General features: G+C 37.2%; 1 protein-coding gene across 1 annotated transcript; it reads right to left on the reverse strand.

Annotated features, from left to right (window-relative positions):
- Nucleotides 1-1,085: 1,085 nt before the first annotated feature.
- On the reverse strand, nucleotides 1,086-60,440 carry LOC145987712 (cholesterol 7-desaturase nvd-like). The gene is made up of 8 exons (XM_083122284.1): nucleotides 60,386-60,440; nucleotides 56,907-57,135; nucleotides 55,177-55,372; nucleotides 52,776-52,964; nucleotides 24,230-24,408; nucleotides 22,910-23,152; nucleotides 8,120-8,293; nucleotides 1,086-1,610 (listed from the first exon to the last, which is right to left on the reverse strand). The coding sequence occupies exons 2-8, from the start codon at nucleotides 57,099-57,101 to the stop codon at nucleotides 1,449-1,451; spliced, it is 1,338 nt and encodes a 445-aa protein (XP_082978410.1). The 5' UTR covers nucleotides 57,102-57,135; nucleotides 60,386-60,440; the 3' UTR covers nucleotides 1,086-1,448.
- Between the last annotated feature and the right edge of the window lie 508 nt (nucleotides 60,441-60,948).

Genomic DNA, 60,948 nt, shown 5'->3' on the forward strand with positions numbered 1-60,948 from the left:
TTTCATATGGGAGCTTCTTTATCTGTACGTTCACTGTCCCTGTTCCAACCTCCCGTTTAGACAGAAATCTGTGACTTTGATGTCATCATGCAAGTTCCCTCCGCATCTGCGTCAAAGGTCAACAACAGCTTCCAAGTTTTGGGAAGGAAGGGGAGTTTAATTGCTTCGGCCGGGGATGGAATATACTGTAGGCACTGTGATTAAATATTGTGAGTTTTTTGTGTGTGATATACATATTTGTATCATCTAAAATAGTATGGGGTGTGTAAGGGATAATTTCAGTATCAGTCATTTGACACTTCAAGAGATGTTTTAAAAGATGCAGAAAATGTAGTATTTGTGTAGTATATGACATTTATAAATGAATGAGCGCCCCCCCACACATAATTTACCTTAATTTAATATTTTTTTAAAAAAATGGAATTGGTTTTCAAACCCCCCCCCCTGATAACCCGTGAGCCCCTCCTGGAGATCAATTCTAGCTACGGGCCTGCAATGTACGTCTACTTATAAGCATGGGCGAAACTTGGTTCCTAACTTTGAGGGGCGTGGGGAATCAAAAAAAGTATTCTGCCCCATAAAAATACCACCAAGAACTACTTTGCTAAATAACTGTTATATTTTCGCCAGTGCTTGGCGTTTAAAATTGAAACATCTAGTGTGCCATACGTGTACTGTACGCTCTATAAAATATGTAGTTAAGTAGTGCGATTGTTTTGTATTTGAAACCGCTTTGTAGGAAACGTTTTTCCTCTCGGTTGAATAGTTATCGGATTTTTTGAAATGTGAAGCGATACACATTGTTGACATCGCACTCGGCAGCCGTTACAACTGCGTCACATGTGACGTAGAGCTCGCTTCTGATTGGTTATGCTACTCGACAGTGGCAGCGATTAGGGGAGCATGGTGGAGGTTAGTTGCCCCCCCCTCACTATACTAACCTTATCTACCAAGATAAAGTAAACTGTCCTTTCCCCTTTCCCCACCAGTTTTGGAACCCAATCACCCCCACTGTTACTCGAGATACCAGGACAATTAAGAAGGACTCTATCTGCAAAACATGCCTTAGAATTGCATCAAAATGCTACAAAATTAAAGACTGTATACATGAATAGACACAATTACATAGCCTACATGCATTTGTCAACGTTTACATATTTTTTATAACAATATCTGCATTTAACAATAAAAATATATGTTTACAATATCTGTTCATGTCGTGTATGTAACTCACTAACATCTGAAATTTAACGCACGTGGCCAGTACGTTCACAAGATTATGGTCACCCTTGTATTACAGGATCTCAAAACAAAACACGATCGTTGAAAAGATAAAGAGGTAGAGAGAGCTGCTACAAAAAACTCTACCAAGGTGGCGCCACTATCACACCTCTAACTTCGTTCCTCTTCATCTTGTCGTCACCCGTTTGAAGTTACTTGCGATATCTTCACCACTCCAACGACTGCTTTTGGAAAGAGAACCGCGGACTGTTTGCAGAGTAGAACTGGCTGTACCAACGTCTGTGCCTAGCGATGACTCCATCTTCTGGGACAAGGAGGGGCTTATCCTCGTACTTCTTGTGGTTCCAAACGGCAATGTCCCGTTCGATCTGCAACAAGGATAAGAACTTGTGTGAGGTCATTTAGAAATTTCCTCGACTTGCTTAGTCTTGCTTAAATACAGTGGCGGCGATTTGGGAGGGACACTTGCCCCCCACTTTTCGTCACTTTTGCCCCCGCACTATGCTAAACCTTATCTAGAAAAGGAAATATACTGTCCTTGCCCCTACCCCCAACCACAGTTTTGACACCTTGCACCTTGGATTGGGTTTTGAAACCCAATCGCTGGCACTGCTTAAACACAGAGTGACCAGACACATACCTTCAAAAAATAGGACAGAGCATGGCGAAACAGGAGGACAAAGTCATGGAAAAGAAAACATCGCAAAAAATAGCAACACATTTGCCATTATTCATAATTTAATCAATATACAAAAATCTCACCAATATTATGCTCACAGATACTTTTCAGGTGATCTCTTTCAATAATTTCCTCTTACCTTTAAGCAAAGAAAGCAATCTCCTAATCTGTTATTTAACAAACGACAAAGAATATCTACAATTTGAAGCACAGAATATTACTCCTTTTCTAATTCTTGGATATTAGAATGAAATCTTCTCAATAAGTAAGATTCGCTTTAACTTATTTCCAAAAACCAAATTAAAATTTTAGGTAATTTAGATTGGGTAAAGAAATATGATTTTAATGGCACGAACATTCCTAGCACTCTTTCAACAGCAGGGAAAAGTGACAGCCACTTTACACTTACCTCATATTCGTTTCTTCCATCCTATCCTTTAAAAGCTGGATATTTTCTTGCAAGATCATTGTTGAATTTACACTTTTGCTTCGTTATTTCATGAAAGAAAATATTACTTAATCAAAATTATCACTACGCGTTTCTGTATCACGGATGTATAACTCAAAGAGGAACTGACCGACCCCCATGGCGTAGTGGTTAGCACACCGCGCCACAACGCCAGGGGTCCGGGATTCGAATCCCGGCCTGGTCATGGGTGTTCTTTCTGAGTATCCCTTCATCAAAATCATCATATCATCGCTCATACTCATATTCGAGATTAGCCCAAAGTGGCAAAAAAGCGAAGTAAAATAAACCAAATCAATTAATAGAAAAGGAACTGCACAGAGTACATGCGTTCCAGCAGTCTCCGAGGGCGAAGCAGTGAGTTTCAATAATACTAATGACTAGGGTGCGGAATTTGGCCTATTTGCCATTTTTATGCCTTTGTAGTAAATCATAGGGCCTAAAGTTTAAGGTTCGTTTCATGGTGTTCCTAGTCCGAAAACACATTTTTATAGTGCCTATAAATGCCTATTTTGAGGGTTAGTGCCTATTTTGCTGAATGGTGTCAAAAAATGTGTATCGTGTCATTCTAAAGAATGAGGGTATCTAAACCAGTTGCTTCTGCAATTAATTGCTGGGGTGATGTAAACTACTCATCATTCATCCTCTTGATGAGACCACTCGTCATTGGCATGACGAGTTAACGCTTGGCAATGCAAAAGGTACAAAATCACACTAAGGCAGGCACGTATCCAGGAATTCCTTTCGGGGGGGGGGGGCTCGACACCATTTTTTTAAGGGGTATAGTAAGAACCTCACAATTGTGTGTTTAAGACCAAAGGTGGCAATTGGGTTGCAAAACGGGGGGGAGTGCGGAGGGCGTTGCAAGGAAAGTTTACTTTCTCTTGGTAGCCAAGGATTAACATTAAGAGGTCATAATGTTGAGGCAAAAAAATAAAAAATGGGGAGCAAGTGTCCCTTAAATCGTTGCCACTGTAAGGCTATCATTTTAATCAGAACGTGAAATCGGAACATTTTTTACCACTCGACTCCTCTGTTTCCATGCATTAATATTGTGTGCCGGAACCATCTCAGTATGTGGGTTTGTCCATTTCTTCTCATCAGGCATAAAAACATCTATGGTGTCTTTGAGTGTTTTTACGAAGCTGTTACACATGCACGGGATGGACAATCCACTCGACAACGAGAGATTCAAAATTGTGGGCTGCGAAATGGACGCAGGCAGTTCTCGAATATTTCTCTCTGATTCGAACCAGAACACCACTAACGTGTCTTGTCCTCCTATTTTTTCAGCTCTTATAAAAGCCGAAACCCACCAAATTGTTCAGATTCAGGCCTTAGCACTCACAAGTGTTCAAAAATGCCTTTCACAGCTTCCGCTGTCTTGTCATATATCGGCACGAAACAAAGGAAGTCTTCTCGAATACAAGTGGATCACGAAACAATTAATGCACAGTGAAAACCCTTCCGTTCCCAAGACATCTAATGTTTCGTCTCCCAGTATGATGAAATGCTTACTCATTTATCTCCAGTGACGTGCCCAAGGGAGGTTTGGTGAGACAGACTGACCACCAACAATAGTATGCGTAAACCATCTCCCTTCCGAAAATCCTGGGCACGCCTCTCTTTATCTCGGACACATTTTTTAAAATCAACTCACCAGAAGTTTTTATCATCGTATTGGAGATTGAAGTAAGATGCGTTCTTCCTGCAGGTTTGGATATGATCCTTTAGGGTGCTGTTGTCGGCCTGCCTTCACACCTAACCTTAACAAGGCCCTAATTTTCCATCCTTGTGACTTGGATTTTCAAGACTTAGGAATGTGTCAGATCGAAGGGACACGTGATACATGTCGATTGGAATGGGCCAATCAACAGCAACGTTTCACACCGTAGCGACACAAAAGGCCGCACAAACCTAATCTTCAGGCGACATGGTGTGAAATCTCCCTTATTAGGCCACTGTCATTGTCACCTCGAAGTAGTAGCTCTTGTCGACCACAGAAAAAATTATCCTCAACCGGTGATAATGCTCCTCAGTTTTCTCCTATATTTTCTGTGCTTGTTCACTATACAGGCAACACCTTACGATTTGATATACACAGGACATGTACTATGTAGACATTTTAACGAAAAATCGGTTGAAGTCAAGGATGGCTAGGTGGCTCAGTTGGTAGAGCCCTGATTTAGGTCCTGGTAGAGCCTGCAATTTCCGCGTAAAATGTCTACATATGCAACATCTTCTTGCTTTCTCTTCTCGACATTCATAAACTTTTCGGCTGTCTCTTTATGGTAGTTAAGTGTTTGAATGTGTTTCGAACCCAGTAGGCTTAAACAAAAGTATTTTTTTATACCATGAAATTCTCGGACTACATATACGAAATTTAGTTCTGGCAAAACTAAATCATCGCTCAAAACTTTGCTTTTCAGTTGATCTATGCAGTTTATTTCTGTTTTAATAAACCTCTCCAATATCCGGTACTGCTGAAATATTCACTTTAGAGAGAGACATTTGATCTCTTCGGCCCTCGACCCGAACTAGCACTACACTGATGCCCCGGAAGTTCTGCTGTCGCCAATGTCTTCGTTTCCGAATCACTATATCTTATAAAGCAATCAGAGGACGCTGACTGATCTGATCACCAATCGACTGTATGAATTGTCACACTTACCTCTGAAATCTCATTAACCGATTCTTTGTACAGATCAACCGAAAAATTGAATCCGCGTATTTATATCCTCATTATATTCTAGAACGTTCCGCAGATAAAACGATTCGTTAATATTGCCAGTAGTTGACTCCTTCTCTCATTCAAGAACGTACCCTCTCCCGCCTTCCAGAGATTAGAAATTACAACGAATCGCCCTACGTGTGGCGCTACCTTTGTTGTGCAGCTTCCAAATGCTGATAAGTCTCTACATAGTGCTCAAGTGCGCTGCGACAAGACCGAAAGCGCAAGAAAAGTGTACGTGCAATATTATCAACAACAGGGTTATAGAACATTCTCCGTCTTGCCTCGATAATTGTCTATCTCCTTAAATCATCGTCACATTATTCAAAAAGCCAAAAATCTGATTTCATCTAGTGTAAAATAAAAAAACAAATCCTGTGGGGGGGGGGGGCTCGAGCCACCTCAACCTCAGCTTGAATACGTGCTATTAACAATAACAGGGTTATAGAACATTCTCCATCTTGTCTCGATAATTATTTCTCCCAAATTATCATCACATTATTCAAGAAGCCAAAATCCTAATTTTATCTAGTGTAAACATAAAAAAATTACTGAAAGGGGCTCGAGCCTCCTGATTCCCATCTTGGATATGTGCTATTGACAATAATAGGGTTATAGAACACTCCGTTTTGTCTCGATAATTATTTCTCTCAGATTTATAAATTTATTATCTTCACATTATTCAAGACGCCAAAAATCTAATTTTATCTAGTGTAAATTGAAAAATTTCCTGATGGAGGGGAGGGGGCTCGAGCCATTAACAATAACAGGGGTATAGAACATGCTCCGTCTTGCCTCGATAATTATTTCTCTCCTTACATTATTTTCACATTATTCAAGAAGCCAAAAACCTAATTTTATCTAACGTTAACTGAAAAATTTCCTGGGGAGAGGGTCGAGCCCCCTGTGTCCCATCTTGGATACGTGCTATTATCAATAACAGGGTTACGGAACATTTTCCATCTTGCCTCGATAATTATTTCTCTCCTTAAACTATTGTCACATTATTTTATTTCACACCACAAGAAATCAAAAACCTCATTTTATCTAGTGTAAACCTAAAACTTTCGGGGGGGCTCGAGCCCCCTAAGCCCCCCTCTGGATACGTGCCTGCACTAAGGAACTTAACTACAGAAAAGACAATGGTCACTCGTTGGGTTTTATGAACCGTTGAACCTGAATCATGGCTGGGTGTAGGATAATTACCTGTCTATCTGAAGTCTTTAGCTGAATCAAATAAGCGAAGTCCTCTGTAAGCTTCTCCAATTCGTCGACCAGAGCGTCGTTCCACTTCTGACCTACTGCCTTGCTGACCACCTCTTCTCTCAACTCAATCCCAAAAGTCAGTCCCCTCTCAGTTTGTCTCACCTCTATATTACTAGGCCATCGAGCTCTTCCTCTATGCCGAATCGTGTTATTTAATTGCTACCATGCAAACCGCTGACTCTATAACCAGAAGTATTACCTGTTTCCTGAATGCTCAGGAGGTTTGCATGGCACAACACAATGCATTGTAAACATGCCTCAGAGGTTGAGACAGCTGAGAAAAACAAGTGAATGCCCTGGTCAACGTGAAGCGTTCAGAGAGACTTTAATAAAAATAAATATACAATCTTAGGGATTGATACGGTATTCTGCAATTTTTGCATACTTTCTTTACGTGTCTTTGGCTTTCCCCACATTGAAAGATGTAAGGTTTTGTTGATGTACTGACTGAAATCTGGTATTCGCCAGATTTGAGGGTTTCAATTGGAACATTGTTTTAATTATTTTTTTTGTTACAATGGTACAAATGGTTTTTTTCATCATTTGTTCAAATTCGCACAGTCGTTAGCACAAGCTCTTTTTTGTGAGCATTACTTCCACTGACGATTACCCTAAATGTGAATTTCGATAAAAAAAAAAAAGGGTTTGTTAACCGTTGACGCACTTTTATGTATAAACTGAAGTGCTAACACTGTATAACTGTGCATTGTAAGAAGAAAATTAAAATAAGTTCACATTCCGTGCCTATTTTAATGTTTTTTTTATTTTAGGGTGCCTTTTCAGTGCCTTTTTAAGTGCCTATTTTCATCATTTTGGTGCCTATTTCACTGCCGAGGTTTTTAGTGCCTATAAATCCGCCCCCTACTAATGACTCAGTCGGGAAAGTGATTGTGTTCATTTTCCCAGATGCTAGGTGACCATTGTTCGAATACTAACATGCCCCAAGTCATAGGCTATGCCTTAAATGGTGATCGTTATATGTGGAAGGATTGTCAATGCAGCACATTTGCTATGCTCAATTCTATACTCTTTCCAAAAAAAAAAGGAGGACATTTAGCGATTTCTAAAAAATCCGCCCGGACGCCGGACAGACATCTAAAAAGGAGGACATGTCCGGATAAAAGAGGACGTCTGGTCACCCTACTTAAACATGTCCCATTTCAACTAAAAGCAACGCAGGAACGGGGAGATACATTCTTCTCCCTAACTTTTTAGATAGGGGATAAACAGTACCTCCTAATTTTTTGGTACGAATTTTATTTCTTGTACCCCCTCAAAAAAAGTTGACAAACGTAAGTTGATGTGGTGTTGTATGAGACAATTTTTGTTTCCCTGCGAGCAGCGTTCGGCTCCTTTAGACACGAAAGTAAACGATGCCACACGAACACAACCGAACACATCCATCAGTGAGTCAGTACAGATATCTTTGGTATAAAATAAAACTACAGATACAAATATATAGACAAGAATGAAAAGAAACAATAAGATTCTTGAATAGAAGGAAGTCTAAATAGGTACTTCTAAATTCGCAAAATTTGCAGAATATCATAGTAGTTTTTCGCAACTAGGAATTATCGAAAAAGTGTTTGCTTGCATACGCTAATGGCACATAATGTACAATGGTGATGACACCATCATGTTCGGACAAGATAGGCTTCATTCGTATTAATACCCGCGAATGTGCGACAACATTCAAATACAAGTAATTTGACTGAACCTATAGGAGGAACCTTACCATGGTGCCCTCCGCAAACAGTATCAGGTTACAAAGAGGTGCGATAACAGTTCGAGGCGAGTACATCCTTTGCACCACCCTCTGCACCATTGGTTCAATCGGTGTGGTGGCGTGGATGAATATCGCTGGTCCCAACATGGATTCCACTGAAAACTGGACGTAGCCAGGTCCAATCTGAAAGAGACAAATTACTGCGTGTAGAGTGTTATTGTAATTTGAAGTAATTGTCAGTACATGTCAATGGACTCGGATCCCACTTTAAACTGTAGGTCCAGTCCCGATTAGCATATGTATAAAGTGGACTTACAAACAACAAACAATCATGAGAGTGTAAGGGTTATGTTACTTCAACCCGCCCATCTATACACTATCTAGCTAACTCTCTGGCAGTCCTAAACCAGAAGGTTTATCGACGCAGCAAAATATGTTTTCCATCTGCCCCTGTCCTGGGTAAGAACGATCCACCCTTGCCCATTCTATCAGGTCTGTCACAGCACTGACCTTCCAACTTTGTCTTGATCCTCCTAAAGTTCTCTTACCACCAAGTTTACCAAAACAAGATCTTATAATTAAAAGAACGAGGATTCGCTTAAAATGATATTTTTTTTTCCTCGTCAGAAAAAGGTTCTTATGTTAAAAATCCGTCTTAACCGATTTTTGAAAGGAATACGCTAGTTTTATAGCGTCCTTATTTTGCCTGTGTGAGTTCACAAATGTGTATTTCCAAGACACGTTTTTGAGTACCTAGCAGGAGAAAATGATGAAAAATCTGTTGATCCTTATCAGGTTTAGAGCCCATTCTATCATCTTTCTGTGCCTTTTTGACGGCCCACATTGGAAAATATTGACTCAAGACTGTCAAGTTGAAGAGTACGGACGTGTTGTTGCAGTGCTCCTCTATACATTTTTTCATGTGCTAAGCACAGGGGGATATTTTTTTACTATATGTATTTATTAATTTTTTTATACTTAGTACAAATATATATTTTATATATAATAAAAAATAATTAATATAAAATAAAACGTTATGAATATTTTTGGGTTTAAAAAGCAACAACATAATCAGCCTGTAGAGAGAATTCCAGTAAACATGGATGTATTTAGAGAAATTTATCATCAATTGAAAGGATTACTTCTTGTTCACTTGAACAGTATTTGGTCTCATGTTGACGAGGATACTGGAAAGCACTTATTTGTATTTAATAATAACTTATCATCATATAAGTTACCTGTTAGTGGGAAAATTCAAATAAACGTTTCTCCAACCAATGCGGCAGTTTTGCACATAGGTCGAAATTTGTATAGAATTAAACATAGTACATTACTTCCTGATACGTCTTATGATGTGGAAGCTGGTGAATTTTTGTATCCTGAGATAATTGGAGAGTATGATAAATTGATTCCTCTGTTTATCGAAATAAGAATAATCTATCCTCTTATTAATATATAAAATACCTAAAAACAATAAAAAACATGGATATATTTGGTAATAGAAGGCGACAGGAGATTCCAGATAATTCCAGCGAGATTGCTAGTTTAGATGTACGTCTAAAAAAACTGAAATCAGATTTACTCATATTACAGAATTCGTTAAACCTAAATATTCAAGCAAAGATTACAAATCTTCAAACTCAACTGATTGATCCTATAGTAAAAATTGATGGAGAACTCAAATCTTTGCTTGAGAAATATACTAATTTAGCTTCAATAGATAATCTTCAGAACTTAGAAGAGAATATTGCCAACTTGAAAAAAGAACTTGATAAATTTAGACAAATCCAGAGAACGAATACTGAACAGCTGAAACAGCAATTAAATGACCAGGCAAATAGTATTCGTACCGAACTGCAAACCATCATCCAGAATATCAAAACTCAAGAAGAATAAAGCAGGTAAATGCTAGTATTGCTAAATTGCAAGAACAGTTTCAATCTTTAGAAGTTCCTACATTGCAAAGTATCAAATCTGAATTACAGACAGATGAACTGCATACAGCTATAACAGAAGTTCAATCGAAACTACAGACATTGGAAGATGTTATCAATAATTTACCTTCCTCTTCTGAATTAAATGCTATTGCTCGGAGCGTTGCCGGCATCAAATTACAGTTGGAGACTTATGAAGATTTGGGGAAGATACAAGGTACCATAGCTCACATAGAAGATACTATGGCAACTATGAGAAATGAGCTAACAAGTGTACAGGAAACTCTGGAATCGAAACTGCCTGGCATTACTGATATTCTAGCTATAGTTCAACAGCAAGTTACTAAGCTTGAAAGCTTGAATACTGAATCAGAATTATCGCATTTCCATCATCTTATTGACGACATTCAGAGTAAATTAGAGACACTGCAACAGTCTACACCTACGCAGGATGACATAACGCAACTGCAAGAAATTTTGAAAAATGCAGCTGATGCAACAGAACTCGATGCTATAAAATTAACTCTTACCACACTTCAGAATACTGTAGCTGCTTTGCCTACTTCTCAGGAAATCAGAGCTATGAGGAGAGCAGTACATCGAATTTTAAAATCTGAGGATATCAAAAACATTCAAGCAGAAATTGCGCAAATCAGCGAAACTGTTGCTAGTCTCCCCAACAATCAAATAATTAACGAACTACATGCATTATTTACAGAAATCAGAAGTCAAGTACACGATCTTACTACCCAGAGTTCTAAATTGAAACTTGTAGAAAATTTACAGGAGATTATTTCTAATATTACGTTACAAATTACTACTCTTGAAGCAAGTCAAGAATCTGCTTTATCAGGTTTTGCTACTCAACTTCACCATCTCAAAGAGGGATATAAACAACTGTATGTTGATTTAAAAATCAAACCTAGCTACGATGAGTTGGTTCGTACTATCAACGAACACTTGGAACTGATATTAAGCAGACTAGATGACGTAGATACTCGTCAATTTTATTCTATGGAAATTGTTATGTTACAAAGTGTTCCAAATGCTCGAGGGCACTGGACGTACGTCAATACTAGCAATGTTTACAAATTATATCCGTACACTCAGGTACATGAATTTTTTTGTTGATGGTAGTTTACGATTTCTGAAGTTTAGTTTTCTAAAACATGGAAAACATATTGAAGTTCATCACTTTACTATAGTGCGAAAAGATGGTATACACAAGGGAGTTCAAATACCTATTGCATACTGGGATGAGTCTACCAATAAATATAAAGTACATGATGATGAACAATTATCAGTTTTTGATATTGAAATTGGTGACAAGCTAGTATTTGACATAAAGCGGTTATACCCTGAGGAGAATCCATTTTATGCGATATTCTCACTTCGAACTCGATGTCAAGACAAGATATAGTTCATGAATTACACAAACCAGCCCGTCGCAATTACAAGCGATTAAGTGTAGTAACAAAAGGTATAAATGAATTCTTCCAGACTGATCTGATTGAGATGGCCCCTCCAAGGGGGATTTTAAAAAAATTGGATAAGATAAATCATTGTTACAAATATATGCTTACAGTTATTGATACCTTTAGCAAATATGCATGGGCTGTTCCCTTAAAATCCAAGACTGGTACTTGTGTTACCGAGGCTTTTAAGTCGATATTTAGTGAGGGAAGGATACCAAAATATTTGCAGACAGATAGAGGGAAAGAATTTTACAATTCTACATTTGCTAAGTTAATGCAACAACATAATATTAAACATTATTCTACATACAGTGATCTGAAAGCTAGTATAGTGGAACGATTCAACAGAACATTAAAAAATCGCATGTGGAGACAATGTACTCTACAGGGCAATTATAAGTGGGTGCAAATTTTACCCGAGCTAGTTCATGATTACAACAATACAGTACACAGTACTATTCACATGAAACCTGCTGAGGTAACCAAATCTGATGAGCAACGATTGATTTCTACTGTTTATTGTCAAAAATATACATACACTACCAAGAAGCCAAAGTTTAAAATAGGGGATCAGGTAAGGGTCAGTAAATATAAACAGTTATTCAAAAAAGGTTTTACTAAAAATTGGAGTACGGAGTTATTTTCAGTGGTTCAAGTTTTACCAGGGAATAGAAATACATATATAATAAAAGATAATCATAACAAAATATTGAAAGGGAGATTTTATGAAGAGGAACTTAGTAAAACAAAATATCGAGATACGTATCTAATCGAGAAAATATTGAAGAAGAAAAATAATAAATTGTATGTGAAATGGTTAGGTCTGCCAGACAAAAGTTGGATAGAAGCAAACCAGGTGATTCTTTGACACCAACATGGAATGTGGTACAGCGTTTACCAGATGTAGTGGAAACTAATAAAAAAAATGGAGAGTTGTTACCTGATATCATAAGATGCCTCATTGCAGGCCCATCAGGTTGTGGAAAAACCACTTTGCTGGTTGATAATTTCTTGCTTGCCCCCAATTGGCTAGATTGGAAAAATAGACACTTGTATGTATTCTCTAAAAGTTTAGAACAACCGAAATACCAACAACTCATGAAGCTGTACGAGGGACTGGGCATAGCTACATTTGCATCAACAATAAAACCTCTCGACCAATGTTTGAAAAATTCTGTTGTGGTATTCGATGATGTTATTCTGGAAAATCAGAATGAAATTAGAATTTTTTTTACACAGGGTCGTCACAAAGAAATAGACTGCTCTTATTTAGCTCAAACTTATTCCAAATTCCCAAACAATTACTACGAGATAATACAAACTTAATCGGTTTGTTTCGTTAAGATCATACTAATTTCAAACATGTATACGATGATTATGTGGGAGGAGACTTAAATTACAACCAATTTTCAAAATTCTGTTCATCTTGTTGGAACAGCGACGATTTTGGATTTGTTACTATCGACATGACTCGGAAACCTAACAATGGTAAGTTTAGAAATAAAATCAATGACATTTTAAACGTTGAAACGATATAAAATAACCATTAATAAAAAATAAAAAAAATATGACGAAACATAAAATAGAAGATAATTCGAAATTACGAGATTACTTGGCCTCCCCCATGGCGCAGTGGTAGCGTCATTACCTTGTAATCGAGGGGTCCCGGGTTCGATACCCGGTGGAGGCACAAGTGGTTCGGATCCCACTTTAAACTGTAGGTCCAGTCCCGATTAGCCTTACTGTGCATAAAGTGGACTTAAAACACCAACTCAAACTCAAACTCCAACGAGAGTACTTGTCCAAACGTTTCAAAGGTTGGAAATCAGAGAATCGAGGTTTTTACGAACAACACAAGCGTCAAGACCAACCTATTATCGATGCAATCAGTGGCCTTGGTAAAGAGATTAAGAGTGTTACAGAATGAAATAAAAACCTCATCAATGAATTGGTACCTCTTACTGCTAAAAATTATGCAGATTTCCCTCCTACGCCATTATCTAGTATCCACACTCCTCTGGTACTTAAGGAACCACCTGCTAAAGCAGCTATAGAAGAAGCAGAGAAAATCGAGTTGGGTCCCCTGGCAAGGGATTACCTGAGTACTGGAAAATTCGAAAAAGAGGAAGTATTTGGATTGTATCCAACTATGGAGGGAAATGAAGGCGTAGTATGGAAAATTGGCAAGTCTAAAGTTACATTCGAAGGGGACAACATAAAAATTAATTTGGGCGGGAGAAACAGCTGGTCCAGATATCCTGGTACCGTAGGGCTATGGGAGCTCATTACCAAAAAACAACCAAAAATTTTTACAGAAGATGATTATCAAAGTTACTCTGAAATTTTGACACTCTCTGATGCTTTGTACCAAAATAACGATGCCAGTCAAAAGCGTGTGAAATCGAGCAGCGGGGATAAATACAAAAATCTGATTAAACCTATCTGGAATCAACTAAAAACCGGTAGTGGTATAAAACAATACAATACTCTACCTAAGGAATTTGTATGGGTAAACGATGTGAGAAAACTTATAGATAGGTTGCTGGTTATAGCAGGGGAGGAAAATGCTGGGAACAATAATTTACATAATGAGAAAATGGGTATTGTAAACATGATTAGTGACAAATTAGCTAATTTTATTGTAAACGATCCTAAAGGTATAGGATACTTAATTAAAATTATCAATACTTTACCTCCTAAATTCTGGAATATATCAGAGGGTTGAGGTTTAATAAATGATATTATTAATAAACTTCCGTTCGAGTTACACGTACCTGGTTACCAATATTGTGGTCATGGTACAAAACTTAAGAAACGAATAGAAAGAGGGGCCAGGGGTATTAATCCTCTGGATGCAGCTTGTAAAGAACATGATATTGCATACAACACACACAAAGATCTGAATGATCGTCATGTGGCTGATCAAAAACTGGAAGAGGCAGCTTTTGGAAGATTAACCAGCAGAGAAGCATCATTGGGTGAAAAAATAACAGCGTTGGGTACAACCATTGCTATGAATACAAAACAAAAATTAGGGTGGGGTTTGTAATATAAATACCCTGAAAAATAATAGTAATAATAATAAAACAACATGAAACCAAAAGGAGTTGTATACCAAATACCATATCACGATCTTAAAAATTTAAAACTTAATTCGATTTTAACTAAAAAACAACAAGAAAAGAAGAGGCAATGTATAGCCAAAGGAAACGGAATGAAATTATTACTCAGTACGCCACAATTAAAAAGATTGCAAAATACAAGAAGGAAAGCACACAGTGGAGGATTCATATTCAGCATTGCAGCTATCTTGGCTGCATTGGGGGCAGTTGGTAGCTTGGCTGCTATTGCCAAAACTGTAATTGATTCGAAAAAAAATAAGGCAGAACTAGAAGAGCAAAAGCGTCATAATCTTGCCATGGAGAAAAAATAGGCAAAGGTGTGAAGTCTAGAGCACTCAGAAAATTTAAAAAAAGAAGAAGCTCTTACCAACCAAGACATTGAATCTTTAATTAAAATATTTAAAATTAAACACTTCAGGGGGGGGTTCATGTCTGATTCTCTCCCTAAAGGTAGTCCTCACTCTCGAGAATGTGGTGTGGTCAATTTGGACAGGTCCGAAAACGTTGGTACTCACTGGATATGCTATTATAAACAAAATGACAGTGCTTTTATTTTCGATTCTTTCGGATGGGTACCCCCTACAGAATTAACTCGTTACTTGAAACATGTTAAAATTTATTACAACGACGATCGTATTCAAGATTTCGATCAAATTATATGTGGCCATGTTTGCATTACAATGCTCAGAATTTTAAATAAAATACCAAACATCAAATTAAATGATTTTCAAAAAGCTGTATTATATTTTCATCTCTCTAGCGAGACTTCGGTTTTGAAACTACATCTTCACGATGATATTATCTATCCAAAATCCATAGCTCTGAGAGCATTCTACAGTATGTATCTGATTCCGAATGTAACTACCTACAACAATACTATATTAGTAGGTAATGAAAAAATAATTATTCCTCCTGGAGAGTATAACTTATCTACTTTACAATTTGAACTTCCAAACACTGTTTTGCTTTCCCAAAAATCTGTAACACACAGAGTAGAGATTGTAACTACCAATGAAACAGTTGACTTATCTACCATGAGAGAACTTTTAGGATTCGAGAACAATAGCAAATTAGAACCAGGTGTTTGGCACGTAGGTAAATTTATACCAAAATTCTTAGCTATTGAGACATTGAATATTCACTGCAACATTGCCAAAGGTATGATTATCAAAGCAGAAGAAAATTCGATTGGTAGTCACAAGGAGACAGGTATCATTGCTACATTTAAACCTAATTCGGAATTTATGGAACCCATCTTCTATTCTCCAATCCCACCAGTCTATTTCCCTGTTTCTATTGATAAAGTTAATTACATAGAAATAACAATTACAAATGAGAAAAATGAAATCATCGATTTGGCCGGTGCTAATAGCACTGCGATAATATAAATTAATATTTAAAATATATAAATAAATAGCAAGATGGAAAATATTGAGAGTTATGAATTACAGTCCTTCCCTCCAAACAGGAGGAAATTTGCAAATTTGTATCAGCCCAATAAAGAGATACAGTATGACATCACGGTGGGGGATGGGTTTATTCATCCACATAGATCTGATCTGTATATAGAATTTGATATTGTAAAACAAAGTAATGGTGAAGAATATCCCCCATCCGAGGCTAATGTAAAACTTATAGATAATTTTGTTCCATTCTTATTTTCTGAACTTGAAGTCAGGAAGCATGGTTCAGTCATTGCAATGGAATTACATCCACTACAGTGGGGACATTGAAACTGTCCAAATCAGAGAGTGCATATTACAAAATTGGTGGGTTCGAAGCTGGAACAAAAATTTAAGCAAAAAGTCACACAGTACTGTTCCCCATGAGATTGCTATTTGGCTTTTTCTCTGATTATAAAGAAATTATGTGGAAAGGTGGTTTGAGTGTCATATTTCGCAGAGCACCCAATGATCATAATGCCATCATGAGATACAAAACTTTGAATGCAGATGAAACAGCTAATGAGGCTAGTTTACCCGAAGCTGCGAAATGTGTGATCCGGTCTATGGAGTTGCGAATGCATATAGTGGAATATGAATCGAATTATGCTCTCAAATACAAAGCCAACATTTTGAAAAATCCTCAAATTCCGATTCAATTTTATACATACCAATGCATTCAGAAGTTAGTGGAGGGTAAATTATTTGAATTTGACCTTACTAATCAGTTCCAATCTTTGCAATATGACATGCCAGAGTTCGTAGCTGTACTGTTTCAAACAGGGAGAGATGACAATCAGGAAAAGGATAGCAGCCAGTTTGATAATTGTAAAGTTAAAAATGTGTATCTGAAGAATGACAGAAATGAAGTATTTCCTCGTGAAAATTACAATTTAAACATTACAGAACAAGATTATTTAAAATTATATGAAGCTTATAGTGCATTTAAAAGAGTAACTGAAGGTAACATAGATATGTATTATAATCCATTGAGTTCATCATTCATAGACCAATGTTTTTAATAAATGCATCAAAAAGAAAATTGGTTGTTATAAATGATCGAACTAATATTAAATTAGTATGTGAATTTCATGAAACTCTACCTGAAAATACAATATGCAGTGCAATTTTAATTGTGGAGAAATCATATATTTATGATGTAAAAAATGAAAGACTGATAGAAAAATTTTAATAAAAGAGAATAATATATAAAAAATTAGACTACGTATAGATCTTTTTGTTATTTTCAAAATTTTGGTTTGATGTGAGGTTTATTTTTTTCACATGTGTTGAGTGCAATTATTACTAACTTCTAAACTAAAGTGCCCCCAAGGCAAAGTATCGATTCCACACTCGAGGATACCCCTCTTGTCGTCGTGTGGATCCAGGGCTATTTTTTTTATTTTATTCGTTGTAATCTCATGGTTTGAGCTTTGTATTCTATTATCCTCTCGAAGTATCCTCGACTGTAAGAAAGGCAATCAATATAATCCTGGAATGTTAGTTTGTTTTCCACGGTATCCTTGCACGTTCCTTTTGCTTTCTTCGTGACGCTGCTTTCTGTTCTGAATGCATACATCTTCGAACGCAAACCAGCGAACTCAACAATAATCTCACCGTTACACTCATCTTTCAATTTACGGAGAACCTTCTTGTTGTGGGAAGGAATTCCAAATCTGTTGGGTTGAGGGTAGGAAGAAGTGTCCAAATACCCAAGCATGGAAGGATGTTTAAGATCTTTGTAGAGGTTAGGTGTTTGTATGTCATAAATAAAACTATCGGTGTCGATGTACAAAATTGACAGCTTATCATTATAGAAAGGTTTCATAATATTATAATGAAATTCGAACATGTACAGTTTTGACAAGTCGAGAACTGTTGCACCAACGTAAATAGGTTTTCTGAATTTTATCAATTTTATATCTAGATTAAAAAGTGTTAAATTCTCGTTGTAAATTTTTCGCGATTTGAATCTAGGATTAGATACCAATTTTCTACATTTATTGTTATCTGAAACCAATTTTATGTCTATATGCTTTCTGACGTTCTCCATCGTTTTTCCATAAACAGCATTATTCATTAGTTTATAAAAAGTTTTATCTAATTCTGAAATGGCAGCTGTTCTGTGTCTCGTGTTGGTCTCAATATAAGATTTTAACCATGGAGAGTGTTTGAGCTTGAGAATTCTTCTCACATTTACTACCTGAACACCCTTCCCAATCAAAAACTGGAGATTCTTGTAGTGGACGACATATCTCTCTTTTCTCCTCAGAGTTAAGATAAGCTTGCTTTGATTAGATTCAGGTGGACATTTAATTTCGGGAGCCGGAGGTAAATCGGAAAAAGTATCATGCAAATTATTTGGAAATTCAATGTCTACCTCAATAAACAGACCAAATTCACGATCATAGAAATGATTAATATCAATTGAAATAGGATTTATCCACTCGAATCCTCCATATGGAAGTTTTTGTATCATTGCGAATCCGTAGAGATTGTTTACGGCAGCGTAAAATATGTAATTCGATGGTCGATTTGCATCGTATTGATTCTCAGACATGTGAATGTTATTTGCCTTTGCATGTCTCTGCGAGCATTGCACCATCCCCGCACGTATCCCTCTTTCTATAAAAAGTAACATGTCCACATCCGATATCAATTCCAACTTGATTCTGGTCTGGAGCAACATAGCAGACCACGCCAAACCAGGAAGACTGTAGAAGTATGCTGGATCTAATTTATACATATTTATTGCTGTTTTTCTGAATACCTGAAAAACATCAGCAAGTATTGTTACGTCTAATTTGAGATATGCATCGTGATAATCGCCGAGAGTATTGCATCTCAATTCCTTCCATATTAATTTCGCATGTTCGTATTCTTCATTCGTAATTCCGGTTTTTTTTTCAGTTGACTGAAGAATTCTTTTTGAGGTGGGAGAGTGTCATCGTCAAATTTAGATTCATCAGTTACATATTCGTAAGGATAAATGCCTTTACGTTTAATCAGTTCTACGTGTATGTTGGGAAAACTAGCTTTTGTAATTTTAAATTGTTCGTCGGTAAGTTTACTCGCTAAAGCATCGAGACTTGCCGATAGGAATCTAAAATAATCTAGAAACCTCATCTCTATGATTTCATTCGTTCCTGGAGTTTTAACTTTCTTACTTATAGAAATATAACGCTCTTCGTTTTGAGCAAGAATATCTATTTTTTGCATATCGTATCCAAGATTCCTAATTAAAAAATGGAAGTCGGAATTGGATCCATTGTGAAAAAATATTGGTACGAATTTAGGCTTCTGGATTTTGAGGTTGCAGGTGTTACAGATTCCACTAATGTAGTTTCCGGTGAAATGATCATGGTGAAATACTTTCCGATTCTCATCCGTGAAATGTTGATCAGACACCGGACACGTTTCAATGTTATTGTAAGATTGAAGTTCATCGCTAGATAATGGAAGCATTGATTTCGATTGGTATAAGAGGCTGCCAATTTTCTCAACCTCCTCCACCATCTTTTTAAAAAAGAGTTCAATAACATTTGGTCCGCGATATATATATTTTTTATCTATCCTATCCTGCCAAACAACAACATATACAAAACTATTTGGATCATGAAGCTGGTACGGTGTTGTGGAAGAAAATTCGGGATCCGGATCGCAATAGAACAATGGTTTGAGAAAAGCCTCAAAGTCTGCGATGATAATGGCCGGATGTTCCAACAAGGCCTTGTGCATTTTACATTTTTCGAATTCATTTGCTTTGGGCATTAACATGCGAGCCGGTCTGTTGACTCCACAGTAGATTTTATGTTCAGCAAGTTTTTGTTTGGCAATTTCTTGATTTTTAAAATATTGGTAATTACGTCGGTCAAGATCGTCGAATACGGTTAAACACCTTGGACAAACTTCGATGTGTGCACAAAACTTGGTTGTTTGGCTTCTGACCAAGCGGGAGAGTGAATGAATTAGCGTGTAATGATGAACATCATCGTCAGCAATAAGAAGCAGATTGATTTCCACGGCTTCGTCATCAACAATATTAGTTATCCTAGCAGGATGCACAAAATGCTTAACTGAAGTATACGAATATACATTTATAGCTAATCGTTTTCCCTCTCCATTTCGTGCCCTGTTTTCAAACTTTGTTATGTCAGAAATAGCAACAGGGTATTCGATGCCTGTCATAACATATTCAATCTCGTCGATATATTTCTTATAAAGACTAACCTGTTGCGGATTATTTGAACAATGAACCGGGTGAAGCGCCGCTAAAATGCACCACATAAAACACTTATTGTCAGTGTTATGAATATTCAGCACGGCTCTCTTATGCTGAATTTCTACTGGAAGTGGAACGTAGCTGGAAGCAGAAAAAGGTGTAAATTTGTTTACATAAGCGATTAATCTGTGAGGACTTCCGCATAAAAAAACAACCCTCACCCTCACCCTCGAACTCGTCGTGTTTTCTAATCAATTCACTAGTAAGATTAAAATAAAAAAACATTCAAATTATCAATGTCTGCCAAATAAAGAACTTGGTTTTTCGTTTTGTGAAAAAAAAAAAAATTCTTGTACCATTGGCTTTCTCATATTTACAGATTAGATCAACATATACTTTTATGGAGTTGTTTTCCAGTTTATTTTTCAAAATATTTATGATAGATGTTTTGATTTCACTCAAGAAACTAGAAATATCACAGCTTGGTTTCGAAGTAAAAAGAAAATCCAGGAGTTGGTTGTTCAATGCAGATCTAATCGGCTTTTGGTCATTAGACATCTTAATTTGTTTGGAAGTAGAAACTTCAGTTTCAGGATGATCAATTTTTCTTTTCAATGTTCCATGTCCGGTTGATGCCTTGCAAATTTTCAGGTGTTTACTTAAATGTGCAATGCTAATTATTTTTTCGCATTGAGGACAAGGCTTAGTAGGTAACAAACGATTTATTGTTGAACTTGTTTCGCTACATCTTGCCCTATGTTTGCTAATATTAGTTTTGGAGATTAATTTCCCACAAATAGCACATTTGATGAACTTGGTAGATGACATTTTTTTTAATATGCTTTAAGTAAATAACAATAAGACGCACAATCGACTCAAAATTCAATGAGATAATTACAATAATTGATAGAATGTAACTTAAAAAACAATAGTTATATTTATAATAGAATTTTTCAACTCAGATATTTATATATAAATTTTCTCGGGAAAATACAAAAAAACCAAAACGCACAATTAAGTCAAAATTCCATCTATGTGAAAAAACCACTTAAATCACCTTCAAAATAAAACAAATATTTGTACTAAGTATAAAAAAATAATTAATAATTACGATAAAATTTTTAGCTACGTTATTTATATAGAATTTTTCCGGAGACAATAATAAATAGTATGTAGCTTTAAAATAAGTTAAAAAACTTAGCTTTTATCAAAAATAAGGAGCACTGCAACAACACCTCCGTACTCTTCAAACACTCTCACAATACTGACTAATCTGTAATGCGAAAACCCTTTAAGTAGCCTAAGTGCAAAACTATGTTGAAAAACAGAAGACACCACGTCAAATACAAGTCATCATAACATTACGTAATAACCTGTTTGCATAAACATGATGCAAACAGGTTAACTTCTGTGCCATTGTAATGTTGCGTAATGTTATGTAATAGCCTGTTGCATAAGCATGATGCAATAGTTTACCCTTATAAAATAAAATAAAAGAAGCTTAATATGAGGGCATCACAATATTATGTAATGTTACGTACTTTAACTCGAAAGAAATTATAACACTCGTACCAAGTACGAGGTAAAAAATCACAGATTTGCAATAGTATAAAATCGACAAAAACATTGTCAAAATAGGTTTTCCATTGTAGTTAAATTATTAAAAACAATAGGCCTCGTACCAAGTGTGGCTTAGAACATATACAATTATACTACTGTTATCCTTTCCCTCTCTGACAATGCCATCGTTGACAGAATACGAACAGTAATGGATTTTCTATTCTTTCGTAGACCTATTAATACTCCAGTACGATTCCCCCTCCCCCCCCCCCCTTCGTGAGTTGCAAAGAATGCACACAGGGTTACTGAAACTAAATTTGAACGCCCACTTTCACATTCTGTAAGGTCTCACCTCTTACACAATGCGACCTTCACTGTGGTAGGTTACAGGCAACGCCGAAGCGACCTGGTGGCACGATGAGTAAGCACACTGCGTGTGTATCGTTGTTGGTTGGGAACTGCTCACGCACCAAACTGCCGACGCACGTCAAGGTAATCGCATGCCCGCATAGAGTCGCCAGATGGCAGACCAGTCGCCTTCGAGCGGCCCTATAGGAGCGCGGAAGAAAAACAAATTGGGCCGTGACGTAAACAATGAACAATTCAGACGTTTAAGCTTTTCGACGTTGGGAACGGAGAAAAGGCGGTGGTGAGCGGGTAATTAAATTCCGGTCACCACAGAGGCGAGGGTACTCACCTAAAACAAGCACCCCGATGGGAACAAAATACTACTACGTCCACGTCGTTGTTCCTGGGTTACGCGAAATGTAGTACAGAAACCCCGTTATTTTCTTACGTAGAATCCGATTCTACAATACAAAATGGGGGTTTCTATTTCAATTTTCACAGTAGCCCCCCGCCCCACCCCCCAGGGAGCGATGGTGGGGAATCAAGTGTGATATCATTGAATAGCTTTCTTTCACTTATTAAACACGTATATTCTTCGTTTTCCGATTCGATGTGTATTTCTCACGATATTTGACCGTTCCGAGACTTTTGGACCACCCGGTATATCGTTCAGATCAAATACCATTATCAACTTACCTGCTTCCCACCGAAGTTACCACTCATTATATTGAATCTATCGAACGCTCTTAATGCATGGGTCCCCTTGATTGTGCCCAAATGGTTATTGGGTTCTGGATCAGCCGTCCATTTCACTGTCCAAACATGGCGGATGAACTTCCAAAATGGCCGCTGCATGAATCTGAGGTCGCTGCCGCTGAACATAGATGGCGAGTGGATCGCATTAAGATGGCTGACGTCCGCGCCGTTTTCAGATATGTCCTGTCAAAGAAGAACTATGTTGATTTATACTGAAAATTTTGGCTTTCACGAAAAACATGTTTTGTTATCGTGTTTGTAGTACAATTTTGAAAAGCCAGAGCACAGAAATAACGTTTCCTCTGTAATATTTAAGTCTTATTCACTGAAAGTTTGATTATCTGATTTTTTTGTGGTATCATGAATTATTTCAAATTGATAATAATGATCTTAAACCAGGCATGGTAACTCTGGTAGATGCACAGAGGCGGGGGAGCGGCTTGCGAGTTTAAAAAATACTGCGAGGAGAATGCGCCCTCATTTTCACGGAACTACTTCCTGTTTCTTCTAACATTACAGTGCCAGACTGTTACCCACGAATCAGACGACACGAACGCGATCAACCAAGCCTCCTGCCTCGCTCACTCTCTCTTCCCCGCCCCTCTTACAACGATACAGTACCGTTGCCCGTTCTGCAGTCCATATGTGCATACGACGCAAATACGGTGGGTTGAATATGCCTGTCCTAAACTATCTAATTTGAAACCCTCATTCGAAGATATAGTAGATAGGCTACCATGAAAGGCAAACGATATAAATATTCACTTGAATACTATTAAGGTTGTTAATAATAAACCGTGACGCAACAGCCCGTGCTGGCAGTCAGCATAGGTAGGCCCTGGCTCTCATTGGTTGTTGCGCCACCGGTTAATTAATTATTAAATATAGAGCGCCACTGGTAAACTTCAGAAGCAATACAGTTGTGAGTACGTCCTGCGTGTAATTGTGCCAGACACATAATTTCGCGTACCATAGTGCAGGCTTTCGTACACTTAGTAAGTACGCACATGGCACAATGGTTCGGATCCCACTTTAAACTGTAGGTCCAGTCCCGATTAGCCTTACTGTGCATAAAGTGGACTTCAAACAATAATGGAATCAATTCAATTCCACTTAGTAAGTACAGTCACGGACACTGCTGGGTTGTGAGGGTAGGTCAATGCTCTATCCATCAATGATACGATAAAACTGCAACGAAAACAGCTTTGGACCCATATATACATATCGTGCAGAATAAAATTATGTAATGCTACACATTACCTCCACGTGACAGTTGATGGTGAATTCTAGTCTTCCCCTGTAGCACCAATGGCCGCTATCGACTTGATCCAAAGGAGGAGGGCGCCATGTTGGTTTTTCATCGTCCACGTGGTACCACACCAAGACGAACCCAGCAGTTTCCACACTCTCCCAACGTTTAACTTTCGCGAATTCAGGAACTGCAAGATAGTAATAATAATAGTTTATTGTTAGTGCTGGCCAAATACAGCACCGCGTTTAGTGTTTCTACAACTTGTTCACCACATATCATTATTGACCTTATCTCTTAGAGTTCTATCAGCCCACTACTACTGTTACAATTTATGATAGCAAGGAATTAAGCCTAGTTCTTTCTTGCTTGAATTTGTGTTTTAAGTCCACTTTATGCACAGACGAGTTAACTGGGACTGAATGTACACTATAAAGTGGGATCCGAACCACTGTGCAATGTGCCTGCATCGGGTATCGAACTCTGGACGCCTTGATTATAAAGCGACAGCGTTACCACTACGCCATCTAGTTCTATATTTAGGAATAATTCTCTTAATGTTAGCGACAATGGTAGTACTGCATCAGCATCCAATATTAATTTGACATTATACATTGTCTAGTTCTTTGAACTATATACTACTTATTCTACTACGTTTCGAGAAAGCGCCTCTTCTCTCGTCTTCAGGTGATATTTCTTTTGCCGATGGTGGGAATCGAACCTACGAGAGACGTGAGATTTTACTACAAATCCGGTGGGCTAACAAAGTACTCCACGGCGCCCAGCTTTCTTTTATCAAGTTGTCTGTTCGAAGTATATGTGACTAAGTATTGGTGATGACGGTGAACCCATTACCATATCCTCCTTTGGTTGGTAAAAGCCAGATGTCGTCTTGTAAGATCCGCCCTGGATCGTACTCGGTTTTATGGGTCTATTGAGCCTCGGCTTCACGCTCAGTATCTCTTCGGGGCTTCAGTCTCCTCGGCTCGAGGTTTGGGTTAATCCGGCTGCTTCAGTCCTTGATGTAAGGTCCCTCGTAATTCTGGGTCAAAGGTTCTCAATCTACTTATAGATCTTAACCAAGATTCTACAAGCAATCGACAATCCTTCTTCCCACTAGGTTCTGTCGATATCCAGTTAAGTATCCAACTTCCTTTGCTCTCTCCAGCCTCTGACCAGAGAACCGAAAATTAATCCGTGACCACAGAATAAGAAAAGGTGTACCCTGACCAGGGTCTCAAACGTTGACTACCAACAGTCTATCGGCCGATTCCGGTATATCTCAAGACAATCACAACCCTCTCAATTATATCTCCTGACCAGGAGCAAAGAACAGAGAGAATATAAGCCTTCTGACCAGAAGAGCTAAGTAACTGTCCTAAGGTAATCCCAGAATAAACTAATTCCTAATATCGAAGTGGATGTAAACGCAGACGTTCGAACGTTGAAAGAAAAGACGGTTATACGAGTTCCGCATTTATCAGAAGTTCGAATACGAAAGGCCACGGGCCAGCGAGCTTCTCTGCTTATATAGCATTTCCCCGGTGCCGTGATGGATTTACAAACTTTTATCTTAACACTAATTTTACATCACAATAAAATACAAGTTAATTAAATATCAATGAGGAACATAATTAGTTACATGTAAAAATTACTATTTTTACCCTTTTCTGAATAATAAATATGCAATAGAATTTTAATTGTTACACTCAGTATTTAATTTGACGAGGGAGTATGGCTTCCTTCAACTCCCCTCTCTCCCTGCAACGGCCTAGCGATATGACAACAAAGAAAGAAAAAAATTACAACGTCAAAATGTTAAGCAAAAGAATATTTATATACAGGTTTTGTCTTGCGCGGGCATAACTTTATTTTACGTTAACGTAACTAAATTCTGAAACTACTGTCTTGCAGTTACAGAATCAGGGATTATTATGATATAAATCTAATTATTATCCGCCAAGGGACACGACAGATACAGAGTGGGAAGGACAGCCTAATCTTTCGTCTTTTCCCTGTGACAACGTTTTCATAAGGTAGAGTCTGCCTGGCTCTTACACAATAGCGTTAGCTTTCTTGCATTGTTGTCACCGATAATAAACTTTCAGCTCAGCTTGCTGGCAGAAAGAAACAAACTCTTGGAACTTATAACTAGGGAAAGGAACTTCAGGTAAATAAATGTTTTTTCTGCGATAAGATAGAGACCCTCATTTTTGCAAAAATTCTGATCATAGCCTTATATGTCAACACAGCAAATTTTATTTTACATAAAAACACATATTTTCCAGTTTTCCGTATGTAAATACATATTTTGCGAATTTTCATTTTAAATACATAAAATCGCTCATTGACTTCATCTACCTCGAAATCCTCGAAGGAAAAATGTTTATTCTCCCCACCTCTTTCATATCGAGAGTGCTAGGTTTGTTTTGTCTTTGAGCACCCTCGCTGGCAGACTTCTGGCACCTCGCCTACGATCCTATTGGGAAAAAATAGCTGTGAGTAGCTGGGGCTGGCTACACGTAACGATAGCAAGGCTTTTTAATGAAGCAATGCAGCTATTGTGGCCAGAAGGCATAAAATTTGACAATGTTCTTCTCTTGACAGATGCTGCAGCTTACATGCAGTGGTCTTGCCGTTAGCTACCCCAAAATGGTGCACGTTACATGTGTCGCGCATGCGTTGCATAGAATATGTGAAAAGATAAGAGCTCTTTTTCCCAATGTCGATAAACTGGTTTCAAATGGGAAGAAAGTTTTTATCAAGTCGCCTAGAAGAATAGACATTTTTAAACAAAAATGTCCTGAGGTTCCCCTTCCCCCTACACCTGTAGTTACGCGATGCAGATGTTATGCCCAGAACTTTGAAAAAAATTGTATCTGTTGTAAATGATCTCGACAAAGAAGAATTCTGCAAGAACTGTTGATGGAGCCCTCCTTAAAAGTCGAATTGGCATACATCTAACAAACCTGTCCATTCTCTCTAATTCCATATGAAAGCTTGAATCGTCCGCGAACACTTTGGCAGCTTCCATTGGTAAAGTCCGTATAGTAGAAACGAAACTGAAAGAACTCACTGGATCTAAATGTCTAAATGTACAGAACTTTTGGGGAAAAACCAAGGTTTTCAAACATTGTGCCAAATTGCATGTGTTTTGGAAGGAGGTGAAGTAGAGGAAGAGGAAGCTTTGGAAAACTTCAGCGTTAGTGACATTTCGTGCTTCAAATATGCAAGAATTGTTTCTTGTGACGTGGAGCGATCTTTCTCACAATATAAATGCTTTTTAGAGATAATCGTCACAGATTTACAATGGAGAATTTGGAAAAAACTATGGTGATCCGCTGCAACTCTTCCAAAAAATAGGTCCCTAAGTAGGTTTAGTTTCATTTAGAAACTAATTTCAGGTGTTTAAAATGCATGTTATAGTTTGTTTTTGTTACCAAATGTTTTTATTTTTGTCACATATTTTCCTGTTTTTATCACATATTTTCAACATTTATGACACATAAAAAATAAATATTTCTGAGTTTTTTAGCGCATAAAGTTCCGTTCCCCACTTATAACTAACACCAGGATGTATAGTTTTTTTTATACGAGGCGTGTTCCACATTCATTGGTAATTAACCATAAACATATATAATTATAAGTACAAAACAAATAACATTTTTAAGTTTATATACATATTTGTAACGTGAAAACTGCTACACGTTACAGTATGTATTATTTATAATTGTATGATGGATTCAAATGGAAGGGGAGAGGAGCATGCAGTACTGGGGCGGCGCGAGGGGGTGCTTGCGTGCACCTTAATTTTCTTCCGCACCTCCTTCAGCACCCCCTACGTTCAACTGAAAACACTAACACTAATATGTAACAGTGGCGTCTCGTCCCTTGTGGCTTCCGGGGCTTAGCCCCTAAAGAAAGACGGACGTATTCACGTAATTATCAATCACCATAAAGCATAACTATCACACAGTCTTTTAAAAGGCGATTTTTACCCACGTAAATTCATCGTCTGTTGCAATGGATACGACAGCGTTCCTAGCGGCATTGATGTCAATTATCGTTTTCCGGGGCACGTCGCAAAGGAAGGCGTGGCCTACACCCACCTATGCTACAGTGAAGGTCACATGCTAGCAGAGAGATGAGGGGAGAGTGCAATGGATTTGAGTGCTGATTCGGGGCTAGCTCCGTTGCGTCGCGTTCGATCTCGCGTGATGTTCTGTATTGTTTTGGTGGCTTTCATTCGCTATGTTTGAGTGAGTTTGGCAGGGTTGATGTTCGAACACAAATTGATGACGGACATAGGCTGTCAATTACAAGACACAATGAATTTGTCCGGAGAAATAGGCATATATTAAATAGAATTATCGATTGCTTAAAATTCTGTGGTCGACATGAACTTGCTCTACGAGGACATAATGAAAGAGAACAATCTTTAAACAGAGGCATCTTCCCAGATTTATTATCCCTTCATAGAAGAGGGAAAACTAAAGAGGGAACTTCGTGTTCTTTATTGTAGTGAAGAGTTGAAAAACATAAACTCTATCAGTAGATTGCACTCATTTTTTATTTAAATTTATTTAGAGGGTACCTTTTCAGAAACAGTAAAAATGACAAACATAGTTTTAATAACTCCAGTGGCAACAGCTGAATCTGAAGAATGGTTCAGCACATTGAAGCGTATTAAAACCTGCTTAAGAAATGCAATGGGACAAGACAGACCAAATGCCTTGGCACTTGCTTACAATAGAGATAGAATACATTTCAAACATAGAGGGCTTCAACGAAAAAATAATAACAAAATTTGCTGAGCAGAAGAACAGGAGCCAACGTTCGTAGAAAGGTATGTTTCACAACAATACCTGTTTCTTTCGTAATCATGTGAATTGTCATTGTTTAGAAGAAGATAAATACCCGTTTTTTTGTAATTCATGTAATTTGTCATTACATTTTAAATTCTTTTAAAAAAGTAAGTCCAGTTTTGTAGTCTAGAAGAAAAAAATACCTATTTTTTGTAATTCATGTGAATTGTCATTATATTTTAAATTATTTAAAAAATAAGCCCCGGCCAAATTTGAGGCCACGAGACGCCACTTATATGTAATATTATGTCATGTTGTCATATTGAGCACGGAATGATAGGTACTGAAGTAAGACCGTTATTATTGTATGCAACAGGCAAGCACTGAAAAAGGTGCTGATACTTTTCTGTACTGGTGGCAGCGGCCGTTTTTTTTTGTTTCGTCAGGGTTGCTATTATGAATTTGTCACGGGCTGCTAATTTAATAAATAACTAATTAACTCAATTGACTCAACTGAACTGAGCTTAGCAACGCAACAACGAAGAATCTCTCGCCTCACCTGCTGGGCGAATTAAACATTACATGAAATATAATACGGTCAGGATAAGTGCCTAACAGTCGGAGTTACCAAGAATAAACCTAGGAGGATTTGATTTTAAATACCTGAAATGACGTTACATAATACTACGGTGTTTCTGAATATACACATATATTAAAGCACAGATAAATACACATTACATCTTGCCCTCTTTCACTCGATCTCACATTCATACTCTCATTCTATGGCATATGGCGACAATATGACAATTACAAAGGTTAGATTAATTACTACTTTGACCATACTCTTGCTATGTCTTGGCTACATTGCCGTTTACAATTTACCGTTTAGGATTTTAAGTATAAATTGAATAATTGTTCCTTGTGCGAACTCCTTCTATTTTTTCTGAAGGTATAAATATATTTCATGAACTATCGTTTGCGGCTAACATTAACTCTCATCTTTAACATTTGATTACTCCGCCGGAAAACAGATGTCTAGGGATGCCATAGCACTGATTTAAGTTATGCAATGATTTGATTTACGCAGATTCGCGGTAGATTGTCGTCATCTCTCTCACACACGCACATGGTTGGATCTTACCTTCGCTGCATTCCCTCTGACCTGGGTTGGGTGAAAGTACAGATACGTGACTTGGGCGATGAGACGAACGTACGCGATGAGCCATTCGCGGTTTCACATGGATATCAATTGTTATTAACTTTCACTACTTTGGACGTTGTTTCGGACGATTGACACAGGTGGACGTGTCTGGCGTTATTCTCACATAACCACACGTATGTGCACGGATGCGTTGACGGCAAGGGGAGGACGACCCCCTGGTTCTATATTCTGCTCTACTCCATGGCTCTGAAACACTCACTCGAGGAAAAACAGATCCAGACCTCGAGTCTGCTTGCAACTCGCAGCTCGGTCGTGCGTAGCTCACACTCCGGTGGCGATTGTAGGCAAAACTGTGCAAAACTGTGTCCAACCATCCCTTTTATTCTAGATTTGAACGTAGTGACGCTGTACCCTCTATGATCAGGTGCTTGTTTATTGTTTCTGGTGCTTTGACCGTTGTCCTCCTATCCTGGCCAATGCTCACTCAGGTCCTTAACCCCTGGCAGCAGCCCCTCGCGCAGAGATTAGGCTAACTCTTCCTCTTTTGTATTCAGTCACGAAAAGCAGGAACAACTCGGTAGGGTAGCGTCTCCCTTTCAATTCGGCGATGAATCTTTAATAATTCATAACTCCCGTATTTCTGTTCTGATTAGGCTCAAATCTTGGAATCAGTACTTTCATGATGAGTTCTTCCGCTGGTTGAAATCTCATCCAATTCGGTCCATTGGTTTAGAAGTTGCATTTTTCTTGCTCTTCCCATAAGAATGCATGTAAATCCGAATTCGGGCGGAAAACTGTGGTTGAGCAAGCTAGTGCTGTCTAAGGCAGTTCGCTAGACACCTGTATTCGCGACGGATATTAATAATACCAATTGCAATTAATTCCTACTAACGGGCAATTACATTAATTACTTGTCACTCAATATTTGACCGTTATAACATTCCCCTCCTTTTAATTATGAATTTTTTTCAGAGCGAACTTGCGAGTGACAGGAAAAAATTCATACCACATATTAATGATATTTGTTAATGATCGCACACTTAGGCGTCTGAATAGGGACTCGAACCCTGGACTGTATAACTTTTAACTCAACATTAGAATGAAGTTATACTTTCTGCAATTGTACTATAATTATGAGAATATAAACAAATATGATAACGTATACAAGAATACAATATAAAGTACCTTTTAACATGGAAATCTCAACGTATATTACCACATACCTACTAACTTTGGGTACACCCTGTAGTTTTATGCATAATAAGTGAATACTGAATAATAAGCTAAATAAGATATAAGTAAATATTTGATTTGCAATTTGTTCCCTCTCACACATATGTTTGCATACTTCTTGCATTAATTATAAGAAAGGTCTACATTTTTTGCCTTTTAATATAAAAAAAAATAATCTCTAATTTTCCTATTGTTTACTTTACAATTGGGTTGGCTCTAGTGCGATATTTTCTTCAGTGTCTCCTTTGACATGAGCCGGACTGGCAAAGGAGTCTTCTAGTCTCCCGTCGGGCCTTGAATATCGGTTATCTGCTCCAGAGATCGCTGTTCTTGACTCAATCTACTTCGTCCAGGTTGGTAATCTGGGGAGAGTGAGTCCAAGTTACGGCTAGTAGACGGTCTATTCCAATCGAGTAAATTAGCGCCAGTCTGTGGGGATACGACTGTTCTAACCGCATTCACAGCACGATTCCTCTCAACTTGCCTCGGGTTGTTTTGACCCCTGCAGTGTTGCAATCTCGTGTTTTCTCCATCTCTATCATCTCTGAAGTGTTGTTGTTGTGGACGGTGATTGCTGTACTGGCCTCGCTGGGGATAAGGGGCGGTTAGCATTACTTTCACTCCGTAGTCCTGCAATGTGCTTCTCCACTCGTTGCTCAAAAACTGTGGTCCCCGGTCATAGAGCTTCCGTTTCTCAGGGTTGGAAAGAACTTCATATGCCTGTTCAAACTCTTCAAATATATCGAATGGTGGATTCCGCTGCTCGAGCCAGATCCTTGCATTCCCTTTGGGTAATTTTCGCATTAGCCTCAAGCAGTCTGGGCTATCGACACCGTACAACAAACAATCTCTCTTGAAGTCCCCTATGAAGATTGACGGTAAAGTCTCGTCGTGATCGGGGCTGTACGTTTGAAAATGATCTATGCCGACTTTTGAGAAGATTCCGCGAGTATTCGACTCCGGGTTGGACACACTGCGTGTCTCCTGCTGGGCGAAAGCGTTCAAGCTCGGCGGACTCCCGCTCCGGCCGATGACGTCACGCGCTGCTTGGCGATCCAAGGAAGTTGGTGCTGATTGACAGGTCAGCTGGTTGGTCACGTCTGCTGCGACGAGCAAAGGAGTTGGGTTCACATCCCTGGACGTTGCCTCCAATCGGCGAATCTCTTCGTCCTCATTTCTTCTCCGTTGCGTGATTTGGAAATCCTTCAATTCACGTGTCTCCGCTTCCAGTCGTTCTAATCGGCTGGTTATGCCCGTCTGATTCTCGGTCGTTCTTGCGTCCAGCGTTCCAATAGTTTCTTGAACCTGACGTAACTCTACACGCAGATCTTTCTCCATTGTGACTACCTTAATGTTTGTCTCTTCATGTCTCCTTTCGCATTCCTTCTCCGACTGAAGTACTTTCTCCTTCATTCGGTCATTTTCGGATAGCAGTACTTGGAAACGGCGATCCCATCTTTCTTCCCACTCTTTTCTTCTTCTTTCTTCCATTTCTTCCTTCTGTTTTCGGCGTTCTTCCTTCCTTTCTTCCTGCTCTCTCCTTTCGGCAGCCTCTATCTTCCGCCTTTCTTCTTCTTCTCTCTTCCTCTTCTGATCTCTTTCTTCATCTCTGGCTTGGATATCGCTGATTAGCTGAGAGAACATGGCCTGCACGTCCATCTTTTCTGGAACTGGCAACCCTGTAACCGGCTGATCTTTCCTTAGATCCTTATCAACGTTGCCGGCTGACGAAACGCCTGCATCTGTAGAATTCTCAGCCCCTGGGCGGTCCATGGTATTGTTCGTTAATCACTGGCGGAGACGAGTAGTTATTTGCATGCCAATCTTCTTCTTCTTCTTCTCGTGGCTGGCTATCGCCGAAGGAAAAAGATATCAAAATTCTTTTCCTGGTTTCTGGTTTCAGATCCCGGGGATCGCACCCCTCACCTGCTTCCGTGTCATAACGCGTGTCCTTTTGTCCTTTATCGTCCGAAGTTAATAACGCCCATTGTTAATAAAATAATAAAATCCTCTAATAATTCTGCTATGGAAAAATGCTATAGTCGCGACAAAGTATTTTCACTATTACACCATAAAAAAACACACAAAATGGTTCTAGCTACACATCGATTGCATATTCAGTTAATTAAAATCACCGTACAAATTACACATTAATACTTTAAATGAACACGTCTTTATAGATTCTTATCAGGATTTTCAGTTACAGGTTGCAATTATTTAACTTTCAACAAAAAAATCTTAGTTCCCCCTTAGCGTTAAATTCTGGTACCCTGTCGTAGACATTCGTAGGCTGAAAACTCTCTTTAACAACAAGTATTAAATCCCTTTGGGTAATAGACATAACTGATTGTTAACCATTACAATCAAACTTAATAAAATTCACATTGAGTAGATAAGCAACTAATTAGAATACTCGTGACCTCCAGGTTCCTTACTAGCCTGCCTGTAACATCGTTCTACGAGCCTAATTCCTATTTGCTTCCTATTCTTCTATTTGCCTATTCGTCGATTATTCGGGCCTACTTTTTACACCCCTACTTGTCTATTCACATACTCGTCGAATGTTCGGCGTACTATTTTACTTGCCTACTTATTTTATTTGCCTACTCGTCGCTTGTTTGGGCAACATTTTACTTGTCTACTTTTTTGCCTACTCGTCGAATGTTCGGGCGCCATATTTTGTCACGGGCTGCTAATTTAATAAATAACTAATTAACTCAATTGACTCAACTGAACTGAGCTTAGCAACGCAACAACGAAGAATCTCTCGCCTCACCTGCTGGGCGAATTAAACATTACATGAAATATAATACGGTCAGGATAAGTGCCTAACAGTCGGAGTTACCAAGAATAAACCTAGGAGGATTTGATTTTAAATACCTGAAATGACGTTACATAATACTACGGTGTTTCTGAATATACACATATATTAAAGCACAGATAAATACACATTACATCTTGCCCTCTTTCACTCGATCTCACATTCATACTCTCATTCTATGGCATATGGCGACAATATGACAATTACAAAGGTTAGATTAATTACTACTTTGACCATACTCTTGCTATGTCTTGGCTACATTGCCGTTTACAATTTACCGTTTAGGATTTTAAGTATAAATTGAATAATTGTTCCTTGTGCGAACTCCTTCTATTTTTTCTGAAGGTATAAATATATTTCATGAACTATCGTTTGCGGCTAACATTAACTCTCATCTTTAACATTTGATTACTCCGCCGGAAAACAGATGTCTAGGGATGCCATAGCACTGATTTAAGTTAAGCAATGATTTGATTTACGCAGATTCGCGGTAGATTGTCGTCATCTCTCTCACACACGCACATGGTTGGATCTTACCTTCGCTGCATTCCCTCTGACCTGGGTTGGGTGAAAGTGGTCCTACAGTTCTGGAAGGCCTCCACACTCCCGTGTTGCACTTCACGGTTATCCTGGTTTCACTCGTTCACTTCGCAGGGACGTCCAGGACGGTACACGTACACTGTCGACTCCATACGACAACTTGCGCAATAATGGGTCAGTTCTTCGCGGTCACTCGTAAGTACAGATACGTGACTTGGGCGATGAGACGAACGTACGCGATGAGCCATTCGCGGTTTCACATGGATATCAATTGTTATTAACTTTCACTACTTTGGACGTTGTTTCGGACGATTGACACAGGTGGACGTGTCTGGCGTTATTCTCACATAACCACACGTATGTGCACGGATGCGTTGACGGCAAGGGGAGGACGACCCCCTGGTTCTATATTCTGCTCTACTCCATGGCTCTGAAACACTCACTCGAGGAAAAACAGATCCAGACCTCGAGTCTGCTTGCAACTCGCAGCTCGGTCGTGCGTAGCTCACACTCCGGTGGCGATTGTAGGCAAAACTGTGCAAAACTGTGTCCAACCATCCCTTTTATTCTAGATTTGAACGTAGTGACGCTGTACCCTCTATGATCAGGTGCTTGTTTATTGTTTCTGGTGCTTTGACCGTTGTCCTCCTATCCTGGCCAATGCTCACTCAGGTCCTTAACCCCTGGCAGCAGCCCCTCGCGCAGAGATTAGGCTAACTCTTCCTCTTTTGTATTCAGTCACGAAAAGCAGGAACAACTCGGTAGGGTAGCGTCTCCCTTTCAATTCGGCGATGAATCTTTAATAATTCATAACTCCCGTATTTCTGTTCTGATTAGGCTCAAATCTTGGAATCAGTACTTTCATGATGAGTTCTTCCGCTGGTTGAAATCTCATCCAATTCGGTCCATTGGTTTAGAAGTTGCATTTTTCTTGCTCTTCCCATAAGAATGCATGTAAATCCGAATTCGGGCGGAAAACTGTGGTTGAGCAAGCTAGTGCTGTCTAAGGCAGTTCGCTAGACACCTGTATTCGCGACGGATATTAATAATACCAATTGCAATTAATTCCTACTAACGGGCAATTACATTAATTACTTGTCACTCAATATTTGACCGTTATAAATTTTTTCTTCTTTTGTTTCTTCAAGTGGTCTGTTCGTGGGACATATGATCATGGACGTCCAGGGGGAGGGCAAGGAGGGGTAGCATCCCTGGAAAATGTATGCCAATCTGAAGTTATATATTTCACACATATATTTTTTATTTCAGTCAGTAATTTATGCTAATCTGTGGCAGCGATTAGGGATGCAGTTGCCCCCGCTTTTTGCTATTTTTGCTCCCGCACTATGCTAAACCTTATCTACCAAGCGAAAGTAAACTGTCCTTGCAACCCCCCCCCCCAATTGTGGCACCTGGCTCCTCCAGTTTTGAAAGGTTGAATGCGTGTTTCATATTTTCCTTATTTTCAGAATTCCACCCCCTAAATTTCTTTCCGCACCCCTAGATGAATAATCCTGGCGCCGCCGCTGATGGAGTATTACATCTTGAAATAATATATTCTCCGTTGAATAATACAATGTGTCCGGCTTAAAAGTATATAAAAGAAAAATTAATAACTTGAAGAGGAATTGAGATATTTATTGGCGGTTTGCTTCTACAAGTTTTTTTTACGTATGCTTGCGTTGGTACCGCGTGCGCATGCGCGTAACTACACGTAACTGCTTTGTTCACGTAAACGCGCGCGTCAGCTTCGTTCTGGAACATTTATATTGTATTTATTCATTTCCCCCCGATTTCAGCTAATTTTCAAAGGGGAAAATATTTAAAAAATCCAGATTTTACTATTTTTATAGCATAAAAAATAATTATGTTTTTTTATCAACGTTCAATCACTCATTTCTATAGGGTACAATTCATTTTTCGAGTCTAAATCAGTATATTTTAAGCATACATTTTTAATTATCCAGATTTTGATTCATGCAAAAAGTTCAACATTTAATTTTTTATAGAGTAAAATCGCATGATTTAAATAATTTCTAACTCTAACTCTAACTAACTCCCTTATTTTTTAAAAAATTTCGGTTTAATTATTAAAAAAGCGAAATTTATTTGTTTTTCTAAGTGTAAAAAATAATTTAACCCAACTTCAATTTTAAATTTTTTTGCAAAATACCCCAGTATCAATTCGGTCCATTTATCTGAACCGAAGATACTGCACTTGCATATTTCTATATTACCATATGTACTACTTAATCTTTTACACTGTTTGTGCTTGAAACTAGTCAGTAACATAATGGCGGTATGAGAAATATACAAATAGAAAGGTATTTTAGCAATATGCGACGTCTAGCAATTAGCTATGTCAACTCAAGAGCGCTCTATCATATCATATGTCTTCAGCTAATCGTATTGCTACCGGAAGATATTTAAAATCATTGAGTAATGAATCTTATCCCAACAAGTACATTTCTTTGCAACTAGATGGCAGCATACTTACTGCTTTCACGTTCTCCAAGTACATTTATTTGCTACTAGATGGCAGTGGCGGTATATAAAGCACTGTGTAGAAAGTATCTTCGTGACATGCAAAGAGATCGATGATAACTCGGAACATTGGTAGTGCGTGACATGCAAAGAGAGATTGATGATAACTCGGAACATTGGTAGTGCGTGACATGCAAAGATTATTATCTGCTCTTTGCATGCTATGAAGAGAAGCAATAAACAACCAAAAAGAAATAATGACTATGAATGTGTTCGGTTTCAAAAAGCATATTCATATTTTTGAAAAAATAAATAAATATATAAAACCTAAGAAACTTTACTTTAAAAAAAATTAATATATAAAACCTATTTTTTTTAAAGAAAATTGAATATATAAAACCTAAGATTTTTTTAAAAAAAATTTATATATAAAACCTAAGAAATTTTATTTTTAAAATTTTTAATATATAAAACCTAATATTTAAAAAAAATATATAAAACCTAAGAAATTTTATTTTTAAAATTTTTAATATATAAAACTTAATATTTAAAAAATATATAATTATATATATATACACAAATTATAAAAAAATGAATAACAAAAATATTAAATTTAACTAAAAACAAAAAAAAAATGTATACAAAAACATATACCACATCAGACATAAATGATGAAGGCTCAGATATTCCAATTTTTTTAGCTAAACTAAAATAAAAATTATAGATACAATTCAAAATAAACAAAGTATGTTCTCTCAAAATATATTTTAATCTATTCTCAATGTATATAAATTTTCATAGTGAAAAACAACAATACACTCATCGTACCCGTGTGTTAATTTTACACTATAATGATATTCTTTCTTTGTATGATATTTATGAAAAAATATGTGAAGAACTAAAGTTAAAACAAGAACAGTTCCAAGGGAGAGAATCAGGATGGCGATTGTGTGACACAAACCATAAACTTGAATTGAAAATAGCAGAATATGTTCTTCTTGGGGGTGGATCTAGTTATATTGAATTACCCGACCAGATCAAAAACAAAAAAGCTATAATAAATAATCAAAATAATAACAATAAATGTTCTTATGGTGTCTTATAGCCTATTTTCATCCAGTAATTGACAATAAACATCGTGTCTCTAATTACAATTATTCTGAATATATAGCAGAGTTTAAAAAACCTATGTCAGGCATAAAATATCCAGTAGATATCTGGAAAGATATCAATCAATTTGAAAAACAATATGAAGAATACTACAATCGACCAATAGATGTGTATGTTTTTGGTATTAATAAAAAATATAAAATGTATGTACTGCGTCACCATCCATCAGCAGATGGTGCACATATTACAAGATTTGTTATATGTTACAGAAAGAAACAAAAAACATTATTGTCTCATACAGGATCTAGGACGATTAGTACATAGTCAAATAACATCTGATCATCATAAAATAGTAACATGTAATAGATGCTTGTCAAAATTTGATGGAAGATATGGAAAAACACGTGAAGAGAATTTAAAGAAACATATTAAATATTGTTTTCTTTACCCTTCTGTGACTTATGATACTTCAAGCAAAAGTGTAAAATTTAGTAATTATAAATCATTGGTAAAACATCCATTTGTAATTTATGCAGATTTCGAAACAATACAAGAACCAATAGCAACATGCATCCCAGATTCGAATACATCAAGTACAACACATACAGCTAAACATAAAACTTGTGGTGTTGCACTAAAATTAGTAAACACATATGAAAAAAATAAGTCAGAAGTATATATTTATCAAGGTGAAGATGCAGCCGAAAAATGTATTCAAAAACTTCAAGAGTGGGTGAAAAAATATGGTCCAAAATTACATAAAGAAATAACGATGAAGGATCTTACACCAGAACAACAACAGCAATATGATAATACTTTAAGTTGTAAATTTCTGTAATAAATATTTTATTTCTAATAGTGAAAAAAGAGACAACACAATCATTTTAATGGAGAATATATCCATACAATTTGTAGTTCATGTAATTTGCAAATACAAAAACCTAACTTCATTCCGGTATTTATTCACAATTCACAAAATTTTGATGCACATTTATTTGTCAAAAATTGGGCATATGGTGCAGAGAATATTAATATTATACCACGCAGTAAAAATAAATATATTGCCATAGAAAAAAATATCAAATTAGAAAATGGTTAAAAAGTTGTTCTTAGATTCCTGGATTCATATCAGTTTCTCTCCAGCAGTTTAGCTACTCTGGTGAGTCAATTAACCAACGAAGAATTTGTTCACACAAAAGAATATTTTGGTGAGGATAATATAGAATTGCTGAAAAGAAAAGGGGTCTTCCCATATGATTACATGGATGATTTTGAAAAATTTAAAGAGACACAGTTACCATCGAGAGATAAATTTTATAACAAACTTCATGAGGAAGAATGTAGTGAGGAAGATTATCAATATGCACAGACAGTCTGAAAAACACTAGATTGCAAAACAATGTGGGATTATCATGACAACTACTTGATTTTAGATACTCTCCAGTTCGCTGATGTGTTCGAAACTTTTTGAGAACGTTGTATTAAATTATATGAAGTAGATCCTGTATATATGTACACAACACTTGGTTTATCCTGGCAGGCTATGCTTTTAACTACAAAAGTTGAAATTGGTCTTATTAATGATATCACCCAGATCATGTTTATTGAATCTGCTAAACGTGGTGGTATAGTCCAGTGTCCTTTAAGATATGCAAAACTAACTAACTAACTCTCTAGCCTTCTTAAACCCGAAGGTTCATGGATGCAGCAACACAGGCCTTCCATCTTCCCCTATCTTGAGCAAGTAAAATATATGCAAAAGCAAACAATAAATATTTACTTAGCTACAATCCTCTACAACCATCTAAATACATGTTTTACATCGATATGAACGCTTTATATGCTCATGTCATGACTCAATCACTCCCAATTCGTAATTACGAATGGATGACCAATACAGAACTTGAAAACAGGGATTTCTTAAACTGGTCTGAAGGTCATCCAGAAGGTTGTTCTTGAAAGTCGATTTGGAATATCCATCTGATCTCCATGACGATCACCATGGATTAGCTATGGCACCAGTTTCTCAGAAGGTCCCAGGTACAGAGGAAACAAAATTGATATTATCATTTGAAATAAAAACAAATATGTTCACTATCGATTGTTGCAATATTACTTGAAACAAGGTTTAAAACTTACCAAAGTCCATCAGGGGTTAAGATTGAAACAAGAAAAATGGTTTGCTCAATATATTAAGAAAAATACAGACAATCGAATACAAACAAATTCTAAAGTTGAAAAAAATATTATAAATTAATGAGTAATTCAACATTTGGAAAATTATTACAAAACAATAGGAAGCAAGTAATATGTAATTTGGCATCTGATCCAAAAAGAATTCTAAAACTTGTTGCTGATCCTAGAGTCAACAGTTTTACAGAAATCATTGATAGCAATCTAACTCTTACTGAAAGAAGAAATACTAATGTAAAGTTTAATATGCCGATAGCTGTAGGTACTGCAGTTCTTGAATTGGCTAAATTAGAAATGTATAAATTTCATTATGATGTTACGATACTTAGATACAAAGATAAAATTGAAATAGCATACATGGATACTGATAGTTTTATATATGAAATAGAAACACCTGATTTATACAGTGATTTGCTTTCTATGAAAGAATATTTAGATTTTAATAATTATCCCAAAAAAATATCGATTACACAATCTCGAAGCCACATGGTCCCTGGGAAAATGAAAGATGAGGCAGCAGGGTCTATAATAACAGAATTTGCTGGTCTAAGACCAAAAATGTATTGCCTGAAAATAGATGGCAAAGAAGAAATTAAAAAAGCTAGGAGTGTAAATCGACCATGTATAAGAAATTTTACAATGGAAGATTTTAAAGAATGTTTATTTGAAAAAAAAAATAAAAAAGATGTCTGCATGTCAACTAACTAGCAATTTGGATGGTGTGCATACTATATTTAAAAATAAAAAAGCTCTTGATGGCAATGATAATAAATTGCAAATATTAGATTGCAATGTCCATACTAGAAAATATGGACATTATAATACAAGTTAACAATGTAATAAATGTTTATGAATTAAAAATAGTATTAAATTAGTATTAAAATTATTCTATTATGTATGAAAAAATATATATTAGTATTAAATAGTATAAAAATTAAAATTGTTCTATCACTCTTTCATTCTTTACATCATATATATATATATATATATATATATATATATATATATATATATATGATTTCTCTACAATTAAAATTGCATTGCATATGGTATTTTCAGGTAAAGTTTCATGAAACTCACATATTAACTTAATATTTGTTCGATCATTAATAACTACCAATTTTCTTTTTGATGCATTTATTAAAAACATTGGTCTGTCAACTACGAACTCGTCTGGATTATAATACATATCGATATATCCTTCAGTTACCCTCTTAAATACACTAAGTGCTTCATATAACTTCAAATAATCTTGATCTGTAATGTTTAAATTGTAATTTTCACGTGGGAATACCTCATTTCGACCATTCTTCAGATATACATTTTTAATTTTGCAATTATCAAACTGGCTGCTATCTTTTTCCTGATTGTCATCTCTCCATGTCTGAAATAATAATACAGCTACAAACTCTGGCATATCGTATTGTAGAGATTGAAACTGATTAGTAATATCGAATTCAAAGAATTTACCCTCCACTGGCCTCTGTATGCATTGATATGTATAAAATTCTATCGGAATTTGAGGATTTTTCAAAATGTAGGCTTTATATTTGAGAGCATAATTAGATTCATATTCAACTATAGGCATGCGTAACTCCATAGACTGAATCACACATTTTGCAGCTTCGGGTAAACTAGCATCATTGGCTGTTCCATCTGGATTCGAAGTTTTGTCTCTCATTATGGCATTATGATCATTGGGTGCTCTGCGAAATATGATACTTAAACCACCTTTCCACATAATTTCTTTATAATCAGAGAAAAATCCAAATAGCAATCTCATGGGGAACAGTACTGTGTGACTTTTTGCTTGAATTTTTGATCCAGCTTCGAATCCACAAACTTTATAATATAGACTCTCTGATTTGGATAATTTTAATGTCCCCACTGTAGTGGATGTAATTCCAGGATAATCAGTTCTGTCAATGACTGTACCATGCTTTCTGATTTCAATTTGTGAGAATAAGAATGGAACAAAATTATCTATAAGTTTTACATTAGCAGTAGGGGGATATTTTTCAACATTACTTTTCTTGACGATGTCAAATTTTATATACAGATCCGATCTATTTGGATGAATAAAACCGTCCCCTATTGTAATGTCAAATTGAATATCTTTATTTGGTTCATTGAGGTTAGCAAATATCTTCCTGTTTGGAGGAAATGACTGCAACTCATAACTCTCGATATTTTCCATTGGTATTTATTTATTTATTTATTTTAAATATTAATTTCTATTATCGCCGTGGTATTAGCACCGGCAAAATCGATGATCTCATTTTTCTCATTTGTAATTGTTATCTCTATGTAATTAACTTTATCAAGAGACACAGGGAAATAGGCTGGTGGGATTGGGGAATAGATGATAGGTTCCATAAATTCTGAATTTGGCTTAAATGTAGCAATGATACCTGTCTCCTTGTGGCTACCAACTGAATTTTCTTCAGCTTTGATTATCATTCCTTTAGCAATCTTGCAGTGAATATTCAATGTTTCTATAGCTAAGAATTTTGGTATAAATGTACCTATGTGCGTAATACTTGCTTCTAATTTGCTATTGTTGGGGAAACCTAGAAGTTCGTCCATGGTAGATAGGTCTACTGTTTCTTTGGTGGATACGATCTCCACTCTAGAGCCTCCCCGATGGCGCAGTTGTAGCGTCGCCGCCTTGTAATCAAGGGGTCCCGGGTTGGATACCAGGTGGAGGCACAAGTGGTTCGGATCCCAACTTAAACTGTAGGTCCAGTCCCGATTAGCCTTACTGTGCATAAAATGGACTTAAACACCAATTCAACGATCTCCACTCTGTGTGTTACAGAGTTTTAAGATAGCAATACAGTGTTAGGAAGTTCAGATTGTAAAGTAGATAAATTATATTGTCCAGGAGGAATAATATTTTTTTCATCACCTACAAATATAGAATTGTTGTAGGTAGTTACATTTGGAATCAGATACATGCTGTAGAAGGCTCTCAGAGCTATGGATTTTGGATAGGTAATATCATCGTGGAGATGTAGTTTCAAGACCGAAGTCTCGCTGGAGAGATGAAAAATTCCCAAATTTAATATTTCACACTGCTTTTTGAAAATCTTGTAATTTAAAGTTATGTATTTTTTTTAATATTCTAAGCATCGTAATGCAAGCATGACCACATATAATTTGATCGAAGTCTTGAATACGTTCGTCGTTGTAATAAATCTTAACATGTTTTAGATAATGAATTAATTCTGTAGGCGGTACCCCTCCGAAAGAATCGAAAATAAAAGCATTGTTATTTTGTTTATAATAGCATATCGAGTGGGTACCAATATTTTCGGACTTATCTAAATTCACCACACCACATTCTCGAAAGTGAGGACTATCTATAGGGAGATAATCAGGCATGAAAACCCACCTGAAATGTCGAATTTTAAATATTTTAACTAAAGATTCAATGTCTAGGTTTGTGAGCGCTTCTTCTTTTTTAAAATTTTCTGAGTGCTCTGGACTTCACACCATTGCCTAATTTCTTCTCCATGACAAGATTATGACGCTTTTGCTCTTCTAGTTCTGCCTTATTCTTTTTTGAATCAATTACAGTTTTGGCAATAGCTGCACTGCCCCCAGCTAAGCTCCCCACTGCCCCTAAAGCTGCCAGGATGGCTGGAATGCTGAATATGAATCCACCACTATGTGATTTTTTTGTATTTTACAAACGTTTTAATTGTGGTGTACATTGTCTCTTCTTTTCCTGTTGTTTTTGTAGTTAAAATTGGATTAATTTTTAAATTTTTAAGATCATGATATGGAATTTGATATACAACTCATTTTGGTTTCATGTTGTTTTTTAATTATTATTATCATTTTTTCAGGGTATATATATATATATATATATATATATATATATATATATACACACACACACACATATATTACAGACCCCATCCTAATTTTTGTTTTGTATTCATAGCAATGGTTGTACCCAATGCTGTTATTCGTTCACCCAAAGAAGCATCTCTGCTGGTTAATCTTCCAAATGCAGTCTCTTCCAATTTTTGATCAGCTACATGACGAGCATCCAGATCTTTGTGTGTGTTGTATGCAATGTCATGTTCTTTACAAGCTGCATCGAGAGGATTGATCCCCCTGTCCCCCCTTTTTAATCGTTTCTCAAGTTTTGTCCCAGGACCACAGTATTGGTAACCAGGTACATGTAACTCAAATGGGAGCTTATTAATAATATAATTTACCAAACCTCGACCCTCTGATACATTCCAGAATTTAGGAGGTAGAGTATTGATAATTTTAATTAAGTATCCTATACCTTTGGGATCATTTACAATAAAATGAGCTAGTTTATTGCTAATCATGTCTACAATACCCATTTTCTCGTTGTAAAAGTTATTGTTTCCAGCATTTTCCTCCCCTGCTATAACCAGCAATCTATCTATGAGTTTTCTCACATCATCCACCAACACAAATTCTTTAGGTAAAGTATTGTATTGTTTGATTCCACTACCTGTTTTGAGTTGGTTCCACATAGGTTTAATAAGATTCTTGTATTTGTCCCCACTGCTCGATTTAACACGATTTTGAGTGGCATCGTTATTTTGATATAAGGCATCAGATAGTATCAAAATATCTGAGTAACTCTGATAATCTTCTTCTGTAAAATTCTTTGGTTGTTTTTTGGTGATGAGCTCCCATAATCCGGGAGTGTCAGGATATCTAGACCATCTCTTTTTCCCACCTAAATTGATTTTTATGTTGTTCCCTTCGAATATTACTCTAGATTTCCCAATTTTCCAAACCACACTTTCATTTGATTCCATGGTCGGATACAATCCAAACACTTCATCTTTTTTCAAATTTGCCTAAACTCAGGTAATCCCTTGCCAGGGGACCCAACTCAATTTTTTCAGATTCACTTATAACTTTAGTAGGTGGTTGTTGGAGGGTCAAAGGTGTGTGGATACTTGATAAAGGTGTAGGTGGAAAATCTGCATAATTTTTAACAGTAAGAGGTACCAATTCATTTATGAGATTTTTCTTTTGTTCTGTGCCACCCTTAATCTCTTTACCGAGACCACTGATTGCATCGATAATTGGTTGGTCTTGACGTTTGTGTTGTTCATAAAAGCCCCTGTTTTCAATCTTCCAACCTTTGAAACGTTTTGTGAGGTAATCACGTAATTTCAAATTATCTTCTATTTTATGTTTTGACATATTTATTTTTTGATTAGAGGTTATTTTATATGGTTTCAACGTTTAAAAAGTCGTTGAGTTTATTTCTAAATTTTCCATTGTTAGGTTTTCTAGTCATGTCGATGGTAACAAATCCAAAATCTTCACTGTTCCAACAAGATTAACAGAATTTTGAAAATTGGTTATAATTTAAGTCACCCCCCATGTAATAATCGTATACATGTTTCTAATTAGTATGATCTTCACGAAACAAACAAATTAGGTTTGTATTATCTCGTAGTAATTATTTAGGAATTTTGGAATAAGTTTGAGCTAAATAAAAGGCGTCTATTTCTTTGTGACGACCCTGTGTAAAGAAATTTCGGATTTCGTTTTGATTTTCTAGAATAACATCATCAGAAACTACAACAGAATTTTTGAAACAATCATTGAGAGGTTTTATTTTTGATGCAAATGTAGCTATGTTAAGTCCCTCGTACAGCTTCATGAGTTGCTTGTACTTTGGTTGTTCTAAACTTTTAGAGAATACATACAGATGTCTATTTTCCCAATCTAGCCAATTAGGGGCGAGCAGGAAATTATCTACCAGCAGTGTAGTTTTTCCACAACCAGAGGGACCTACAATGAGGCACCTTATATTATCAGGTAACAACTCCCCATTTTTTTACTAGTTTCCACTAAATCTGGTAAACGCTGTACCACATTCCATGTTGGTGTCAAAGAATCACCTGGTTTGCTTCTATCCAACTTCTTTCTGGCAGTCCTAGCGATTTAACATAGAATTTATTATTTTTCTTACGTAATATTTTCTCAATTAAATATGTATCTGGATATTTTGTTTTACTGAGTTCCTCTTCATAGAATCTTCCCTTCAATATTTTATTATAATTATCTTTGATGATATATGTATTTCTATTCCCTGGTAAAACTTGAACTACAGTGAATAACACTCAACTCCAATTTTTGGTGAATCCCTTTTCAAATAAATGTTTAAATTTACTGACTCTTACCTGTTCTCCTATTTTGTATTTTGGTTTCTTGGTAGTGTATTTATATTTTTGACAATAAACAGTAGAAATCAACCTAGACTCATCAGACTTGGTTACCTCAGCAGGTTTCATGTGAATAGTTATGTGTACTGAATTATTATAATTATCAACTAGCTCGGGTAAAATTTGTACCCATTTATATTTACCCTGTAGAGTAAATTGCCTCCACATGCGATTTTTTAATGTTCTGTTGAATCGTTCCACTATACTGGCTTTAAGATCACTGTATGTAGAATAATGTTTAATATTATATTGTTGCATTAACTTGGTAAATGTGGAATTGTAAAATTATTTTCCTTTGTCTGTTTGCAAATAATTTGGTATCCAACCCTCACTAAATATTGACTTTAAAGCATCGGTAACATTAGTACCTGTCTTAGATTTTAGAGGAATAGCCCACGCATATTTACTGAATGTATCAATAACTGTGAGCATATATTTGTAACCATGATTTATCTTATGTAATTTTTTTAAAGTTCCTGTGCTCATTTCTATCAGATCAGCTTGAAACAAATCGTCTACATTTTTCGTTACCACACTCAATCGTTTGTAGTTACGACGATCTGCTCTGTGTAATTCATTAACTATATCTTGTCTAGACATCGGGTTCTATAAGAAAATATGACATAAAATGGATTATTTTCAGGGTAAAATTGTTTCACTTCAAATAATAATCGACATACAATTGTTTAATTTGTTCTTTGAGATCATGAAGTTGCGAGGTAAAACTTGATAAAGCAGATTCTTGACTTGTTTCGAGGGTACTAATTTGTAGCTTAATGTTAGAAATAATCTCTTGTAAACTTTCTACAAGTTTCAATTTAGTACTTTGGCTTGCAAGATCGTGTACCTGACTTCTGATTTCTTCAAACAATACATGAAGTTCGTTGACTATCTGGTTGGTATGCAAAGTAGTGATGGTGTCTTGAATTACAGCAATTTCCGCTTGAATGTTCTTGATGTCCTCTGACTTGAGTATTCGATTTACTGCTCTTTTTACAGATCTTAACTCCTGGAAATTGGGTAAATTAGCTATAGTATTTTGAAGTGTGGTCAAAGCTTGTTTGACAGCATCGAACTCCGTAGCATCTGCAACATTACTCAAAGCATTTTTAAGTTGTTGTACGTCATCTTGTGTAGGCGTAGATTGTTGCAGTGTTTCTAATTTGTTCTGTATGTCATCTATGAGATGATGAAAAAGGGACAGTTCAGATTCGGTATTAAGATTTTCTAATTTGGTAATTTGTTCTTGAATTATGTTTAAAGATTCGGTTATGCTTGGCAACTTGAATTCCAGAGTTTCCTGTACATTTGTCAATTCATTTCTCATGGTTGTCAAAGTGTCTTCAATATAAGCTATGGTACCCTGTATCTTCCCTAAATCTTCATAAGTCTCCAACTGTTATTTGATACTGGCAACACTGCGTGCGATGGCATTTAATTCTGAAGATGAAGGTAAATTATTGATAAAATCTTCCAACGTTTGCAGTTTGGCTTGAACTTCTGTTATGGCCCTGTGTAACTGATCAGTTTGCAATCCAGTTTTAAGATTTTCTAGTGTAGGAATATCGAAGGATAGAAATTGCTCTCGTAATTCGAGAATACTAGCATTAACCTGTTCGTATTGCTCTTGTGTTTTGATATTTTGAATAATAGATAGCAGTTCGGTACGAATAGTATTTGCTTGATTGTTTAATTCTTGTTTAAATTGCTCCGAAGTGCTTTGTTGGAATTGTCGGAATTTATTAAGTTCATTTTTCAACTCGGCTATGCTTTCTTCTAAGTTTTGAACATTGTCTATTGAGGCTAAGTTGGGATATTTTTGGAGTATGGATTTCAGTTCGCCATCAATTTTCACTATGGGATTAATTAATTCAGTTTGGAGATTTGTAATCTCAGCTTGTATATTTAAATGTAGTGAATTTTGTAAAATTAATAACTCTGATTTAAGTTTCTTAAGACGCTCGTCTAATCTGGCGATGTCGCTGGAATTATCTGGTACCTCTTTTCCCCTTCTATTTCCAAATATATCCATTGTTTTATTTATTTATTTTTATTTTTAATTTGTTTTATTTTTGTTTGGTATTTTTATATATTCATGAGAGCATAAATTATTCTTATTTCGAAGAAGAGAGGAATTAATTTATCATACTCCCCAATTATTTCAGCATACAATAAATCACCTGTTTCCACATCGTACGTTGTGTTGGGAATCATATTATTGTGTTTAATCCTGTACAAATTTCGGCCTATGTGTACAACTGCTGCATTGGATGGAGAGATACTTATTTGAATTTTTCCACTAACAGGAATTTTATATGATGGTTGATTATTATTAAGTACATGTAATTGTTTACCCTTATCCTCATCCACTTGATACCAGATACTATTTAGCTGGATGATAACCAAACCTGTTAGTTTACGGTGAATATCCCTAATAATATCCATGTTTACTGGAATTCTCTCTATTTGCTGAATGTGCTTTTTGAAACCGAACACATTCATAGTCATTATTTCTTTTTGGTTGTTTATTTATCGAGTTTGGTATCAAATTAAAGAGGACATGAAAAGAAAAACAATGCAAAAAACCGCATCTTTCTACGTTACTTGGTTCTCGAGATATATGCATTTTAATAATTTATAAGATCAAAAAAGAAGATAAGGGAATCCAAGGCATAATGCTTCTCTTCATAGCATGCAAAGAGCAGATAATAATCTTTGCATGTCACGCACTACCAATGTTCCGAGTTATCATCAATCTCTCTTTGCATGTCACGCACTACCAATGTTCCGAGTTATCATCGATCTCTTTGCATGTCACGAAGATACTTTCTACACAGTGCTTTATATACCGCCACTGCCATCTAGTAGCAAATAAATGTACTTGGAGAACGTGAAAGCAGTAAGTATGCTGCCATCTAGTTGCAAAGAAATGTACTTGTTGGGATAAGATTCATTACTCAATGATTTTAAATATCTTCCGGTAGCAATACGATTAGCTGAAGACTTATGATATGATAGAGCGCTCTTGAGTTGACATAGCTAATTGCTAGACGTCGCATATTGCTAAAATACCTTTCTATTTGTATATTTCTCATACCACCATTATGTTACTGATTAGTTTCAAGCACAAACAGTGTAAAAGATTAAGTAGTACACATGGTAATATAGAAATATGCAAGTGCAGTATCTTCGGTTCTGATAAATACTGGGGTATTTTGCAAAAAAATTTAAAATTGAAGTTGGGTTCAATTATTTTTTACACTTAGAAAAACAAATAAATTTCGCTTTTTTAATAATTAAAGCGAAATGTTCTAAAAATAAGGGAGTTAATTAGAGTTAAAGTTAGAAATTATTTAAATCTTGTGATTTTACTCTATAAAAAATTAAATGTTGAACTTTTTGCATGAATCAAAATCTGGATAATTAAAAATGTATGCTTAAAATATACTGATTTAGACTCGAAAAGTGACTTTTACCCTATAAAAATGAGTGATTGAACTTTGATAAAAAAAAAAATTATTTTTTATGCTATAAAAATAGCAAAATCTGGATTTTTTGGATACTTTCCCCTTGGAAAATTAGCTGAAATCGGGGGAAAATGAATAAATACAAAATAAATGTTCCAGAACGAAGCTAATACACTACTTCAGTAGCCATGTGGACTCCACAGCAGAAGGTGTTCTGTGTGCTTTCTCTCGCGGAATTAAAGTCTGTTACACTGGTACAACGTCGTTTTCGGCTTGAATATGGACTGCGACCAACCAACGATGTTCCCAGTTACATTTGAATCAAGAAGTGGGACAAGCAGCTTCGGGAAACTGGAAGTTTGCTTTCGATGTCGGGCCGCCATGCCAAGCACGCAGTTCCAGAGGCTACTGTTGAATTAATCCGAACGTCCTTCCAGCAGAGCCCTCGTAAGTCAATCCGACAAGCAAGTAGGCAGTTACAGTTACCTCGTTCTACAGTGCACGATGTCGTCCATAAAAGGTTGCGCCTACGGGCGTACAAAATGCAGCTTCGTCACAAAATCAAGCCCGAGGACAGGCCACGACGGAAGAACTTCGCGGAGACAATTCTGGCAAAAATTGATGAAAACGAGGCATTCCTCGATATCATCTGTTTCTCAGACGAGGCTACATTTCACACTTCCGGCAAGGTAAACACTCACAGTTTTCGCATATGGGGAAGTGAACCCCCCACGTAGTGATGGAGTGGGAACGTGACTCTCCGAAAGTGACTGTGTGGTGTGGATTGTTGAAGGACAGGGTTATAGGCCCATTCTTCTTCGCGGAGCCTACAGTTAATGCAAGAACGTACATCGACATGTTGGAGCTGTATGTTATGCCACAACTTCCTCGTGAAGATGGCGCACCATGCCATTTTGCGAACATTGTGAGGGATTTCTTCGATCATGAGTTCCCAGATCGCTGGATTGGGAGAGGTAGTCCATGGATTGCTTGGCCCCCTAGAAGCCCAGACATTACACCACTTGATTTTTTCTGTGGGGGTTTATCAAGAATCAAGTGTACCAGACACCAGTTCGTGATCTACCAGATCTACACCATCGCATTCGTGCAGCTATCGCTAATGTTACGCCTGCAATGCTGCAAAACACTTGGAGAGAAGTGGAATACAGATTAGATGTCTGTCACGCCACTAATGGTGCACATATCGAGGTGTATTAGGTATGTAAAAAAACATTTTGAGTTAACATACTTGTAGAAGCAAACCGCCAATAAATATATCAATTACTTCTCAAGTTATTAATTTTTCTTTTATTATACTTTTAAGCCGGACACCCTGTACTTTGTAAATCTTTAAAGCAGAGGCGTGGTGTTACCGCAGGTAACAGCAAAATGTAAAGAATTAAAAAGTTGTTTCAATAAAATGACAACATTGTTAAATACGTTAATGAACCCCGTTGCCGTCGAGTAGATATTGCCTAGGACATTTTTTCTGCAGCTGACAGAAGCGAAGAGGGAGGCCGTTCCGCTACCCTGAAGAGGCATCATGGGAGAAGAGGGCGCCAATGCAAGGAAAGAGCGGGGAAGGACTTTATGGGGTTATTCATATGCCTGTTAAGGGTCCCTGTTGCCGTTCAGACCCACCGGAGCAGCCAGTGTTGTCACATCGGATTGGCAGAAAAGAGCTAAATCCCGCCTAAATAGGATTACCATTTCTGTGAAGCAACTAGAGGTAGACTGCAGAGCCAAGGCTGGATTGAACTACAACTGAGACCAGTTAGGTAATAGACGAAAATATAGTTCCTTGGTGTGATTCGTGATTTGGACAAACCTTGCTCCAAAATACTAAGTTGGCAACAGTAGTACGTACAGCTGGGCGCTTCCATTCCACAAAGGAGCGGAGTTCTGTCGTCTGTTCAGTCCTCACCACACAAACGTCAAACTGACCCGAGAAAAGTGTGGTTCTTCTTCTTCCTCTTCGCAGCTCATTGCAAAGAAACGGAGACAGATGAAGAATTGACAAGGGTCTACCACTATTCATTGGATTTTCGTGGTAACTGTCTCATGAGTGGTAGTTCTTTGTAGGAGTGTTTGTAGCTAAATCACTGTGCTGATTGCAAAACAAGAACGAAATGAACAAATATCTAGCTCGAAGAAATGTTTTCTTTACCGAAAGGGGGGGGGGGTTGTAATAACGTCTAGCAGGCATAAATGTCGTACTGATAGCCGGTAACACCTTTTAAAAAGTCACGCCACGCCACTGCTTTAAAGTAACTTTCTGGAATTACTAGATTCTAATTACTCCCTGGAAGGTTCAAACTTATTTCCGATATTCTACAAGACTTCCTAGTTAGTACTCCTATAAAATTAACGAAGCTCATTCAACATTCGGCAAAAAGTGTTAATACATTTCATATAACACCGTGAAATATATCATAAATATTCATAAAAACAAACTACCACTGCACTCATCAATGAAACGTTAATATTAACTTAATAGAGTATATACCTTTGTCGGTATATGGAATGGTGACGCACTTTCCGTCTTTTCCTCGAAATCTCCATCCGTGGAAAGGACATTCGATACAATCCCGGTGGACGATGCCCCCAACTGCAAGGTTAGCCCCTAGATGGGGACAATAAGCATCCAGAACGTTCACTGGGCCATCTACTGAGCGGAAGACTGCAAAATTTTCGCCTGTAATTGTAAAGGAAACATATTTAGGCCATTAGATATGTTGTCAGGAAGAAGCTGTCTCATTAGTAATATCCTACCCTATCATATACAAGTTGTACGGTCACCGGCAATAAAAATGGGACAGCTACATCCTGGAATACCAGCTTCCCTGCACGGAGTTATGTGTGTTGCCTAATTCCGAGGCGATAGCCGAACATCCCATTGAAAAGTTGGCATATCGCCTTAGAGTTAGGCAACACACAACGCATTGCACGGAAGCGGATATTTCAGAATCTAGGTGTCCCATTTTTATTGCCGGTCACTGTACATTCATTTACCAAACTTTTTTTTTCTCGACTGGTGGTAGGCTGCCTCTTGTTCCTCAATGTTCTACGGCATTGTCACTGTGACAAAGAAACTTTACATCAAGTAATTCTGGATAAATTCACAATGTACACGGAGTGTGTATCAAATTTATAAAGCATTTGTGAACTACAGATGGCAGAAGATGCTTTTGTAGTGACTTTTGGCTTGGACTTATCACAAATTGGATACCCTTATAATATTTTGGGGAGAAATAGAAAATAAAAATATCGTCTGGAAGCACCAACGCCGGGAATCGAACCTGGATCACCCAGGTGGTTGTCAGACGGCCAACCAAATGAACCACGTGTTTGCATTGTACTCATTGTATCAGAAAGTGCTGAAATATTTTTCTTGTTTTTCGAAAACAATGCAATTGCGCTGTCAGATATCGAATGAACGATAATAAGTTTCGTAATAAATATGCTAATTTCTCGCCTAAGGGTCCTCGTCACCCCTAATTGCCACCATTGATTTACATAAACCCCTACTCCATCTGTAGGCAAGACATAGAGAGCTTTGTTAATATTGCGATATAAAAGAACAGGACAAAGAAAGCTAATTATTATTATTTGTTTTGAGTGCAATTATTTCGAAGATACTTCGGGAGGTTCGATGTCACGAATCCTCCTTCAGAACGTTCTTCCCTGTGCGCCTTGTGTGTGTGTGTGAAAATTTGCAGGGTGAAGTACACACTCGTTTCACGTAGGGCTGCTCCCTTAAGTCATAACGAAACATGCAAATCGAACGAACTACATGAAAGTGTCAGTCGCAGTGATTTGATTATAGAAGTTTTCCGTGTGGTGTCCAGAGGAATACATGCCCTTCTGGCAGAAATTAACTACGTATATTGTAGTGTTTCATGTCAATTTCAATCATTTATTAAGAACTGTTAAGAAACACGCATCTTGTGCATATTGCTTTACATCGATCTATGTTCAAATTATATTTTCCGATCTCGTGCAGTTTGAAGTTATCATTAGGGAAAGGATTTTAAAGTGGAAAACCATAATCGGGAAAGGTAAAAAGGTTTTGAAAATGTTTTCAAAAAGGTGCAGAAAAAGTTGCTGATAAAATGCTTTTACTAAATTCTCTCTTTTTCTGCGCTTTCTGTATATAATGCGCGCGGACCGCGTAGAGAACAATGGTTCTGCCGAATAGATTTTGTTGAAGTTTTTGTTTTCTCTCGCGGGTTTTACTACATTATCTTGGGAAACATTGGGGCTACAATGATTATATAATACAATTTTATAGCTCTCGTTCTGCTCTACAAAATGAGACCATAGGATTTTATGTAGTTGCTCAGGAAGAGTGAAAATAGTTTATTTTTCTGTCCAATTTTTTAACAAAACATGAAAGAAAAGGAAAGGTGCTGAAGCAACAAAGCTGGGGTGAAAATGGGATAAATGTGCTAATCTCACGAAAAGGTGCAACAAAGTGTGTTCATTTTACTTGATTCCATGTCCTAAAATACACATCTCAAACGATCGGTTTAAAAACAGCTAAAGTTTTGGAAAGGTGCTGCTAAAAATTCGTTACCTACTTTTCATGCATTGCATTGTCTGTACCAGCCTCCCGTGCGACCGCGCACTCCCACATCGCATGAAAATAGACTTCAAGAACGCCATAGCGAACTTCACAATCTTCACGCCAGGACTTACGGAATGACCATTGTCCATAACTCGTTTAACGTGTTATACTCGTGCGACTTTCGGAATTGCGCCCTTAATAGTGACGCAATTAGCTGTTTTATACAGCATTTTGTACGTACAAGGTTCAGTTCGACGGAAGTTGGACAAAAACGAGGTATAAAAATGCTGCTAAGTGAAGCGAGTGTACATGCAACAGTTAATAATTCAAAATTATCTACCTAGTGCTGCCACCTGTTTCACCTGCCCAGGTTTTAGATCATCAGACTCCAGTAGTGCAAACCATCCGTTCGGGTAAACTGGAGGCATGTTCCCGAGTTTTCTCGTCCTGAAAAAACTTCTCGCCAGGTCTTTTTTGGACACCCTGCGTCCTTGCAGGTCATCGGCTAGATGGTTGTATCCTATATCAGATAAATCCTGAAAATTACAAGTCAAATTTTATTCTCTACGATATCTTACATTTACAAGAATAGTAAGGCAGTTTGGGGAAAAAGAAAAGCATTGCTTGCATGTGTTTTCTTACAACGGGATCTGTTTGCATTATTGAATACTTCAGAGCATTCTCTAACATTCGCTACGAGACTCGGCGGCAAGCTGCCCGGCATCAGCGCTTGTCTTTTCCGGTGAACGGGTCAGTGACAGTCGCTAGAGTCGGCTATTAAAATTGGAGTTTTCATATTGTATACTAACCTTGACTACAGAAGGTGTTGAAAATGATGTCCCTCTGCTGCAACACATTCCTGGCATCTCCGAAGGAAATTGGCATTTACACGTGCAAGTTCGTCAACTGTAATTCTCCCGATTTTTCGTAAACTACTGGGCCTCCCCGATAGCGCAGTGGTAGCGTCGTCGCCTTGTAGTCAAGGGGTCCCGGGTTCGATACCCGGTGGAGGCACAGTGGTTCGGATCCCACTTTAAACCGTAGGTCCAGCCCCGATTAGCCTTACTGTGCATAAAGTGGACTTAAAACACCAACTCGTAAACTACTCTCTTTTAACTCACTGATGGTGTGCGGATTGTCTTTGTATACTTTATTTCCCCATGTTACTCTAACACTGACCCTGACCCTGTTACTCTAAACTTTTTTACGAGGTTTAATATAAGCGACTGTCGCGGATCCGTTCACCGGGAAAGACAAACGCTGATGCCGGGCCACTTGCCGCCTAGTCTCGTAGCGAATGTCAGGGAATGCTCTTAGATCTATAACAAGCTAGCCATGCTGTTTAAAATTTGAGTACGCCCTGTGGGATTACGTGCAGGATATATTATTTTTTATTGGTAGCCATTGATTTCAATGCTTATTTCAAAATCAATATTTCAGAATAACAAAATGTGCAGTTATGAAAAATTTCCCGAGATGACTTCTGAGCGTATATTTCGAAAATCTGGTTTTAGATTATAAATACTTACCATAAACTTATATACACATATTTAATTTCAGTCACAATAATTTTGTTAATTGTGTGTTGCAGGAACCTCATAGTTTTTTTTTGAAGAGGTAACACTATTATGGGGGGAAATATGTCTCGTTAGCCCCCCCCCACACCGGGAAGAAATAACCTTGCCTGCCCCTCCATGAAAAAATCCTGCGGACGTCCATGCTTGTTAGTTATGCGAGAAGTCACACAACATAATGTTTATGACTAAATTTTCCCCCTTAACTTATAAAGCTCTTTTTCCTTGAACGAGGCGTGTAGAAGTTAATAAATAGAATAACTATACAAGAAAAACGGTTGTGAAAGTCTCCCTGCTTGTATATTATTAATGCAGTTGAATTTAATTGGTTTATTATTTTACAATAGTTATAATTGTATAATAATAATCATAGCCTTGGTAATGACAATTATTATTGCTATATTTTTTCTATTCAAGTTTTATGAATGGTCTAACCCCCCTACAAAAATTCCTAGCGACGCCCATGGTTAAACATATGCTTATGGCTACAACTTACCTTCTTCCAGTTAAAAGGACGAAATCCATAGTAGTATACGATGCCAGACACCAGCAGAATAAGCAAATACATTGCCCAACTAAAAAGTGGGATATCCTGAAGAATTTGCATGAAGTTTATCATATCATAATCCACCAGGAAAACTGAGACGACGTCACTGGTGGCAGCCACGTGGCTTACAGTATCCTTGCACATCTTCCGGGGTGGGCCTAACCTGTCGCCCAGAATCCTGTGGAACATACAAAACAATGGTAGCATTCGTATTTCGACCGATTTTGGATTCTGATTCGCAATATACCATAATTTTCACGAAATAAGGTTGAAACCTACCTCCCTAAATGCAATCGTGACATCACGATTCAGCAAATTAACTATCTAGCCTTCATAAACCCGACGGTTTATGGCTGTAGCAGGACCAGCTTTCCAACTGTTCCTATCCTGGGCAAGATCAATCCAATCTTTTCCTTCAGGTCCATCTCAATGTTATCCTCCATCTTTGTCTTGGCCTTCCTTCCTACAGGTCTCTTACCATCAGGTTTCCAACAAGAACCCTGTAAACTCTCCCATTCGTGCCACATGGTCTGCCCACCTAAGTCTTCTTCATTTCATTATTCTAATAATATCTGGACACGAATACAAATTATGCATTTCTAAATTATGTAACCTTCTCCACTCACCTGTCTCCTCATCCATTTTAGGTTCAAATATTTTTATTGCGATTAAAATATTTGATCACACTCAATTCGCGCTTCAAATTATCACTGCGGCCAATCTCCGTTGCAGAATGGTTAGCACACTACGACGACAGGGGTGCTGGGTTCATATCCCTGCCTGAGCAGTTCTTTGTTGAGTGTTCCTTCATTAATTTCATCCTGTCATCACTCATCCTCATTGTCGCGATTAGCCAGAAGTGGCAAAAGACGACGTAAAACATCCTAATCCAATCAATAAGTCAAAATTACCACTGTGGCGCTAGTGTTGCTGCATCTATAAAAATAGGAGACAATGTTTACATTCGTCAGTACCGACTGTGAGGTGTGGTAATGTTCGTTTCGAACGGAGGAAACACATCAAAACACATTGATTTGAGCAAGTATATATTTCTCCAGAGATTCAGAACCAACAACCACCCCAAGCTCCCCTCCGTCACATTTTTACGTTATTTGTTGCTTACTATCCGTGACAAAAATATTGAGCCCTCTGTTTACGTGCTTGTAAAATTGTTCTCCGTGGGTGGAAAAAAGTCAAATATACCTCAATGGAAAGCTTCAAGTATCTATCTTTTAATAAGGGTCATCTGAAAATTATTATTCATTGCATTTTCTTATTATAATGAAAAATTCACTAAAAACTGTAGTTTGTTCTTCCATTTTGCAAGAACGGGGAACTTAACATCATATAGTTCATAATCTACTGTTGATATGATATTGAGATTTTTTTGTACTTGAAGACGGGTTGTTTTTGCACATCTGTGGAAAAAGTCAAATGCATATCTTCACTAGATTCTTCAAAAATTGAAATTTTAGGCAAACGTGTAATCTTGCAATGCATAATTGCAAATTCAATGAAATTGTAAGAAGTCGTTTATATGACACATTTGATCCATATCCAGAAGTTAAACATGTGTATCTCAAGTATGTCCACGGATATAAATTATTATTGACCACTCCTAATATGGTAAACGCGCGGATGACGTATGGCGAGATGCGGCCAATCTCAGACTCCGCGGCCTGCAGGTGACTTGCACAATGTTGCCGCTTCGCTGCAGCTACACGGTCTACGCTGCGGGTATATTGGAAGTGCGTTCCGTTGGTCTGATCCAAAACATTGTGGCAGTGTAAAATAATGAATAAACAATTTATCATATTATGAATGAAATACATTTTCTTTGTATACTTTAGTTATTGTTATATTTTCTAGCTTTTATCCAATCTTTATACGAAAGTCATTTTCTCCGTATCATTTTATGTCGCTCATTTAAGTGCAACGATGAGCTTGATTTGATGAGGGCAATGAAATATCTTAGCAAATATTCGAACCCGTGACTGCTGGCTTCGCACTCTCTCTGTATAAAAAAATAACGTGCCTGCGATGTACAGCAACTTCATAACAAAGGAAAACAGGAAAGAAAAAGTGCATGTAAGGGATCTTATGTATGTGTGCGAGTTCAGGCAATAATTCAGAAAATTTCCATTCGTCAATTACAGCATCTGAACAATGCTCCCCCGTGTACAACAATTCGCTTTGTAAACAAAACTTTCGGCTTACTTTCCGTGCCAAAGCTGCTGTCTGAACGCAGAGTTTAAAGGGGTGCCGGCTGCGTGTGGCAACAAAGCGCACGTCGACGTAGCAACGAGACGGAAAACGCGCGAGTCGGTTGCCAAGAAAAACAGTTCTGTCTGTAGTTTTCAATTCGCGGAATATGAAGAAATAAGACATGGAAATTTGATTTTTATTCCATGCTCATCATTTGGATATGCTTTGCATTTCCATTGGGCTCACCATTGCCGAGATTGCAACACTGTTATTAAACATTAATTGTGGCTGTTCCACAAATGATAGCAACATTATAATATGTGGCTGAGATATTTCCACATAAACAAGCTTCAATCACAAGAAATTTCAATTTTTTACGACTGGTTTACAAGAAGCTACACACAATTGAATGCGACTTAAGATAAAAAACACACGAAAAACTACACTTTTACGAACATTTTTTTTATAGAGAACAGACAGAGCTAAAGTCAATTTGTCTTTCTTTCGCCTAAAAGTAAACACTTCTATCTTTCCAATGAGGTATATTTGACTTTATTCCTCCCAAGGAGTACAATATTACAAGCACGCAAACAGAGGGCTCAATATTTTTGTCACGGATAGTAGGTGCAAATATCGTAGCAATCATTCCCACGCATTGTACAGATTGTTTCAAAAGTAGCGCAACCAAAACTTTGAAAATGTATATCATGAAAACCACAAGAGATATTTACACCGGGTTTCCTGTTTTATAAAGCCTCACCCTTTGAGATATTTTTCAATGCTTAACATCACCAGTTTTCTCCACACAGAATATTATATGAATTAATAACTGGCAGAATGCAGCGTTAATATTTTCCACAATGTCACTTTTCGGCGAGAAAAATGTTCAAGAAATTATCGAAGGATCAAAATTAGACGTCTGATGACTCATGCCATGTCAATCTCTGTAATTTGCGACCAATATTGATAATGTGCAGCATTTCATGGATTTATGACTGGCGATTATGTGAAAAAGTGTCATTTTAGGGGCACATCACCTGAGCTGGCAACACTAGCAGGTCGAAATTTTGTCAGCGGACGCAAGCAACATGTGCCTAAATATTGAAACACTCTGTAGTACAAGAACCTCTCACCAGATCTCATATCAAAGATTTGGGAGTCGCGAATAGAAAACTTGAAATTAAGACTAATGCTAAATGTATAGAACTAAACTTTTTTGGTACCTGAAGCACAGCGAACTTCCGAGATCGTCGATCACATTACCACTCCACGTCCATGTGAAATTATGAAAGAAATCAGATGTACTCAAAGGACTTTGAATACTAGTATATGATTACGAGCTATTTTTGGGATGATTCCAAGATATTTTGTCTCTCGAACTTATCTTCATTAGCAAGGACACGTGACAAAGAATTTTCAGTGGTGGAATAACGTCTTTCTCTGGGAAGCGGATAACTTTTCTTTTTATGACCGTTCACCGTTAGTAACTGGTGGATTAACGACTTTCTAGTAGGGGTGCAAGACATTTTTTAAACTGTCGCTGAATGTCTAAGGGAGCGATTTGAATAGTTTAATTTTGGAAGTCAAGGTGCGAGCCACTGTCATTTCCTTTTATCGACTTATGGCGTCGCCTGAAATGTTTTTCTCGAGCTATAGATAAAACATGAGTAGTGGAAATAATTAAATTTATCATGTTCGTGATTATTATTAAATAATAACTATTAAGGTAAAGTTCCCCGTGCCATGAAGGAACATTCAGACGATGTGGAGGTAGGGCCCCACACAT

This window comes from Lepisma saccharinum, chromosome 5 (assembly GCF_977018435.1).
Source record: "Lepisma saccharinum chromosome 5, izLepSacc3.1, whole genome shotgun sequence".
NCBI classification, from domain to species: Eukaryota; Metazoa; Arthropoda; class Insecta; order Zygentoma; family Lepismatidae; genus Lepisma; species Lepisma saccharinum.

Coding starts and splice junctions, on each gene's coding strand:
- LOC145987712 (XM_083122284.1), bottom strand. CDS start 57,101: ATGTGCAAGGATACTGTAAGCCACGTGGCTGCCACCAGTGACGTCGTC. Junction 52,965..55,176: donor GAAACAGGTGGCAGCACTAG/GTAGATAATTTT, acceptor TTACAATTACAG/GCGAAAATTTTGCAGTCTTC. Junction 1,611..8,119: donor TGTTTGCGGAGGGCACCATG/GTAAGGTTCCTC, acceptor TCCTTGTTGCAG/ATCGAACGGGACATTGCCGT.